This window comes from Rhineura floridana, chromosome 7, assembly GCF_030035675.1.
Source record: "Rhineura floridana isolate rRhiFlo1 chromosome 7, rRhiFlo1.hap2, whole genome shotgun sequence".
Lineage (NCBI taxonomy): Eukaryota > Metazoa > Chordata > Lepidosauria > Squamata > Rhineuridae > Rhineura > Rhineura floridana.
In genome coordinates, this window is record NC_084486.1 from 108,216,509 (window position 1) to 108,288,597 (window position 72,089).

Consider the following 72,089-nt stretch of genomic DNA (forward strand, 5'->3'; position numbering starts at 1 on the left):
ACCTCCAGTAATCACATTTTAAGTTACCTGCATACATAAGACAATCTGGAACATTTCAGAATATTGACTGAACAAAGGTCATTCTTTGCTGGAGCTGTTTAGCACATATGTGTAAGTGCAGTAAAATTCCATAAGAGAATTCAAACTTGTGTTACCTTCTACTTGGCAGCTGACTTTTACATTCATCTCGTTGGAGAATCACTAATCATCACTGCCAACATCATTTTGATACTACACTGCTTTCAACTGTTCATAATGCTTTTATTTTTTTTCTTTGTACAAAAAAATATAAAATTTAAATCCATACAAAGTGTATACTAGCAATGACAAGTTTACATTACACCAATGCAAAGGCGTTAACTGGGACATTAGTTGTTTAAGTTTGAGCAATACATGCACAATATAAAATAAATGCTAAAGCTTTAAATTTCTAGTGGCAATGCTTCATCAAAGCACTCAATGGACAACAGTAGTAGAAGGGCATGTATGTACAAACCAAACCAAACAAAAATTGAAGTTGTCCCTTTAGTACCAACTCTGGTTAAAAGACTTCAAATCACAATACAAAATACTTAGACCAAAAAAAATTCAAAAGTTATTAGCACAAGTAACTAATCAGTAGTTTTAAAAATATTTAAATTGTTTTGAAAAGGCATTCTATTTTTCCACAACACTCCCCAGCTACTTAAGACTCCTTTTCAAAACCTAGTTGACCAACCACACTCAAAAGCTTGTTCATAGCCAATGAATAGTGTACAAAAATATTTAACAGAAGAATGGCATCAGTTTTTAAATTTGCTTCAGAAGGAAGATCTCCCACATTCAAGGTTTGTTGACTTGTCCCATAAACAAAACTGCACCTGTAGAACGAGAAAATGTGATGGCAGATATTGTTTAATTCATAAATGCCATGTTTTGTCACAAAACAAAACAAAAGCCTCCAGTTGGTTCAACAGAAACAGAATGTTTAACAGAATCTAGGCAATAGTATTTTCAGTTAGGCAGCAAGCTTTAAATTAATCAATGACTACTAGGTGGAAGCAAATTTTAGTCTGTGATCCTCAAAGATAAACGTTTACATTTGAGGCCATTTTTATTCTGGTGCATTGCTGTAATAGGAAATATCATATAGCTTCCTTCTAATAGGAAATGGTACTGTGATTCTCACAAGTCTATGAATTCAACATCTCAGAGACCTGACTTGATAATATGAACAATTCAATCAATTGGTTAAAAGTCAGATAATTATGTGAGAATTCTTTAAAATCAGTAGATATCCATATATCTGATTAGTTTTGAAAGAGACAAAGTCATGTTTTAAGAGCCAAACTATCCTAGTAGAAACCAGTACTGCTTTCATTAAGTAAAGACATCTGACAATTCTAAAACCTGACAAGAGCTCTGTGGTGTCTCTATAGTTTGATAACTGTAAATATGGTAAGTGCAGGTTTATTAAGCGATATATGGTAAGTGACTGAGTGAGAGGGGGGAGTACATGGGCTAGAATGCTGGAGAATGTTGGATGATGATTGGCTGAGTGTTTGAATGGCTGAAGGTACAAATGAGAGGATGACAGTTGAGTAAGGGGGAGTTGTTGGAGAGAGGGAGGAGCTGAGTTCTGGGGAGAGGAGAGTTGTTGGGAGGAGTGATTGGCAGAGTTCTGAGGGAGGTTTGAATTATATTTGGCTGGTATTTAGACAGAATATATATGACTGGAAACATAAAAAGTGACACTAAATGAAACCATACGCTAGTTAAACATTCCTAAAGTAATCTTGTTATTTCCTGGTGTTTTCAAATAAATACTTTTATTGGTTTACCAAAAGCCTGATCCTTGGCTGGGGATACACAGACCAGAAGGGAGGGCAGGGTAATTACCAAGGCTGGAGGGAAACAGTATCAAATAAATGGTGGCAGCAGTGAAGGGAGATATTGTAACATTGTCAAGTATCCAGAGCAACCCAGGATTGTATGCTTTATAGACAAAGATACAAAGGGGTTGTGGATAGCAAGCACACCCAGACACAAAGTAACAATAAGCCACAGGGAGACTAAGGCAAAGTCTCTAGCAGTATTGTTTACAGGGAGTGGCTGGTGGTGCTGCCTAGCAGTGGGATCTTGTGAGATCTGTACTAGAGCATGTGAGAGAACAAATAAAAACAGAGATCCTGACAGGTAGTGGCCCTGGTGGGAGTATCTCAGGTAGAGCCAGCTGTGGGATCGTCACAAGCTCCTTTTCCATTTAATAATTTCACATAAAGAGCAGTATCCAGTAAGAAGTGAAGCACTTTTGAATCCCATTCATTTCAGTCAAAAACATTTGTAAGTATATATTTACCTGCTCCACTGAAAATCAAAGGGACTTAAATACTCAACATTTGGAGTACAATGCAGTTTAACTGCACCAATTAGGGTTACTTTCCAGAACCCTTGCCCCCCCCAAGTTTATAACTGAACAGCACACAGAGTCAGTGATCCCCAAGAATAAAAAGGAAGAGAGCAAGGCACACACTTTGGACCCAAGCTCCAACTAGCCAGTTCACAAAAGTGACTTTATCTACTGGTATATGTGTGTATCAGAGGGTGGCTCTGTTCATCAGCTTGCATCTGCTGCCAGGGAAAAAACAAAACCTCAAATACACAGAGATCCTTCTTGTTTGAATTCATGCACTGTACTCCCTTCTTACCCCCACCCACACCTGCAAGCCATGCAGACCATAAGTACGTATGCAAAGTAGGTATCAGCAAGGTAGGGTCCATATCAGCAGCAATGACCAGTGGAAACCAGTTGGGTCCTCTGTGAGATTGCTACCTTTTTGTTCTAGAAGGGATGCAACAATCTAATAGGCATAATTCTACCCATCAGAGAGATGTAGCAATGGGAAAAGCAATACCTATTGCTTCCCGGTCATGCAGCTCTCTCAGGCACAGGAAACTGGGCAACCCCTAGTTCTATGTGATGCTTTCAGATGAATATTTGTTCTCCTTATGATTTTTAGAGAGAATCACCATCTTCCACTTCTTATTCACCTCAGGTATCTTAATGATGTAGACTAGTATGACGAACCCAACTTTCTTGATGAGTTCAGCTCTGAATATTGACAGAAGTTGCCGTTTTTCTATTTGTTAACTCAAACTTCAGCCACTGAAGAGGACACTAGTCGAAACATGTATGGCAGTTACAGTCATAACTGTTATTTGAAACCTCTTTAACAGAGATCAATAATAATTTAGTGAACTAATTTAAAAATATATTGTAAAGTGGTTGTTAATAAGTTGAATCCCATCTTTCTGCATTTTGGGTGGACCACGTTTCTGCTATTTTGCGATGAAAGACATGTCACTACACAAGTTAATCTTTTGATTTAATCTGAATGTAATAAGACACTCTGGGAGCCTTTTCAGCTAAAGGGCCAGATAGAAACACTTTAAATAAATAAATGTTGCACTTTGAACGTAGTGATATATATTATCTATACTAAGGACCAAAAGCAGTATTAACAAGCAAATAGTTGTATTTAGCTGTTCAAAACAATCGGAGAATGCATGGTGGGGGGAACTGTGGTGACAAGTATGTTAGTCCTGCCATCCCTATTCCCTTCTGCATGTTGAAGGATAACGTTCATTCTCAAGTCATCACTTAAAAAACTTATTAGGAAGTTATATATCAAGAACTCTTCCTGAATTAAAATTTGAATTTTCTTTTGCTATTGCCATGAATATCATATATACACCCTGTGTGTGAGAATCTGGATGTATGGAGTGTGCTGGTTTTAGTTTGATTTGTTATTTAAAAGATGTAGCTCACCAGGCACAGCTTTAGTAAAGTATGTATCTGAGGCTGCTACCCTATGCATCACTTCCTAGAAAGTTCGACGGAAGTCAAACTACCTCTTCTGTAGGACACATTTAAAATATTCAGTCCCTGCCAGCAGATTTCGTTCTTAGCCTGTTTTTGATGCTGGAGAGTGGCGGTGGAGAAAATGTGATGACTGAATCACTTCATACAGATATTGTTAAGATGTGCCAGTCCCTCCATCCCTTCTTCTGGGGGTGGGGGTGTTTTTTCTAAGAAGCTAGCTTATGCTGAGCCTAGAATATCAATTAGAAGAAAAACAGAGCAAAGAGAGGAGATGTGTGCTTTGACAACTGGCCAGTGCTCCTCTTCAGAATCAAATAAATGTGCCTTTGATGTCCTAAGCTGCCCGCGTCTGGGAGCTAATGCCAGAAGTATTCTCCTCCACAATGCTGGCACTTTTACCCCCAGCATGTACCATATATTTAGATGAGCTAATAAATATGCCTGTGGAATAGAGGGGCCCGTTAGTTCCTAGCAACAGTCCCTCAAGTGTTGAAATCCTGCACAGCTGCAGACTGCTGTATTGCCTCCAAGAGAAGAAATCTCTTATGCACCATATAAGAAGGGAGGAGCTTCAGAACTAAATTCTGTAATACAAGGAAGCAGATAAGAGACTGTTTTCAGCTTCAGTCATCTGTTTGCGTTTAAGCCCATGTGAAAATAAGGAAGTGAACACAAAATTAAGCAGCCCAGAACTACTTACCTGTAGGATTGTGTCGTATGAAGAACAGAAATGGCCTGTCTACTACAAACCAAGGTGGTGATGACCTGGCTATTAAAATTGCAGCTTGGACAAACAAAAACAGAATGGTTAGTCATTCTAAACCTATTTCTCCATTTTATTTATTTAACAGGCTTCATATACTGCTTAAACAAAAACCCTGCAAGTTCACAATCCAATTCGTCAGAGACAGAAATGGAGCTGGTGGAAGGGGCCGCTACATCCAACCTCCGTTCAGGAGCAACTGGGAGGGGAGGATGCTGGCTGTGCCAGCAGAGCTCGGGGGAAGGAAATGAAATGCACATTTCCTTCCAGTACCACTTTTCCCAGCACATCAGCTGCCAGGATTGAGGGCTGCAAATGGGCTCAGAATATGGTGCAAGTCCTCCTCGCCTTGGTTCCACCCCCAACACACCTCCAGAACACCCCATTTTCAGGCCCTTCACCAGCTCCACTTGCGCTGCTCTCAGCTGAGCCAGCTAGGCCCTGGCTGTGCCTGGGTGGTGGCTGAGTTCCACAGCTGTGCCTGGGTCAGTCTTCTGCTGGCGGAGCCTGGCAGCACCAACACCCTCCCTTCTCCATTGCAGCTATGCTGCATCCTGAAGCCCCGCAGCCCAGCATAACTACCAGAAGATTGCACTCTAAGTATTTTACATCACCATAATAATATTCATTAAAAATTAAACATTAAAAATAAGTTGACACAAAATGTTTATCAAAACCAGCAGTTCCAAAACAAATGTACTTATTCAAATTACATGTTAAAATTAGATGCTTGGGTAGGTTTACCTAAACAAAAAAGGTTTTAGCAGGTGCCAAAAGCAATACATTATTGCCTAATGAAATGATGTATTTTACTGACGTATTTTAAATATTTTTATAAGTCACTTTGTATTTTATATATATTTTTAAACTCAGACTTTTTTGGTAAAAAATTGACAAATTTAGTAAATAATAATTATAACAATAATTAGTGCTTCCTGAATGAAGAGTTTCGTATATTTACCTTTTAAGTAGTCGGGGCATGTGGTGAGAGTGTGCAAGCAGCAGCTCACAGAATCCATTATTAGCAAGACAGGCAGAGCAATCCTACATTGGGGAAGCTAGTGTAACTTAAGCTGGCTAAAATTATGCCAGCTTAAAGTACGCCAGATCTTAACTGCATTCAGGAGCCCTTGGGAGGGGAGAATGCTGGCTCAGCTGGCAGAGCCCAGTGGAAGGAAAAGAAACAGCAAAAAACAGAGGTATTGTGTGTGTTTTACTTAGGCCACCCTTTTTCCAAGCTTAACTTACGCCAGGGCTGGAGGTCACATGACCAAGCAAAACAGACGCAGGATACAGCATGTCTCCCTCCCCCTCAGTCCTGCTGCCGCCACACTCTTGGACCACCCTTTTGGGGAGACTTACACCAGTAAAATTTACAACAGTTTCAGCTGAGCCCCAGCTGAGCCAGAAGGGATGGGTTTCCCGGTTAAGCCAGGATGTGGCATTTACATCATCCAGCTCAGCCATATCTTAACTCCCCTCAGCCCAGCATAAATACCTATAGGATTGCACCCTAAACACCTTAAACTATATTTTGGTTTGGGCAAAAGACTCTACAGTTAGGAAATACTGAAGTGTCATCTTTCTTTGGCAAGTGTATGAATGGCACTGCTTTAGACTTATCTATTAAAAAAATTCTAAACTGCTTGCTCAAAAAAAAAATCAAAACATTCTCTAAGCAGAGAATTTTGTCCCACAAAGTGCTTCTATTAGGCTTTGACAAAATGCAGTACTTTCTTGATGTGTTTTAAATGATTCTAGCTTGGCAGTGCCATTTCATCTGTGCCTTAAAATTAATGAATTTTTTTTTTAAACTAAAATTTCTAAATGCATCACTGGTTGTTTAGTTGAAACAGTCAAATCCTTACTTGTTGCTGCAGATGCTTTGGTACCATCTTCACTCACTTCAATTTTTGCTTTTTGTAAGATCTGAGATACATGAATGTTTCCTGTTCCTGTTAAGAGTCAAACATAAGACACGTGTAAATGTATGTATATACATGCTCATGGAGAAGCAAACTCATTTTAATAGTACAAAGACAAAAGTAGAAGTTGATGCAAAATTTAATTCTATATGTTCCTATTATGATCTCAATTTTTCCCATATGCTAAAGATATTGAACATTTTAAATATGTGTGTGTTGAATCATATGCCAACAATACATATTAAAAAAATAAAAAAGACAAAAGCAGAATCACGATAAGCAAAAGCAGCAATATCTTAAACCAGATACAAACAAGAGGGAATAAAATTATATCTAGAAGGCCTTGAAAAACTAGAAGACTGTTGGTCAAAAGGACCAGAGAAAGTATTCCATAGCTAGGGAGTTACCACTGAGAAGACTCTCTTCCTAGTAGCTACCAGTCTTACTTCAGACAGCAAGGGCACCTGCAGAATGTTCTCCGCTAAAAATATGGAGACAGGCAGTCCTGATGTCAAGCAGCAAAGGGCTTCAAATGTCGTAAGTGGGAAACATTTTTTCTCAGGAATTTGGAGATTCATGGCTAATACATCTTGATAGACCTGTACTTCATAAACTTTATCTAATCCCATTTTAAAGAGATCTAAGCCAGTGGCCATTAGCACAGCTTGTGGCTGTGAATTCTATATATTAATTATGTATTGTACGAAGCAGAAATTTGGTTGGTCCTGGATATACTGTTTCATTCAGTGACCCTGAATTCTTTTATTTGAGATAGTAGAAAAATCTATGCAGTGTGTGGAGAGAGATATAAGTCTTATAGTATCTGTCACTGTGATCACCCATTAATTCCCCACCCTCAATGCCCTGTTCTTTAACCAGTTATTGTTCTATAAGTCCTTTTTTCCCTATAGCTGCTCAGTTTATCCAAGAGCCTTTGGTGAGAGACTCTGGAAACCAAAGTATATAAAAAGTTTCATTTCTTAACTTTCAAGGAATTCAAAAATGGTTGATTAGACTGCAGTTCCTCCGCAAAAACCACCTCATTCTTCCTCTACAAACATATTCTGTTCTACCCTTAAGAATTGCCTGATCTCTTATGCTCCAACTTGATCAGTGAGAGCCTTCGATGGGACACTTCTGATGGTTTCACATGCCCCCGAGGTTTGGTTGGCCTTCACTTGGGACCAAGCCTCTAATGTGGCAGACCCTGCCCTGTGAAACTCCCTGCCAGCAGAGGTTTGGCAGGAACCATCCCTGCCTTCTTTTATATGTCTTCTGAAAACTATTGTTTAGACATAATAATATGTATTTTTCTTTTTATCCAGCCAGCATTTACTGATGTTTTAATGGATGCTTTTAATGATTGTATTATGATTTTATATATTGTAAACCACCTTGATAAACTTTTATGAAAGTACAGATTATAAACACTTCAATAAATAAATAAATGACATTTTAACAATTTGGAGTTTAATGCTTCACACCAGGGCATACATTAGGCCAGGAGTAACCAATGTGGTACCCACCAAATGTTGATGTACTACAACTCCCATTATGCCTGACCATTTGCCATGCTGGTTGGGGTTAAAGCGAGTTGCACATCATTGGGAGGCCACCACATTGGCTACCCCTGTGTCAGGCTAACATCAGTATAATTTCCTAGTTCCCCTCAAATCCCTTTTTAAGACTGGTACAAAGCTGGCGATCTTCCACCCTTTTGATACTTGAGTAACATAAAGCTTTTGCATAACTGCCCTTTCTAAAAAATAATGAAAAATTATAAAAAATAGTGAAAAATTATAAAGGCACAACATTAGTTACTTGTGTTGCTTATTCCTTACAAGTTATCATAGTGGCAACAACACTGCTTTCAATACAGAAAACAAAAAGTTGTCAATCGTCTTATTTTTTAAGAGCTGTAGAACCAATGCCACATACTGTCAGCTATCACTACAATAGACTAAGCACTCTGAATGGATATTTCGGATCACTGATATGACATATCTTTTCCCACTGTTTTATAGGGGAAAGTGGACCTTTGAAACTTAAGTGCACTGTTTGAAACCAATTCTATACACAACCTGAAGGATTTTCAATTTAGATTTAAAGTTGCAATGTTGCTAGTTTAAGTGTTTCTCACTTGCTAAAGTTAGATTTCACAGGAAACAGTTTGACTGTGTGCATTAAGTGGCTGCCAGATAGTCTAGCTGCAAGTGTTTTTAAAAATTGCTTTCCCTTCCCCCCAATGCCAAAGAAAGATAGCTTATGGGTAACTGTCCTTAAGTGCTTGCCCTAATTATATTTTATGGTAATATAGCGACTACCTGTGTTTAACATCATCTACACATGCAGAATAAAAGAGATCTTTGCCTCTCTCTATAACAGAAACCAGTCAGAAGCTGTTCTGACGTTGACTGCTTTAAACCATTCTAATACCTCCAACCAACATCAGTGAATGCTCAAATCAAATTAAATTTTATTATGCGGTCACAGACCCAATATACAAATTGATTAGACAAACACTCTAAAAGACATCTAGGCTATGCAATAAAATATAAATAACAGCATGGCTTTAAAATAAAGCATTAATATTTAAAAGGAGGACCTTCTTACGTATACTTTGGATTGAATTAAGAAACTTGGCTACTATCTCTGTGATTGACTTATCTGTATCGGCCAGCAGGTATTTCAAATACCAATCCACAGACCTACCAAGGAAGCTTGCCATGATAGGGTGTAAAAATCTGGATTGTTCGACATTGTAAAAGTTACAGACAAAGAAAACATGGACCAGTGATTCAACATCAGCATTCCTACAGGGACATAAACGATTTTCGTAGGGAACATTTTGGTAGCAACCTTCTAGTATTGCGAAGGAAAGGCAATTTAATCTAGCTCTGGGAAAAGCGTGGCGATATTTTGGAATGGTCAAGTTCTCCAGATATGCAGCATGGTCAGGAAATGCAAATCTCAGGTCTAAGTGCATGGGTGAACAAGATTTACATGCATTTGACATGGAATATTGAAGGTTGATATCTTTGATCCGTTTCCCAATAATCTGTTTTGCTGTCTCGGACTCTAGTGTGGAGAGAAAACCCAATGAAAAACCTAGCACATTAAGTTTATCGAGAAAAGTTTTTGACCATGAACTAGTAAAAGCATCTTTCCAGAGAAGATTTAAATATCCTAGGGAGGGGCCCGCATAAGCCACTTTAATCCAGTATCTAAAGGCTAGGTGAATACTAAAGTCAGCCTAGTTAAACGTCTAGTGGTTAACATCGTGATTATCACACTTTTCACCAACGCACAGTCTCAATAGTGCGACACCTAGGAAAAACACTGACTTGAAACAAACACTTGGTATGGGAACTTTTACACCAACACAGATCACTAAGTCATGTTCTATTTTGCTAATTTAGTAAATTGGAGACTGAGCTTCAGTGACACGTGGCATAAAGTCAAAGTAACCTATTTCTTTCCATAGCTCCCCACTCCTAGAACCCACAGAGAAGAGAATCAGAGGGCAACTCACTTGTTATTTTTGCAAAGTTTGCCTTTGAGTGCTCAAACATATCTCGAATGCCAAGCTCTCGTAGAGGTTCCTTTAAATCTGTTTCTGATTCTGCTGTAAACCTGTTGGGAGCAATAGAAAAGCATCAGTCTGAGATTAAAATTAGTCTTTAACTGCTGAAGATTTTTCAACAGGGGTTTTCTCATGTAAGATAAAGAAAATGGTACATACTTGGGTAAAATAACCTGGACTCTCTTCTGCACCATAGTTGTCATCCAGCTCTGTATAGTTTTTGTGCTAATGTGAGGAATAATAGCAGACAAAGGAGTTGTGCTTTCCGTGGGCAGAGCAATCAACATACTGACACTTTCACCATGGTATGGCAACTCAATAATATTATACCACAAGTCATTAGGAGTACTTGTTGTGCCTAAAAGAAAAGAAAAAAGGGAAGAAATGGGGTAAAAACAAACACACACCTTCAATTTGTATTGCACGACTGCAATAATGTCTCAGTAATAAGTAGCTGTTGGATCAAATTTGATCAGGGTGGAGGGAAAGAGTTTCAAAGCATTTCTGCTGCCCAGCCTTCCAGTTCACATTATTAAATTTATATCCCATCTTTCCTCCCAGAAGGAGCCCAGGCAGCTTGTCCTCTCCTTGTCCCCTCCAGCAGCAGAAGGCGAGAATTAGTGATCTACAAGGAAGCTGCAGGCACACAGGAAGAGGGGGGAAATGCCCTTTTTTTGCCCTCCCCCCTTGTGGATCACTTGCCCCTTTCATTTCATATGTAGCTGTTGCCCTGCAGGTCACCTCTCCCTAATCACCATGCAGGTGAAGATACCATGGGGAAGCCAGCACAACCACGAACATTTCAGGTTGAAAGGCGAGCCTCACTTCTTGTTCCCTCTCCTCTTTGGCCCCAAGCCCATCAGAAAGTCTTTGCTGGGCTCAAGAGATGAACACAAAGTCCTGAACAAAAATAACTTATCAAGAAATTTTATTCTAATTCACAATGGGGATAATACCAATTACTTATTTCGAGTCAGATCCATTTCACCATCTCCATACAATTTTGCCTACTTGGAAGCTGAATGAGTCCAACCAATTCTCTTTCATGCTACCAGCAGGAAGAAACCAATCCGGGGAGCCATTAGACCTAGTCTGTCCCTGGTGAAGTTCGCATAATTAAGAGATACAAGTGCTGGCCTGCTTTATATACAGTAGGGTCCCGCTTCCCGGTGCTTCGCTTCCTGGCATTCCGCTAATGCGACAGCTTTCATTCCCCATTTTAAAGCAGATTTTGTGGCATTTTGGCGCAACGCGCCCCATTATACTCAATGGGGTTCCGCTTTACGGCGGGGGTCCGGAACGGAACCTGCCATATAAGCTAGGCCCTCCTGTACGTGCTCACACACAGAGGTGTGCCTGGAAACTTCATTGTACAGCTTTCATCATATGTTGAAGACACCTCTCACCCTGGCTTTTGACACTTGAGAGTTTTACTTTTAGGACCCTATCTAGTTGTGATTGTAATTTGTTTTTAGTAAGGTAATTTATATTGTTGTGATTCACCCTGGAACCTATTGGTGAAAGGTGAGTAATAAATTCAACAACAATCTGATGATGGTCTCAGTCACTTGATAGGAAGGTAGTAATGAAGCCTTCAGCCATCACTGGGCCATAAGCCATGACGTCCACTGTAAGGACTTTGTTTAAAAATTTTTATAACCCACCCTTCATCACTGCAGATACCAGGGTGGTATGAAGAACATAACTGCATATGAAGGCATGCTACTGATAGCAACTGTCTCTCAACACCTATTGCAAAAGATTAGAGCTGAAAGGAAGAAGACACACAGAAAAACAGAGCGGCTTTCCCTGTTTTCTCAAGCTATGTTTGAAACTGGAGAAACAGATGTTCCCAAACCTGTCAAGTGTCACACCAACTGTCTGTAACTTCTGAATACCAGTGGAACAAACTGTTGCTATGTAGTGGATATTATGAGGACATCAAGAAAACTATTAGGAAATATAGCACAACACAAAGGCGGCCACAAAAACTTTACCAAAAATCCCAGAAGGGATGAGCAAGAGTGCATAATACACTTGAAGGGATAAAATCCACCTCTTCTCTGCCCACAAAGCTCAGCATTCTGTGGTCACCGAGTACATGCAGTCTTAAATTACTGCAAGTTATGACTGTGTACAAAATGCTTTCCAAGTAGTGGGTTGTGTCCAACGTAGTGCTAAGCAAGCATCCCATCAGTGCAAAGATTTCCACTTGCACGACAGGATTTCTCCTCTCTCCTACATGTGCACTGGCCAAATCTTGTCTGGAGGATGAGGAAACCCCTAGAACAGATTTAGGGAAACATGGGGGGTGGAGAGGAGGGAAAGTCCCTTTACACAAGCAGAAATCCTTAGGCTGATGGGACATTTACTCAGTACTACGCTGGATAAAACCCAGTATTAGAGTTTCAGTAAAGGCTTCTACTCTCAAATGCATAACATCCTTAAACACTAACTGGGGTGTGTGTGGAAGGACTCTGTGTTTGGAAGGACTCTGTGTGCTGCTGCAGCTGTGGCCACTTACTCTACAACTCTGTCATCCTGTTTTTTCTCTGCTCCAGGTATATGGAGGGGAGGGGCCGCCTGAGGAAGCACCTCGGCGGCACGCAAACTACAATACTTAGAGTCGTCTTGGGGTTGCCTTGGAGAAGACCATGGAAGATTCTTTGTTCTTACTGCTTTGTTTTGTTTTTGTTTTCTGATAACTGTTATGATATGATGTGGGAATTACCTTATTTTATATCTAGTTAATGTATTGTATACATTGTACAATTTCTGATAGTTGTTGTTGCTTTTTTTATGATGTTACTTGATTCTGAATTGTATTGCTTATACTGATGTACTTGTAAGCTGCCTTGAGGGCCTTCTGGCCAAAAGGCGAGGTACAAATAAAACTATAATAATGATAATGATAATAATTATAATAATAATAATATCTAGACTACAGAAAAAAGCAGTAATTTAGAGACCAGTTTTCTATAATAGCTGGGGCCCAATAAACAAAGAATCTTGGGCTATTCAAGGACCAGAAAATGAAAGTTATAGTGCAGCACAGGCAGTAGGAATAAAAAATCAAGCTCTCATACACATTACAAAACCAGGGAAATTCAAGTAGTTGACTGGAAATTTGAGTTTATGCTAGCAAGAGCCCTACTGAAGCATTTTAATGGTCAGTAGAACTAGTGCATCAAAGATGAAATGTCTATCTATACTGTCTGGGAAAGAAGTGAGTTAAGTTTCCAAGGCTAGTTATTATTATTATTTATTTATTACATTTGTATACCGCCCCATAGTCGAAGCTCTCTGGGTGGTTTACAACAATTAGTTTGTCTCTATATAAGCATACACTAAGGAGAAGAAGTACTTTCTACAGAATTAGGAAAAGGTTTTTAGTGGTTAAGGATTCCTGTTCTTGTCTTGTACTTACATTTAACATTTAAATAAGCTGGCCGCTTCTAACTGGTACACAACATAATCATTGATGTTGTGTAAAATTTGCACAAATGCTTATGCTATGTGAAATATTTTACATGGCCACGCTAGTAATAAAGCAAAATTCAACAACCAACTTCAGAAGATTACACTACTGGTTTAATTAGCAATAAGCTTGCTCTTTCATGGATCCTGAAATATTAAACAATTATTTGTAGATTTTACTGTTGTGTAATACAGATATCTTATAAGCTAGCATTTTTATTAGGTCTGTAAAGTTTAACTGATCACTCTGAACAAACTAATTAAGACTTTCCAAAGTGGGTTAGGTTACAATTCTAATCCATTTAGTAAAGAATAACCCCACTAAACCCAGTCAGAGTTGCTTCCAAGCAAACTTGCACAATATGGCACTATAAATGTTTGCCCCCAATTAACTGGGTGCCATTTTAAAAAGCAACATTTTCCTTTGCTGTCCCCCCCACTTGTATATTCCATTATCTCTCCCCTCTCATTTTTCTTCAGAACCACCTGTTCATGCAACTGTCAAGGTATGAAAATGCAACCTATTAATAAACTAGAATTCCTAATAATTAGCTTGGGATTCTTTAACAGGATGATAGTCCTAGTTTTGATTAGGGAGACCATATACTAACTACACAAAATGTTTAGAATTGCATGAAGCTCAAAGTTGGCAGAGATCCAACACTGACAAGAATGAAAGGCACATACCCACTTGATGTTTAGAGCAGTACTCGCTGGAAGAGGTAATTCTGAAAGTGATAAACCAGCACATGGATGGGGAACCTGTGGCCCTTCAGATGTTGACTATCAACTCCCATCATCCCAGACTATTGGTGCCATGCTAGCTGGAGCTAGTGGGCGTTGAGAGTCCAACATCATCTGGAGGACTACTGTTCCCCATCCTTGAAAAATATTTTGTTTTCCTTCAGACAGCATGTTAGAAAGCAACTTAGCTTGGAAAAGTTACAAGATTTAACATGCTAGTGCTGAGTCATTTCTTTCTCAGCAAACAGAGACTTCTATTAACTTCCTCCTTCAAGGCAACTGAAGAAGATCTTGAAATATTTTTCACAAAAGAATCAGCCAGACTCTGAGCTGATCAAAGCGTTATTGGCAAAGAAAGGGTGACCAGATAGCCAAGCTTATTGTCGTATTAAAAAGGTAGCCTCAGGCAACATCAATTGTAGTGGTTGGCACATGCCAACGAAATAATTTCCATACATACTCCAATTTCCATCAACCCAAGCAAGGATTACCAATGGCCAGGGATTATTAGGATTGTAGTTCAACAACATCTGGAAGGCCACAGGTTCCTTATCTGTGGTCTAGAACACTGTTCTTCAGCCTTGGGTCCCCAGATGTTGTCAGACTACAACTCCCATCAACCCCAGCCAGTTTAGTCAATGGCCAAGCATGATCATAATCAAGTCAGTACTTAGGAACTATAGAACAGTGGCACAGCACATGCTTTGCATATGGAAGACCCCAGATTCAGTCCTTGGTATCTGTAGTTTAAAAGACCAGATAGCCTGTGATGGGAAAGACTACTCCCCAGAGACTTCAGAGAGCTACTGCCAGTCAGGATATATAATATTGTGCTAGATAGCTATGTATTCTGATCTGGTAGCAGGCAGCTTCCTAATGACAGGAATATTTACATTTTTCAATGTGAACAAGATCTCAATCTATCAAGGAATACCATTTTGTAAACATTTAAGGGCATGAAACTAGACACTACCCCAACACTAATTTTTGAATGTGAGATGCCCATATTACTTAATGCCTCAGTCCTAAATCTAGCTGCTTAGATAGAAGGCTATTTCCAACCCCCCCCACAAAAAAACTTCAAATAAACTAGCTATTAAATGTAATTTCCATTTGTAAATAACCACATGTTTATGGTGTTCCTCCGAAAGGAGCCCAGGCAGCATACAGCTCAGTAAAAATACCATCATTTACCATAGTTAGAACATCTAAGAACTACAAAACTAAAATAAATATAGCAACACAATACTAGCATTGCTAAATTCAGATGAGATCTCTCTCAAACATCCAGGCAAACAAATATGTTTTCAGCTGATGTCACTAGAAGTTGGTTTTGCCACAAGAACTATTTGCAATTAACATCTGAGCTTGAGTTTTGCAGAGAATTCAGAGTGGGGTTGCATGGACATTTAAAAATTAAAGAGTTTTCTTGAACATACCACATCGGAACACCGACAACTGAGCCAGCATAGGTACTTGATAACTCTTTCCATCAGCTCCATTAAATGTTCGCTTTTTTGTATTTTCTGGCTGAAAACGTGATTTCCATAGTCCCTTAAAGTATACTGCATTTACCAGCACCAATCTGGTGAGCTCACTATCAAGAGCATCTGGAGATAAGACATTATCGATCATACCTGAAACAAGCAAAAGAAAAATCTATACATTATCAGCAGGAAAAATAACTTATTAAAAAGAGGTGGGAAGAAGAGCAAAATAAAATATATTAATACCAAGTTGCATTAAATAAAAGCTGCAACAAAATTCAAAGCAATAGGCTACACAGAGGAACCATGCTGGAGTTCAACAGTGATTTAATAAACACAAGAAACATTTATAAAGGGGCTAGAGCTCCCAACCCCTGGAACTAGCCTCTAAATTTCTTGGGGCAAATTACTCCATGGACCTTTTCAATTAATGTTTTGGGTTTTTTTAAAAAAGCAATATATAACAGTACACAATTAACCAAATATAGTGCACTTGCAAACAAGAAATAAACAGACTTCAATTATGTGTCACTCTCTCCCCAGCTCACATACTACCCAACTTAAGGGCAATTGGTACTTTTGCTTTAAGATCTATCATAAAACAAAGAACAATGAAAGGAGAGAACATAAAGACAAATACAAGGATATGAACTTTATGTCAATACAGGTGACAGAATGAAATTGTTGAGGATATGGTGTGCTTGACAAAATATCCTGATAAGGGAGTACCAAGGAAATGACAACTACCTGTGGGCTCACACATAAGATAATGTAATCAAAAGGATGCACCTAGCTTAGTGAATGAGATTTGACATTGATCTCAATTTTATAGCTTTATTTGTTTAAAAGAAGAGCACGTACTCACAGGTAGTGTGTACAAAAATCAATTAAAGTGTTTCTCATCTTTAAAGTTCAGATTTTCAAAGAATTTGGAAAGAAACAGAAGGTTGAAGGGGGTCAATTGCAGCATGGGGGCCAGGGACTAGAGTCTTTAGAAAGAGGCCATGAACACAATAGCCGCCTACAGCAAAGCATTTCCATTAACCATACCTGGAGGGGTAACGGGTTGATTAGCCAGTCAGTTGCAAAATCTCTTTGAAGCTGAATTTTTAAAAATGCACTCAAGCTGATCCCACCAGATTTTACAGTATAAATGGGCAGGGTTTGACTAGCACTGTGTGCCCCCATTTTCAGAAGAGAGGGGTGGAGATGTGTAAGAACCGACAGAACAGTGAGTGTTCTGTTCAAAACAGACCAGTCCCGTTTTCAAGCAGTTTATAGACTAGGGCTGGGACCACACTAGGGACAAAAACATACTCACTGTTCTGCCAGTTCTAGTGCATCTCCATCTCTCTTCAAACCCTGCCCCAGCCAAACCACACCCCTTTTTACTGTAAAACCTGGCAGAAGCCGCTTTTGTTTTAAATTCAGTTTCAAAGAGATTTCGCAGATAATCAGTAGATCAACCTGTTGCCCTTCCAGGTGTGGCTAAGGGAAACTGCTTTGCTGTAGGCGGCTAGTATGTTCACAGCCTACAGCAAAGCATTTTCACTGGCCACACCTGGAGGGGCAATGGGTTATCTGCTTATCAGTTGTGAAATCTGTTTGAAGCTGAATTTTAAAAGCACAGATTTTATAGTAAAAAGGGTGGGGTTGGACTAGCGTCATATGCCCTCGTTTTCAGAAAAGAGAGGTGGACACACACTGAAACTGGCAGAGCTGTAACTGTGCCTCTACCCTAAACGTAAGCTGTAATGGGAAAGAGTGGAAGAGAAATAAGCCTAACATCGAGAGATTGAACAAGACAGACAGGGGTATCAAGGGAAAAACGTAAATTAGCTGCTTGGTATCACATACCCTTAGTTTCATTTTTGACCCACTGGTTGACAGTATTAGTGGCAGTGTTCTGATCCTCGAAGTCTACACTCTTAACGCTGCACTGAAAGACCTCATTGTTTCTTGAAACAAAAGGCACTTCCAGTTTCAAACCAGATTTTGCAAAGACTGCATTTGCAATTGTCACAACATCTTTATTCTTCTTGGAGACTATAGCTTTGTTTATCTTTTTCAGTACTTTACCAACTCCTGAATGAAGAACAAGCAAGAATCTTCAGTTAAAAAAAAGAGAGCTTAAAATCACCTCTATAAAATAAGCAGTGGTAAGCATGCAAAGACTGACTGAGGCAGAAAAGCCAACTAAAACTGATCTGAAGCATGTTTACTCAGAAGCAAGTTCCAGTTATCCTAGCAGAACCTACTTCCAAATATGTTTGTTTAGGAGATTCGAGAACCAAGCAAAGATTTGGCATTCTGGGACATGCCTGCCATAAACCTAACACACAAGTCTTTTTACTACTGGAAGAACGTCAGCTGCAGTCTCCCAGCATTACAGCTTTTTTCCCCAAGGTTCAAGTAATGTACCAAAACAACATATCAACTAAATGCAATTGACAGATGAGAAACTGCAACACAGAGAAAATTACCAATGGTTGGTGGACTTGAAGACAGGTTTCTTAGATCTACACTTTGAATATGATATTGCACAGCTTTATCAATTCCTCTTAGCAGCACACCCCCTCAGAACAAACATATGGGGGCCTGTAGTTATCTAAGCAGTTCAATGAGGACAAATGACAGAACTATGCCAAGCCATGTTGCTAGCTCTCCTGCTTGCTAAACTGCATTAGGAGACAACTAGAGGGACATTCTAGGCCCTATATTTCCCAGGAGAGGAACTGCTATGTCCCCCATGGAAGTGTTATGGAATCCAGAGGTCCAACACAAAGTACCTGAACAAGCCAGTTATTTTGATCTAGTCTAGTGCATATTAAATAGGTGGTCGTGAAGCAATATCTCTAATACCCAAAGGCATCTTTGGCCACAGTGTTAAGCATTGATGCTAAACACAGTAAGTTTAACAGGGGCTGTCTTCATGGTTCCAAAGCAAACAGGATTGAGTATCATTGCCAGGGCTATTAAAATGCCCCTCTGTGTGAGCCTGACAGCTTTTTGTGCCAGCCTTCAGATGTTATTCACTAAAATATCCCTGTATTTGCTGACAAACCCACAGCCTACTTGTTCAGCTGTTTGTCACTTTGAATCTTTCAGTACTGTTGCAGTATCAAAATGTGTAGTCTTTCCAAAATTCTCCTTTTCTGCTCAGGATCTTGGTTTTGTCAGGCTGCATTCCTGACATGGGAAGGCATCAGTGTCAGAAACCCTTCCTTGACAGGAGCTCAGTTGACCATATTGCCTTACATAGCATTCTGACTGCGTTTAGCATCAATGCTTAATACTGTGGCCAAGGATGCCTTCGGGTACTAGAGATAGTGCTTCACTGCCACCTATTTACTATGCACTAGACTAAGATAACTGGCTAGTGTTCTGAAACATAGTAACTAATATTCATGCTATCAGGCCCACTTTGTATCTGTGCCTAAGATAAATCTCACCTATGCTGCAATTTTCCATAAGCTCATAAAGAACCCAAGCCCACAACAACAGATCAGAAAAACTGACCATTTACGCTGTATCTCATCACTGTTGTCAGCTGCTTCTTTGTCTTGCCATCAGCACCTAGTTGAAGCATTCCAAGTACTGATGCAATTCCATGTGGAGAAACCACAACATTATCCTTAGACCTGCTTTTGACCAGCTGATTGAAAACTTGGATTCCAATGTCTGAGCCCAGTTCCTCAAGAGACAGACGACTTGGTGGGAAGCACAGGCATGTCGTAGTCAAGGCAGCAAAGAGGAGTAGGAAATGCCAGCTCATGATTCCTAACCTAAAACAATCTAAACGGGGGAGAAAAAGACAAATTTAAAGACTAGCCAGAGGCATATCAGTTCTCCAATGCACTTATCTGTAGTTACTGTCCACTGATTGGAATTCATAAATAGTATTATGATTTTATGCATCTCCACAAATTCAGATCTTAAATCCAGCACCCTTATGGTTAGTCTTTCTCAGGAGGAAAAGCTGATTATTGTTATATGGGCAAGAGGCCAGAAGAAATTAATAAAACAGGATTCCAGAGATGCTTAATCAGTTGAGGATCTGAAGCCAGAAAAAGTATTTAGGGCCCCACAATACCATACCCTATGTTGTCATTTAGCAGGTTAAGCCACTGTGATATCCTCCAGGTGTTGGACTACAACTCCCAGCATCCCTGATCATTGGTCATGCTAGTTGGGGCTACCCAAGTTGAATACCCCTGTCTTACAGGTTGTATGTGCACAGGAAAGACTCAATTCTATAGTGATTGAAATCATAATCATGTTGTTAACCTAGGCCTGTGTATTGAATAAAAATCTAACCATGGTTTATAAAATTGCTGTACCTTGGCCAAAATTCCAGAATGAACAAAAGTATTTTTTATTCTTGAGATATATGGCTCTATAAAGTTAATTAGCTGTTGTATACCTTACACTCTGGTGGCTTGAGAGCATTAGAATCTTAAGTATTTTTCTTACTAAAATTTTTTTTTCCTTTCACATACTGGGCTTATGGCAGACCCTTCTGCATTCTTGAATCCTCAATGCTGCTCTCTTTCGACACCGCTTACTTAGGATTTTGGCCCTCTAAGAAAGAGATTGAGATGTATCCATAAAGGCTCATTTATGTTTTGTTCCTGCCACTACTAGAAGATATTGAAGGTGTCCTTTCTCTCCTTAATCGCTTCTTAATCTTGCCCTCCTTCCATCTCAAAACCCTGGAAAATCTTTGAAGTGAGTTTCATTGAGTGAAATACAGATTACAGGTACAGTGTCTGCCGACAGGCTAATCCCTCTGATATCACTTCTAATTGCCTTGATTCAAGAGAAAATGCCTCCATGATCAGAGCAATCTATGTAGCCCAACTGCTCCCTCTCCTTTCTCCTCAACACCACAGCATTCACCCTATGTGGACATGCCCCATTAGAATACAACAGAGTAAGGAGGTGGAGGAAAAGTAAGGAATTTAAGACAGAAAAAAGTTTCCAACAGTGAGGATTTCCTTTTGCCCCAGACTTCTGTAGAGCAGCCACACTATGCAACCAGTAGGACCAGCAACAGATCACCTCTGAGACCTCCACCTGCTGGAGATGTGCAAATACAGTAACATCCTGAGCTCTCAGAGGGAGCAGCTCTAAATACTAAATTAAGTCACAGTCTTTCAAATCTAAGAAGCAAAAGGCAGCCTGTAAATTAGAGGCCCAGTAACACTGATAAACAGTACTGTTTTTTTTTTCTTACCGGACTGGAGGGGGGAGACATTGTTTGTACAAAAAAGGAAGCTTGCTCTGCTGTTTATTAATAGGGGGATCCCCTCATTCACAGAGGATAAACTGACAGCTGGACTGATGAACTGAACTAACTGGTCAGTTAACATGTTCCCAATTTTTGCAGCATGACACAACTGGGAAGGAAGCCTCACAATGCAAGCCTTGTAATTTTTGCTCAGCCCTTATATTTCAGGGAGCAGTGGTTTGCCATCTCATACAAAGATCCAGTAGAAACCTGTTCCACTTTCTATAAGGTACACATGAACACCCTTCCTATTTACTACAATCAAGCTTCACACATTTCAAGTCAAGGAACTGACTTGTCACATTTGCCCGATATAAAAACTCACTCTATACCACCATAAAACCCCTTTCTGTCTTCTTCACTGAATATAACAGTGTATCCTAATCAAGAGTTGGTGAGCTCTTCTAGGGTAACATGGAGCAACAGAAGAAAATAAAAGAAAAAATGGATGGTGGGCTGGGATGAAGGGGAAAAAATATTTTTTTGCATATGTAATTGGTAACTGATTTAACACTGCTCAGGTTTTCCTGAAGTGGTGGCTGAACTTGTGGCTTCACTGACATGGCATCATCAAAACAGACTTGTTTGCTGACAAGCTAGCAAGTCCCAGGTGTCCTTAGCCCCCAGCCGCAGTTGTGTGGGAGCTGCTTTTCTGTAATGCAATATCATGCTGTGCACTGACTACATGGGAGATACCACTCACTCTGTCCCTGCCACATGGTTGCGGCATTCACACACAGCCCTCGGCTATTTGAGATCACATCATAGAAAAGCTAGTGTGCATGTACATACTTTAAGAGGGCACCCCAACCAGTTGCAAATGGTTCTGCACTCTTGAAGTTGCTGCTGCTACATGTAACAAATCATGCTGGGGATCTAATTATACAGCCACGAGAGTGGATGTATACTATAGCCAGCATAGATTTTTTGCATTCTGCAATGTTAAATTAAAAATACGCCCCATGCCATTCTGATGCTTTCCATAAGCTCATTTCAAAACAAAATCTTACAAAACCTATAGCCCTGAACTCAGAAACACTTGCTAACAACCCTCTAAAGTTTCATGGCGATACACAAAACTGTCAGAGAGAATTGAGAGTTCAAAGTGTAAAAAGAAAGAGAAAACCAGACCCCTTTTGGACTTTTTTCTGAGTTCTCATAATCTGTTGAAATTCATTAAAAATCACCCATGTTCACAGAGTACCTGTAATCCTATTACTGACCTTGCCCCATACTCTGACCTTCATCTTCTACAGTTTAAAAGTTTAAAAAATGCCTGGCTGAGTTTTAATTAATTTAAGAAATTGTGACTTGAACTCAATGATAATGCCGGGAATGTTCAGTAAGAACCAACTGTCAGAGTTCTAAAGCCAATCTCACAGCTGCTTGGCTTGCCTAATCAGGGGGCCACACCCACAACAGACTTTGATTTTACATGAGAGAGTCATGGCTTCACTCAGAGAATCCTGGGAAGTGTAGTTTGTGAAGGGTGCTGAGAGGAGACTCCTATTCCCCTGATAGAGCTTCAATGGCCAGAGTGGTTTAACAGTCTTTCGCTCTGATTGAGGCTCTGTGAGGGGAACAGGGCGTTTTCTAGCAACTCTCATCACCCTTCCCTAACTACACTTCCCGGGATTCTTTGAGAGAAGCCATGACTGTCTAAATTGAAATAAAGGATTGGTGTGGATGTGGCCAGGGACAGCTTTGGTTTAAATCTGGGTGGGAGGCTACATGTGCCTGCTGTAGAATAAAAAGGTGGGGGAAACCCCGAAAAAGAAAGATACCATTCATGTTTTCCTTTTGGAAAGGAAAGGGGCTTCCCCTCTGCCCAGCACCCACTCACCCAATCTCCTCCCCTATCCCTCTCCTCCCTGCCCTTCTCTTCCCCCCTGCCCCTTCCCCAGGTCAGTTTCACCTATCCTAATCATGACTGCACAGGAGTAAATCCCACTGAACTCAAAAAGCATGCAAATGATCAAACCTGTCCTCCCCTCCCTCCTATCCACTCCCTCTTGCCCCTTCCCTCTCCCTTCACCCCTCCCTTCCCCTCACCATCCCCTTCCAATCCCCTCCTTCTGCCGCCGCCTCCTCCCCTCTGTCCTCCTCCTCCCCCCCATGGTCAGTTTTACCTATCCTAGGACCTAGAAGACTAGGATTCAAATCCTCACACAGCCATGAAGCTCACTGGGTGACCCTAGGCCAGTCACTGCCTCTCAGCCTCCAAGAAAGGCAATGGTAAACCACCACTGAATACCGCTTACCATAAAAACTCTATACATAGTGTCACCATAAATCAGGATCAACTTGAGAGCAGTCCATTTCATTTTCAAGCATGATTGCACAGGAGTAAATCCCACAGAACTCAATGGGCAAATGATCAAACCTGCCCTCCCCTCCTCCTCCCTCCCATCCCCTCGCTTTTGCCCCTTCTAATCCCCTCCTTCCCCCTCCCACTCCTGCTGCTCCCCTCTCCCCCTTTTTCCTTCCCTCTATTCACCCCTCCCCCTCCTCCTCCCCATGGTCAGTTTTACCTATCCTAGCCATGATTGCACAGGAGTAAATCCCATTGAACTCAATAAGCATGCAAATGATCAGACCTGCCTTTCCCCTGCTTCCCCTCTTCTCTCCCTTTCTCCTCCCTTCTTCCTCTCCTCCCCTCTTCTTTCTTCCTCCTCCTCTGCCCACTCCAGGCTTCCCTCCCCATGGTCAGTTTTAACTATCCTAAGCATGATTGCATGGGAGTAAATCCCAATGAACTCAAACATGTAAGTGATCAAAACTCCCCTTCTCCTCCCCCTCCTGCCTGCTCCCCTCCCCCTCCTCTCATCCCCTGTGGTCAGTTTCACCTATCCTAAGCACCTATCCTTTGCAGGTGAGTAATAATAATAATAATAAATTTTATTTGTTGGTCGCCTATCTGTCCAGGTTAGTGGACACTCTAGGCGACTTACAATAATAGAGAGCAGTACATAATACAAAATAAAATACAAGCAAACACAATCATAATCAATTTAAAACCAATTTCTATTTAAAACCTTATAAAATTAATCCTCCCCAATCCCATAGGCCCTCCTGAATAGCCAGGTTTTTAAGGCTTGGCGAAAACCCATCAGGGAGGGAGCATGTCGGAGATCAAAAGGAAGGGAATTCCAGAGGGTGGGGGCCACAATCGAAAATGCCCTCTCTCTGGTCCGCACCAGCCTAGCTGTTTTAACTGGTGGGACCGAGAGAAGGTCTTGTGAGGCTGATCTTGTCAGGCGGCATAATTGGTGATTCTTTAGGTGCTCCTTCAGATAGACTGGGCCGAAACCGTATAGGGTTTTAAAGGTCAGCACCAACACCTTGAATTGGGCCCGGTAAACAACTGGTAACCAGTGAAGATCTATTAACACTGGCGTGATATGGTCATGGCGACGGCTGTGCTTAAACAAGCGTGCTGCCGCATTCTGTACCAGCTGTAACTTCCGGACCGTGTTCAAGGGTAACCCCACGTAGAGCGCATTACAGTAGTCTAAGCGAGAGGAGACCAGGGCATGTATCACCCATGGGAGCAGATGAACAGGAAGGTAGGGTCGCAGCCTCCGTATCAGATGTAACTGATACCAAGCTGCCCGACTCACCGCCGAGACCTGAGCCTCCATGGACAGCCTGGAGTCAAGAATGACCCCGAGGCTGCGGACCTCGTCCTTCAGGGGTAATCTCACCCCATTAAGCATCAGGTCCGTAATACCCAGCCTTCCTCTGTCTCCCACAAGCAACACCTCGGAATTGTCGGGATTCAGCTTTAGCCTGTTCTCTCCCATCCATCCACTTACGGATTCCAGGCACTTGGACATGGTATCCACAGCCAACTCTGGTGAGGACTTAAATGAGAGATAGAGCTGAGTGTCATCCGCATATTGGTGACACTGCAGCCCAAAACTCCTGATGATGGCCCCAGCGGTTTCACATAGATGTTAAACAGCATGGGAGAGAGGATAGAGCCCTGTGGCACCCCACAATTAAGAGGCCAAGGGTCTGATACCTCATCTCCCAAAGCTACCCGTTGGTGCCTATCTGAGAGATAGGAATGGAACCACTGTAAAACAGTGCCCCCTATTCCTAATCCCCCTAGGCGATCCAACTGAAAATCCCACTGAACTCAATAAGCATGCAAATGATCAATCCATTCTCAGCAAACTTGCATAGGATCCCATTTCTTACCTGCCGGACTAAAAAGCAGAGAAATTCACTAATAGGCAAAAGACCTTTCAGTTTAGGAACGTACCTATAGCCAAAAGATATTTCTATCGAACTTTAAAAAGCAGGGAAATTGGGCAGCTATAGTGAATGCACCAGAGGAGTAGGACACCTGACCTCCTCTGAGATATTGTACTGCCCTACACATTTGTCAAAATGCAAACACAATTTGGGTTGGTCTTTCACAGTACAATTCACTTTCAGTGTAGCTTGGAAGAATTTGATAATGTGTGCCTCTAAGCATATGGTGAGTGGTGGCAACCAGGGCCGGCTCCAGGAATGCCAGGGCCCTTGGGCATGAGCCCACAGATTGCAGAAGGGGAGCGGAGGGGTGCTGAGGGACCCCCTGTAGCTCCAGGGGCCGTCGGGCCAGTGCCCCACCTGGCCGCCCTTTAGAACCGGCCCTGGTGGCAACACCTGCAGTCAGCACAACTAACAGAAACAAGTCATGTACTGTGCTGACCTTATTTTAGCAGAGAGGAAGCAACATTATTAAGACAGTTGATATAGTTCAGCTTGTCACTTTAAATATGTTTGATTTACTTTGCAATTTTAGTGAAGTTTGCAGTAGTAAATCATTCTCTTTTGCTTCTGTTTCTGTGAATATGTGAACTACAACAACACTTTGCAACACTATAAAAAAGCTCCAAAACCAATTGTGGAATAATGGCACTGACTGTTCTGCAGAATAGTTTCCAATGGACATGAGGAGTGTCTCAGTTTGCACAAGATAAAACCGTGGGAGGTGAAATATATTCTAGCAAAATTCTAGGTGTGCTCTATGTTTTTAATTGACCATGCCCACCTTTCTTTAAGTGGAGTACTTTAAGCATAGCTGGCTGGACACATGCATCTTGGGCAGGCCAAGTTATTTTTTCCAACAATTAGTGTCATTGCTGAAGTAGCAACATATTGTAATCCAACTGATTTTACATCAAACTGCAGTTTCAGATTCAACTGTTAATGCACCCAAAATAGAAATAGAACATAAGCTCCAGTTTGAAACAAAAAAGGCTATCTTCACCATCACATGACATAGGCCAATAAAAAGGCTTTGAAATTAATAAAAATAAATTTGACACAGATTTCTATAATGAGAGAAATATAATTGTCTAGGTTAGATTCTCTGTAGAAACAGTAGCAACACAGGAAAGAAGCAAAGTAAGAAGAACACCAACAAACATACAAAAATGTAATTCTTCATCTTTGGAGATGGCAGGTGTTGCCACCACTCCCCATTTGCTCAGAGACACATGTTACCAAATTCTTCCAAGCTACACAGGAAGTGGATTGTACTGTGAAATACCAACCCAAATTGTGTTTGCAGTTTTACGAATTTGTAGGGTAGTATAGTATCTCAGAGAGGAGGTCAGGTCTCCTGCCTCCCTGGTGCATTCACTATAGCTGTCCAATTTCCCAGTCTTTTAAAGTTTGATAAAAATATCTGTTAGCTAAAGGTACGTTCTTAAACCACATGGTTTTTTGCCTATTAGTGAATTCCTCTTTCATGTTTAAAAGTTAGGCATCTTTCAGTCTTCTACAACAGGCATGGGATACCTGTTGCTCTCCAGGAGTTGTTGGTCTAAGTCCTGTCAGTCCCTGCCAGCATGGGCAATAAGGGAAGATGGGAGTTGGAATTGAATAGCATCTGGAATGCCATAGGTCCGCCACCCCTGTACTACAACTTTAATATTTCAAAATTTTGTTTTTTTAGAAAGTCCGTTTTCTAAAACTTTCACTGCAACCTTATAATTGCACGGATAGCTTCTATGAACTTCAGGACCACACTCTAACTTTGGTGGTCCACAGGCATACCTCCCACTCCAAAACCCATGCTGTTTTAGTCTGTTCTGAATTCAGTTGAAACATGTTAAAGGTATGGTACAAACAGGGTTCCCCACACTTCTGAGTTTGCTGAGCCCTTAATGTGCTTATAAAGTTGTTATCAATCCCAATCCAAAGTCTTAGAAAGGTATATAAAATGAAGTCAGGAAATATCAAAATGTAATCAACAGTTATTAACAAATCAACCACCATTACTAGGAATCATAAAGAATAAAAATAAATAAAATAATTGAAAATAATGATACCACACCACTCTGTACATGCCCACACCCTTTGTGTCTGAGGCTCTGAACAGTTCCTAATTAATTTTTTCACACTATACCTTGCAAACCTCTTTTCCACCCTATGTCTTTTTTGACCCCTAGGTCTTTATACAACCCCTGCATAGTCCCACTGATCCCAATATCAACCATTTTGGGAAACCCTGCAAAAGACCCTCTGTTAGAATGTCTATCTTCCTATTCGACCAATAAATAAGTCATGGCGTATTCAACAGCATATCAAACATACACAGTTTGGCTCTGCAATATGCAACGTGTTATACTATTTATTTATTTATTTATTTCCCCCTTATTGCCAAAATGCCCTCAAGGTGGCTTACAAAAAACACGAACATAACAATACATCAATAGAACATAATACATCAATAAAATAATGCAATTCTCATACCAGTACTTGGTAGCAAGGTTTGTTTTTCACATAGTCAAAGATCGGGGCGGGGGGGGCAAGGGAAAGCCTTGCCTTTAGTTAACAAATATTTACTGCTGTCTACAGGATGCAAATCCAGTAAGGAACAGTGAAATGGGTCAACATGTGATGAAGCTGTCACATACACTCTGTCCGGCTAGATTAGAATAATGCCTCAATTAACTGCAAATCTACTGTTTACTGCACTGGGAAAACTTCCAGCTTCCTAATAGTTGATGAGTTTAACTTTTATGAGTACCCCTGTTCACCTTTTAAATGTTCTAAGACTAGATTTGAAACTGCCATCCACTTGGAAACTCCATAAGAAAAGGTGCAGCAGGCGCTATGTGCCTTCAGACCATAGCCTGGGACCAACTACACGTCTAAACAGCAGCAGAAGAAAAAGGATCCCAAAAGCAAAGAAGCTTCAAGCACATTCAATCCCATTTTTGAAGTGCTGACATATGACCACAATGTGCTCATCATAAAAAAAGCTAGTCTTATCTTTGTCTTCCTGAAGAAAACTATTGGTTAGATTAATGTAAAATAATTGAGGGCATATATTTCCAGGAATAAAGAGAGGGAAGCTAAGCCGTCAATACAGGTCTCAGGTAAGAGAGGGAAATTCTCCACTTTTAGCTACTATATTGGTTATAGTTTCCCCTAGAGATGTGAAGGCCCAGGAAAAAATTGGAAAGTTAGGGACTAAACTTTTTTCCTGATTTTTTCCCAATTTTTCAGGAAAACAAACAAAAAACCTTCAGAGAAAAACAGGAGAAAACAGTTTTCCCCCATTCTTCCTTCTTTTTTCCCCTGGGCCTTCACTTCTCTAGTTCCATTAATGGAAGGATGCAAACAAGGCTGTGGAGTCCGTATGCCAAACCTTCGACTCTGACCCCTCTATTTTTCTACTGTCCGACTCCACAACGCCGACTCCACAGCCCTGGAAAGCGCTGTAAATGTCTTTTTAAATTGGAATCTCTCGTAGGAGCATTTTTATCGCTGCCTGAATATGCACTGATCTTGGCATCACAGCATTTGTCTTTATCTGGGTCCTGTGTCATACACTGACACACAAAATGTTTTCCATCCTGAGTTATGGTGAAATGCTCAAATACAGCTGACTTCATGAGAAGCTTCTTTGAAATTGTGAATTTATATTTTAAAAAATCTGTCAATCAAAATTTATTTTGAAGCTGGAGTCGGAGTCTGTACATTTCTACCAACTCCGACTCCACCCCAAATTGCTTCAAACTCCGACTCCACGACTCCGACTCCACAGCACTCGATGCAAACCATCATCTTTACCAAGAAAAGAGTTCCACTTGCCTCAACACTCTTCCAGTATTTCAGGCTTCCTGCCAGCACATCTTACCTCCTTTCTTGAGCACTCACTCCTCTACCAGTATTCTATCTGCTTGGTACACCCACACAGTAGCATGAGGCAAATCAGGCAGCTCTTCTGACAAAGTTGCTGGAGATACAGCTGAGGACATCTTGGCTGGGGTTGTGTACACTCCACATTAAAAAACAACACAAAACAGAATTCTTCATTCAGGCAGTCCATATTCTGCCCCCTGCATTAAGTTATACAAACTGAGCAAATTTCCTCTCCTTTCTAGTCATCGGTACAGGCAACAGAATATGCAGGTGCCAGAGTGCTAGCTCTCCACCACTGTAAATCTTATTTGGCCATCCTCTAACTTCATATAAGCAGGCATTGCCCACACACTTTTAGCTGTACCTCCACAGCCAAAAGGGCTATACTGTATTAGAAGCAGCCTCATTTTAAAATTAAAGCAGAAATTGAGGAAGCTGTATTTTGCACACAGTACCAACTTCTGCTGTCCTGCAGATTCACTAGCTTCGTTGGCTACAGCTCTTACTAGGTACTCCCCCACCCCAATTACAACTAACAAAACAGAATAAATCCCTTCAGTGTTGAAGAACTACTTTTTCAGCTAAATTAAAACCAGCCAGGCAACCAGCAAATCCTCCTGCTGCAGGGACAGAATCCTCTGTAAAGTTGCCACAGCAGTACCCTGCTTAAAAACCAAACAGGTTGCCTCACTGGGCCAGGCCCAGATTATCTACTCAATTATTCCATTACCACCCACCAAAGGCTAGCCATATACGTTCACACCCCATGGGAGGATTTCCAAAGCTAAGGACCATGTCCTATTTATGCCCTTCTTCCAATACCCAAAGGTACACTGCCTTTGTAGATACACATTCCATTTAACTATCAAGGCTTGTATGCACCAACATACCTATTCTCACTGAATCTGTGCAATTCTATCTTAAAGCAACCACATCTGTGCAGTACTGAATTCCATAATTGAGTTCCGTGATGTAGTACCTCCTTTTATCTGCCCTGAACTGCCAGCTTCGTTGGATGACCTCAAATTGCAATTATGAGGGCTGTGTAACCTGAATCACATTTTGTTGTGACCATTTTGTGGGTTTAAATCTGTCTCTCTTACATCTGAGATTTTTTTCATTAGAACAACTTCACCATACAGTTAGTAACTTTATAAATCTCTACCATGTTGCTGGTTGGTATTAGCCATCTTTGTGTAAACTAGCCTCACCCCACCCCAAAAAACTTCCCATGTAGGGGAGATACTCTTGCCTTTTGATTGGTATAGGAAAGGGCAGCTAAAACACTCTCCAATTCTAAAATGTCCTTTTTGAAGTATGCAGAAGATTAGTACATAGTATCTGTACATAGTATCCTAAATATGGCCACAACATAGATAATGTCTTTAAACAGCAAGCATTATCTTCTCCTCCCTTCCTAGGTATTCCCAAAACTGGAAAAACTGCCTTTTTCAAGTTAACCTATTCAGTGAGCTTTTCACCACTATAAGATGTCTTTCTATATAATCACAGCCATTTTACATACTTATAGTCTGAAATAGATTTTTTGTCACAATATGCTTAATTTTTCAGATACATTGAATTCTTATATGTCTGTCACCCATTTTTCCTGTTTAGAGAGATCCTTTGAGTTTTTCACAGTTTGACATCTGATATGAAAATATAAAGTTGCCTTATACACAGTCAGACACTGGCACTCTAGTTAGCCCAGTATTATCTACTCCTGGGGTTCTTAACCTGTGGTCCATGGATCCCTGGACCCCATGGACTTCGGGGTGCCATGAACGAGGCACAAACAAAATCCATTTCTAATGCAAAAAAATTCACTGTATTTATTTATGGGGCTCCATAGCTTTCATACACCCTTATTGTAGACAACTGGCCATGCTGGCTGGGACTGATGAGAGTTGTAGTCAAACACAGCTGAAGAAAGCCACAATGGATATACCTGCTCTAGACAGCTGCTGCCATTCAGAGGCCTTTCACGATGTGTTTTATCACTTAACTGTTGCTTGTCCACTGAAATAATTTGGTGTCATCTGCAAGTCTGATTATCCCACTGATCCAGAGTCAGGATAGCAAACAAGTTAAATAGCACCAGTCTCAATACAGACTATTTTAGGGAACTCCTCTACTTACCTTCTTTCTTACTAAAGAGTTAAAACCAACTGTTTACCCCCAGGGTTTCCTTCAAACCATTGCGGATTAATTAGAGGAAATGTGGCCCATCCTCTAACCCCCATGAAACAGGGCTAGCACTATGGTAGCTCTATCCCTCCTACTGACACCAGCAGATAGGAGACTGTGATAATTCCAGGGGCAAGGGAGGGGATGTGTAATTGAAGCAATATACCTGAGTAAGGGAGAGGACAAGCCACAGGTGGTTAACCACTCAATATTTGCAAGCCTAAAGAATGAGAGTGACCCTTTGTTAAGACTTGAAATAATACATGTAAAATTTCAGTCTTTACCACAGAGAGTAAACCATGAATATGAGTATTACATGAATATATTGGCACCGTTAAACCATTTTGCAGCAAGAAATAATTCAGCTGGGTTTCACTGCCTACAAAAATCAGAAGCATTTCAAATACAATCTTCTTGTTGCAAGATAGCAGTTCCATATTTAAGCAACAGGCTTCCTAAGCACAATTTGTGGAATGCCACAAGGGGTACTTAAACTGCAGGCCTAGAACCAACGAGATAACCCAAGTGAGAAATCTAGGAAGCTGTTGGAAATCTCAAAGTTGCAGAAGATTTTCAAAAGGGGGCTTCAATGACATGCTCAACTGAATGGGTAAAGGGGCTGCTCAGTTCAAATACGGTTCAACCAGCTGTAAGTCAAAGAAGAAAAAAATGTTTTTAAACCCAGAGGACTTCAACTGGAGAGACACCATAAAATAGGGGGAGGTGCTTGTCCCAGAGAAGCCAGACCTGTCCCTTTCAACAAGGAACATGAACACACACACAAATGCTCCTAGCTGCTACAGGAGAAAGCAGAGTAGTCCACTTCCCTCTGTACTGTTCAGTATGGGGCTGTGTATGCAGTTTCTCTGCCTCAGTCTACAGTGCTACATGATTTACATCTGGGGCTGGCAATATAAATAAGGAAGAGAACCAGCACTTCCCTGCCTCCAATGATTAGTGTAAGGGAGATTAAAGACTTCAAAACAGTTGTATTATCAACAGAATGCTGAACTGGCCAATAGTTAAACCAAATGCAACAATGCCTCAGGTTTGCTCAGCCAATGGTGTGCCTTTTGTTCCTCCAAAGTCTCCCCAGTTCAGCAATGCCCACACATAATAAGTTCACCTATCTTTTCACTGTCTGATCAAAACTTCAGTGGTCTTCCTTGCAGCATATTGCAATTCTTGTATATCAGAAGACTGCTTACTCTAGGGGTAGCCAATGTGGTACCCTCCACACGTTGTGGACTCAAATTCCCATCAGCTGCAGTCAGCATGGCCATTAAATATTAAACAAATTAATATTGAAACAAAGCATCTTTAAAATCCTATTTTTAAAAAAATGCTTGAAAAACATCTTAAAAAGCAATTCTAAGACTTTATCACAGACTGGGATAAGATCTCTACTTAAAAGGCTTGTTGAAAGAGGAAGGTCTTCAGTAGATGCCAAAAAGATAACAGAGATGGTGCCTGTCTTACTCAGAGGGGTGGAATTCCAAAGGGTAGGTGCCACTACACTAAAGGTCCGCCTCCTATGTTGTGGGCAACAGACCTCCTGTTAAGATGGTATCTGCAGGAGGCCCTCACTTGCAGAGTGTAGTGGTCGACTGGGTATATAAGGTGTAAGACTATCTTTCAGATATTCTAGTCCCAAGCTGTAGAGGGCTTTGTACACAAAACCCAGAACCTAGTCTGGTAGCAAATGGACAGCCTGTGCAATTCTTTCAGCAGCAGGGTGACACAGTGGCAATATCCTGCTCCAGTAAGGAGTTGTGCCGCCACGTTTTGACCTGCTGCAACTTCCAAATCTATCTCAAGAGCAGCCCCAAGCAGAGCACACTACAGTAATCCAATCTGGACAACAGTGATCAGGCTAACCCGGTCCAGAAACAGCCACAGTCAAAGCTCGTGAAAGCCACTCCTAGCCACTGAGGTCACCTGGGCCTCTAGCAACAAAGGTGGAACCAGAACACCCCCAGACTGCTCTTTCAGAGGGCATAAAACCCCATCCGAAGCAGGCAACTGACCAATTATCCAAACTGAGGAACCACCAACTCACAGCACCTCCATCTTGCTAGGATCCAGACTCATTTTGCTGGCCATCATCCAGACCACCACCAAGGCCAAGCACTGGTCCAGGGCTTGCACAGCTTCTCCCAATTTAGATGTTACAGAGAAGGAGAGCGGGGTATCATCAGCGTAATGCTGACACCTTGCTCAAATCTCATGCTGACCACTCCCAAGGGCTTCATATAGATGTTAAACAGCACTGGAGACAAGATGGTACCCTGCGGCACCCCACAGCAAAATTGCTGGGGGATGAAAGACAACCACCCAATGCTATTTCCTGAAAACAGCCCTGGAGATGGGATTAGAACCACTGTAAAACAGTGCCTCCCATACCCATCTCACTAAGTTGGCTCAGAAGGATACCATGGCCAATAGTATCAAAAGCAGCCAAGAGATCAAGCAAGAGTAACAGGGTCATACTCCCTCTGCCCTTCTTCCAATAAAGGTTATCCATCAGGGCGACCAAGGCCAATTCAGTCCCATAACCAGGCCTGAACCCAGACTGGAATGGGCCAAGATAATCTGTTTCATCCAAGAGTACTTGCAATTGCTGCGCCACAACCCTCTCAATCACCTTCCCTAAAAAGGGGGCATTTGCAACTGGGCAGTAGTTGTCACAAATCAATGGGTCCAGGGTGGGCTTTGTTGGGAGTAGTTGGATCACTGTCTTTTTCAGGGCAACTGGAACCATGCCCTCATGCAGCAAAGTGTTGACCACACCCTGGATCCACTCGGTCAGACCCTCTTGGCAAGCTTTACTAAGTCAAGAAGGGCAAGGGTCGAGAAGACACGTTGCTGGCCACATCATCACAAGCACCTTCTCCACATCATCAGACCACATCAACTGAAACCATTCCCCAGAAGTTGCAGCAGACATTGCACTGGACACCTCACTGGGGACTACAGTAGATGTGGATGGGGCATCAAGATTGCTATGGAGGCAAGCGACTTTACCCTCAAAATGCCTTGCAAACAATTCACAGTGGGCCTCCAAAGGGTCTAAAACACCATTTCCTGGAATTGATATCAATAGATCCCTGACAATATGAAATAGCTCCACTGCACAACGACTTGAGCATGTGATGGTGGCAGAGAAGTGGGCCTTCTTTGCCACCTTCACTGTCACACAGTTATGATGTTTTACTTGTGCCTGATCAGCCTCACAGCACATCTTTCACCACTTGTGTGCTAGCCGTTGTCCAGCCTGTTTCTTTGCCCTTAGTTCATTGATGTACCAAGGTGCAAACCAGGCTCCACAAGAAGAGAAGGTGCTCGGGGGCAACCATGTAAAGAGCCCAATGCACCTCGCTGTTTCACAGTGTGACAAGGGCTTCAACAGGGTCACCTGCTCTGTCTACTGGGAATCCCCCAGAACACTAAGGAATCCAGTAGATTCCATTAGTCTCAGGGGGAGACCATCTTAATCTGTCCCCTACCCCTGCAGGGGAGGATTGTAGCCCTAAGTCTAAACTTCACCAGAAAGAGGTCTGACTATGACAATGGGGTGACATCCACATCCCCCATCTCTAGACCACTCCTTCCTCCATCTGGAGCAAAAACCAATTTGAGATGTGCCCTGCCCTATGCATCAGGCTGGTGCTAACTTGAGACAGTCCCATGGTTGTCATGGAGGCCATCAAGTCCTGAGCCAGAACACTAGAGGCATCCTCAGCATGGACACTGAAATCACCCAGGACTATCATTCTGTGCTTCTCCAATACCACAGCCAAGATGGCCTCTGCCAGCTTGGTCAGAGAAGCTACTGGGCAAAAGGGTGGATGGTACATCATCAGCAACCTCAGTATACTGTCTCCTTGGTCTGACACCAGGTGCAGGCCCTCACGGCCAACTCCAAGACAGAGTGGCTTCCTGGTGACTGAGACAGAAGTTCTGTAGACCGCAGCAACCCCTTCCACCCCGGTCCCTGCAGCCTGTGCTGGTGTTGCACTGAGTATCCAGGTGGGCAAAGCTGCTTCAGATCAACTCCTCCCAGCTCACCCACCCAGGTCTCGGTAATGCACCCCAAATTGGCACCCTTATCCATGATGAAATCATGGATATGTGGTCTTATTGTGTGTTGATCTAGCATCAAACAACAGCACACACAGGCCAGTGGGCACAGCAGATGAGCAATGAGGAACCCATACATGGGAGGAATGGGAACAGGGAACAAGACGCAGATAGCCTTGCCCTCATATTCTATGGTAGCTCACCATGGTTATACCTCCCTCTACCCATGATCACTGAATTGGGGTACAATCACCCATGTCCCCCTTTCTAAGACTCCTCCTAAACACCTGATATGGACGCAACAAGAGCACACTGATGTTCCTGCTTATAGTGTAAATATGGTAAGTGCTGTTTATATAGAAGACATATGGTAAGTGGAGTTAAAGAGGAGGGGGGAGTACATGAGCAGTAGAATGCTGGATGATTGGCTGAGCACTTGGATGGCTGGGAGTATAAATGGAAGAATGACAGTTGAATCTGGGTGGATGTTGGGAGTGTGGAGAAAGAGGTGTTTGAGGGTGGAGGTCAGGAGTGTGGAGAAAGAGGGAGTTGGAGTTCTGATTAATAATAAGTCAAGTACAAAACAGGAATAGATGAAACCATACGCTTGTGAAACATTCTAAAACTAATCTTGTTATTTCTGATATTTAATAAATACTTATTTGGTTTACCAAAGGCCTGATCCTTGGCTGGGGGATATACATACCAGAAGGGAGGGCAAGGTAATTACCAAGGCTGAACAGAAACAGTATCTAATGGTGGCAGCGGTGAAGGGAGGAATAATAACAATTCAAGTATCCAGAGCAACCCAGAGTTGTATGCGTTATCTATAAAGATACAAGGGGGTTGGGAACAGCATAAGCACGCAGTCACAAAAGTAACCAGCTAGAGAGAGACTCAGGCAAAGTCTCTGGGAGTATTGGTTATAGGACATGACTGGTGGTGCTGCCTAGCAGGGGGATCTAGTGAGATCTGTGCTAGAGCGGAGTGAGAAACCATATAAAGGACGGTCCGGACTGGTGGTGACCCTGGTGGTATCTAGTGAAAGGCAGTAGCCACAAGCAGGTGGGAACCTGACAGGGAGAGCCAGGGAAGGACGTCACACACACCAACAAAACCTACTATATAAAATGTATATAAACTACATTTAGCATCTGCAACAAACCAAAATCTTTCTGCGAGCAGTGTTGCAATTTCTTGACGCAAAATATTTTACGGCATAGGTGAATCTCCTCTGACACAATGAGAAGTGAAGATGGACAGCTTACAGAGCCTATTCCCAAACAAACTCTGGAATAAAAGCTGTCATAGCAGCCACATAGTGGCAGGCATAATTGTGGCTGTGCAGATCTAGCACTAGCACTGAAAACTGCTGTGCTGATGGATACAGCTCTACACAATAAACATAGGTAATTTAATTTTAGATATATACACTGAGCTTGACTAGAGATGCAAATCTAAAGCTACAATCAGATGACTAGTTACTGAAAGTTTCACAATGAAAGAGGCACTTCCACACCACATTTTGTTATCTGTCACACTGTTCGATACTTTTTGCTTTTTTAACTGAAAAAGGTTCCACTAGAAATATATCTCTTCTCTCATGGTTTATGAACTGGCCGTTTTCCTTGCTACTAACCCAAAACTTTCAGATATTGGAGCCTTTTTAGTTTTATATGCCAATTTTTCACCACAGAACCTATTCAATATATTATGATTTCTTCTAGAAATCCATCTGATAAATCTATTTCTTGGTATTTTAATTGTTCAGAAAACATATATTTTATTTGTTTTAATTATTCATGTATTGAATATTTATTGTTTTTATGGTTTATATAATCCACTCTGACGGTTATAAATGAAGCTACTTAAATTTCAAATGTGTTTTAATTCATTTTAATATTGTATTTTACATTCTTAACCCACCCTGGGACCTATTGGTGAAGGGCAGGCAATAAATAACAACAACAACAACAACAACAACAGGTAGTCTAGATCCCCCTTTTTCACATTGTTTATTATTTATTTATTTATTATGCGATTTGTTAGTCGCCCATCTGGCTGGTAGACCAGCCACTCTGGGCGACGTACACATTAAAACAGTATATAAAACAGTTAAAAACTTAAAGCAACAGTAAAACTAGCCCGTTCCAAAAGCCTGCCTAAAAAACCAGGTCTTCAGGGTCCGGCGGAAGCTCATTATAGACAGGGCATGGCGTAGATCAGTTGGGAGAGAATTCCACAGGGTGGGGGCCACAATTGAGAAGGCCCTCTCTCGAGTCCTCACCAGTCTAGCTGTTTTGACCGGTGGGATCCAGAGAAGGTCTTCTGAGGCTGATCTTGTTGAGCGGCATCCCTGTCAATGCTGGAGGCGCTCCTTCAGGTAAGCTGGGCCACAACTGTATAGGGTTTTAAAGGTTAAAACCAACACCTTGAATTGGGCTCGGTACACAACCGGTAACCAATGCAACTCCTTCAACACAGGAGTGATGTGATCTCTGTGGCGGCCGCCTGTAATCAGACACGCCGCTGCATTTTGTACCAGCTGTAACTTCCGGACCGTTTTCAAGGGTAACCCCACATAGAGCGCATTACAGTAGTCTAGGCGAGGGGTGATCAGGGCATGCACCACCGGTGGTAGTAGATGATTGGGAAGGTAGGGGCGTAGCCTCCGTATCAGATGGAGTTGATACAGAGCTGCCCGGCTCACAGCCGAAACTTGAGCCTCCATGGACAGCTGGGAGTCAAGAACGACCCCCAGGCTACGAACCTGGTCTTTCAGGGGCAGTCGTACCCCGTTGAGCACCAGGTCTATATCTCCCAGCCTTCCCTTGTCTCCCACAAACAGCACCTCGGTTTTGTCAGGATTCAGCTTCAGTTTATTCCTTCCCATCCAGCCACTCACCGACTCCAGACATCTGGACAGGGTTTCCACAGCCAACCTTGGTGAAGATTTAAATGAGAGATGGAGCTGCATGTCATCCACATACTGATGACACTGCAGCCCAAATCTCCTGATGATTGCTCCCAGCGGCTTTATATAGATGTTAAAAAGCACTGGAGAAAGGATAGATCCCTGTGGTACCCCATTATTATATTATATACAATATAAATTGTATATTTATTTATTTATTTATTCAACTTATTAGTCGCTTATCTGGCTGAATTGTCAGCCACTCTAAGCGACGTACAAAGCAGAACATGTAAACATCAAAACATTAAGAGACTAACAATAAAAACTAACAATAACGTAAAAGCAACAAATTCCAATAATAATAGGGCTTCTCTCCTGTATAGTCCAGAGGTGTAACTACCGATGGATGTTCCTGGTGTAAGCATAGAACCAGTGTGGCAATAGTTCATTTGCAAGATGTAAAGCAACATCCTCCCCCGATCTTAACATCCAGCAACTCCAAGAAAGAGAGGGGCGGGACAACAGGCCCCTTGAAATCAACAGGGCAGTTCTCAAGGAAGCCAAGGCAGAGGAGCCAGGGCGTAAACGCGTATAAAAGTTACTGGATGCATGAATACAGAATTGTTTTAGAAAAACTTGGAAGATCTCAAGCCTGCAAAACTCTAGGAGGAAATTCTTCTGTACAGTCAGAAAAGGAGGAGTGAGACTCACACCATTTACACTTAAGTTTGTTGGGAATGGTAGTCTGCATTCTAATAATTTAGACCCTGGACAAAAAAAATAGTGCACAGAGTGCATTTCAAGAGCTTTCATTCTACTGTGATTTTTCTTTTCTTATCTGCCATAATAGGGCAAGTGATAGAAATATATTGACGTTGTTATGTGCCTTCAAGTCAATTATGACTTATTGGTGACCCTATGAATCAGCCATCTCCAACAGCATCTGTTATAAACCACCCTGTTCAGATCTTGTAAGTTCAGGTCTGTGGCTTCCTTTATGGAATCAAGCCATCTGTTGTTTGGTCTTCCTCTTTTTCTACTCCCTTGTGTTTTTCCCAGCATTATTGTCTTTTCTAGTGAATCATGTCTTCTCATTATGTGTCCAAAGTATGATAACCTCAGTTGCATCATTTTAGCTTCTAGTGATAGTTCTGGTTTAATTTGTTCTAACACCCAATTATTTGTCTTTTTTGCAGTCCATGGTATGCGATAATGACATTAAGAAATTAATAAAAAGTCATATGAAGAGGTCATTAACAAATTATGCACCAGGAAATAGTTATTTATACCTTGGAACATTACCACTGACAGTTTGATAGACAGCAATGTTCAAAACAGAGAATGAAGTAGATAGATTCATCCCTTTATTTAGTTTACAGACAGCAGAGGGTGCACTTACATCCAATTGAATTCACTAAACATTCAGAACATAAATCTTTCTAAAGACTAAACGTATATTTTGTTCTTGTTGACTTCTACATGAAGACACAAAATAAGTAATATTGTCTGACTAAAATGAGTTTATTCACTGTACACCTGGAGTATTCATTTACTCATTAAAGCTGTCAAGACTGATAGTTCTACTGTCAACTTAGAGATACAAGGTTGGGAAACACTTAAGATCATGTTAAAATGAAAGTGGTTTTTATCTCTTCTGACAGTGTATGCAAACCTTGACAGTGAGAAGGTGTAATTATTCAGTAAAGAACATTAGCAGTCATCAGAAGAAAGCTAAGAAACTTGTATTGGACAGGCTCACCATGTTGACAACTACAGAAAATAAGTTTTGGAGAAACATTTGCCACTAAAGCTATATTCTTGCTGCCTTTATAGAACATTCCATTATTCCACCAATCCAATAACATAAAAACTTGATTTACTGTTGCTTGCATTAATGGGAGCCTTACCTATTATTTATAAATAAAAATGTAACTACAATTAATAAAATGTTCCGTGATTCTTGATCTCTGAAGGAAGGTACACAACATGACTAGATCACATGTGAAAGCTTCTCTAATTATCTCTCCAAAAAAGGTCAACAGTATTCTGGCAATCTTCTCCAACTTGGTGCTCTCCAGAGGTTTTGGAAGCAACTCCCATCAGCCCCAGCCAGCATGGCCATCAGTTGAGGAAGGCTGATGTATAAGGAGACATTCTATCCTAGCTTATGTCCAAAATGTTGGTTCCCAATTGAAACACCAACATTCCATTGGTACAAAGAAAGTTATTTGAAAACACCAATTTAGAGTCCTTAATAAGAAGGTAACACGGTACCCATTGTTTCCTGTAGCACATCCTTTTGATACACTGATAATCAAAAGCACAGTACCTATAAAATGTATGCACTGAGAGTTAAAACCTTTCAGTTGTGTTCTTGATAAGCATGCAATTAGTGGACCAGATTTTGATACACAAATATTTTATTTATTTATATCCCACCCTTCCTCCCAGCAGCAGCCCAGGGCAGCAAACAAAAGCACTAAAACACTTTAAAGCATAAAAACAGACTTTAAAATACATTAAAACAAAACATATTTAAAAGCTTTTTTAAAAAAACAAAGCTTTCAAGACATCTTTAAACAAAAAAGATTAAAAACGTATTGTTTTAAAAAAGGGTTAAAAACATATTAAAAAGGAGTTCCAGCAAAGATGCAGACTGGGATAAGGTCTCAACTTAAAAGGCTTTTTGAAAGAAGAAGGTTTTCAATAGGCACCGAAAAGATAACTGCAATGGCGCCTATCTAATATTTAAGGGTAGGGAATTCCACAGGGTAGGTGCCACCACACTAAAGGTCTGTTTCCTATGTTGTGTGGAACGGACCTCTTGATAAGATGGTATCTGCAGGAGGCCCTCACCTGCAGAGCGCAGTGATCGACCGGGTATATAAGGGATAAGACGGTCTTTCAGGTATCCTGGTCCCAAGCTGTATAGGGCTTTGTACACCAAGACTAGAACCTTGAACTTGGCCCGGTAGCAAATGGGTAGCCAGTACAATTCTTTCAGCAGCAGGGTGACATGTTGGCAACACCCTGCCCCAGTGAGCAGTCTCGCCGCTGCATTTTGCACCAGCTGCAACTTCCGGACCAACCTCAACGGCAGCCCCACACAGAGTGCATTACAGTAATCCAGCCTGGAGGTTACCAGTGCATGGACAATAGTGATCAGGCTATCCCAGTCCAGAAACAGCCGCAACTGTCTTATCAGCTAAAGCTGGTAAAAGGCACTCCTAGGCACTGAGGTCACCTGGGCCTCCAGAAACAAAGATGAATCCAGGAGCACCCCCAGACTATGGACCTGCTCTTTCAGAGACAGTACAACCCCATCCAAAGCAGGCAACTGACCAATTATCTGAACTTGGGAATCACCAACCCACAGCACCCCCATCTTGCTAGGATTCAGACTCAGTTTATTGGTCCTCATCCAGACCACCACCGAGTCCAGGCAGCGGTCCAAGGCTTGTACAGCCTCTCCCAATTCAGATGTTACGGAGAAATAGAGCTGGGTATCATCAGCATAGAGTGCTGACACCTCACCCCAAATCTCCAGATGACCACTCCCAAGGGCTGCATATAGATGTTAAACAGCATAGGGAACATGCACGCCACAGCACAACTACCGGGGGCCGAAAGACAATCACCCAATGCTATTCTCTGAAAATGACCTTGGAGATGGGATCAGAACCATTGCAAAACAGTGTCCCCAATACCCATATCACCAAGTCGGCCCAAAAGGATACCATGGTCAATGGATTCAAAAGCCTCTGAGAGATTAAGAGTAACAGGGTTGCACTCCCCCTGTCCTTCTCCAGATAAAGGTCATCCATCTGGGTGACCAAGGCCCATTCAGTCCCATAACCAGGCCTGAACTCAGACTGGGATGGGCCAAGATAATCTGTTTCATCCAAGAGTACCTGCAATTGCTGCGCCACAACCCTCTCAATCACCTTCCCTAAGAAGGTGGTATTTGCGACCGCTAGGTAATTGTCGCAGACCAATGGGTCCAGGGTGGGCTTTTTCAGGAGCAGTAGGATCATCGCCTCTTTCAGAGCAGCTGGAACCACTCCCTTCCGCAATGATGTGTTGACCACACCCTGGATCCACTCAGTCAACCTTCCTCAGAAAGCTTTAATAAGCCAAGAAGGGCAAGGGTCGAATAAGTTTGTGTTTAGCAGCTCCTACTGGGAAGAACGGTGGGCTATAAATCTAATACATAATAATAAATAAATAAATAATATTAGCTGCCACTAGGTCAAAAATAACACTCACTCAACCTTTAATTTCTTCAGCTGTGTTCCTTCATCTTCATGCTTTGTGTTTGTGCTTTAAATTGTGGAATATAGTGTTTTACATGGCAGCAATGTGTTAAAAGCATTGACAATGCAGAATTAACTGTTCCTAAAACAACCATATTAATTTAAGCAATACTATATTGTTTACGTGCTCACTACCTATGAATGTTATCAGCAATGCAATGAACATACAATTCTCTGTTTAGAAAAAACAAAGCAGCAAACTACTAAAAGTATGCTAAAACGAAAAGCTGAAGTATTTGCACACAACTGCTTATGACGGTATAGTGTATTCAAATAAATTGCTATGTGAATAAAGAGTTAATACACCCCTGATCTTCAAAAAAGATACAGTAAGTTTACTCATTTTCAGTCAGGTACATTTTTAGTCTTGAAAATACACCATGTTCCCATTTGCCCAAGCCTCATCACAAATTATTTAAGTTTCCAAAATGTTCACACACAGTCTCATGAGGGTAACAAGCTAAATGCAAGACAAACTGTCAGCTATAGCTATATTGGCCACAATATTGAAGAACCGTGTCAAAAGAGCTTCTACTTTAATTCAACAAACAAGGATGCTCAAATATCTCTCTCAGGGCCAAAATATACACATCCCCAAACACCTGGAAGATCTACAATACTATTGTTTATTTTGTGCCTATTTACTTGTTCCACTGAAGCTCTCAGATTCTTTCTTAATAGTTCAGGTGGACTCTAAAAACAGTTCTGGGCACAGAAATGTTGCCTTTCTAGAGCATACACTTTATGGCTACTAATTATTCACTCCCAACAGTTACTCAAAGGATATTGCAAGCAATTGCTCATCAGAAAACCAAATGCTTTGCCAAGCTTTAACTAGGAAAGGCATTCCAGTTCCATGACTGAGAGAACAAAAGGTTCATCCCATTTCCAACAGAAAAGTCACTCCATTCAGTTCAGGTAGACTGGCTCAAGAAACTGATATGAAAAATATAATTCCATCCATTAAGCAAGAATGTTGCACTCAAGCCACAATATGGTGTTGTGCTCACAAGAAGTCGTTTTTGACCAAGCATTACATTTTAAGTGAGCTACAGTTCTTGGCTGCAGTAGTGAAGAAATACTCAGACATTATACACCTCTCTCATGATCTACTCTTTGACTAACATAACAGTAGATTTCCCTGTCAAGCTTGTTAGAAACTGAAAGCCAACAGACTAAACTGTATTTCAGACTTCGGTAGAACAGCAATGTCCTCTGCTCATCTAAGGGTGAGCACAACCCATAAGCAAGTCAGCAAGACACACTTGCATAATGGTTTGTGTTATCAAATTGGTGGTCATACATTAGATTCATCATAAAATTATTTGCAAAAAAGCAGTCCTGAACAGCTTAGTCTTACACAGAAACTACCAATTTTCATTAACATGTCTTCCTAACTAATAGTGTTTTTTTCCTCTTTTTGAAGTGTACACAGAACCTTAACTGGGCAGGTTTGAGCAACTGTACACACTGAAGAGTTAAAAATAAGGCCTTTGAAATTTAAGATCACTTTTCAATTCTGTGGTGACATTCAACACTAAATGAAACATTTTATACAAATAAATATTCTTAGGCTTCAGCTCAAGATTCTACTTCCAAAAATAAAAATTATAATAAAAATATATAAGTATATGAAAGCATCAAAAGCAGGCTGTCTACTACATTAATAGTAGGTAAACCATTTACATTTTGCTTTCAGACAAGGGTACTACAGAGATTTAGGCAAATCAATGATACACACATGCGTGCACATACATACATACACACACCACGCTTTTATAGACTGTATTTTGAACTGGGCTCCTACCAACTAAGGCCATGATGTGGAGTCTACTATCTCATTTTAAACAAATTCTATTTCACAGTTATCTTACAAGTGTCCAGAACATCTCAGTCCAAGAAAAATGGCTCTCCCTCCCCACATACACACACTCACACTCATTGTGGGAAAAATGCTTCAGCCTGATATCACAGGATCACTAAGCGTTACATATTCGCAAGGAAATTATCTGTCAGCTTCAGTCTGCACATCTTTTTATCGTTCTCATTTTCCAGTTCCATATGGGGATATATCCTGCACTAAGTATGCCTTAAATATGCCATATACTAGGCTAGCATAACTTCACTAAACTCAGTTGTGCTGTTAACATTTTTACAACCATCCACACAAAAAAATGTTAGAGGTTCTTTAACAGCCTTCCTGTGATCACCATCACTTTATGGAGACACTCAGATGAGAACACTTGTCTGTGTAGCAGATTGTACCCTATGAACAACATCTTCACCACATACACTTTTTATAACAGTCACCTGTTCCCTATGACACACCCGTGACACACACAGAGAACACTAGCGTCCTAGTCCTTGTTTGCAAATTACCACTCACTCATAGCAAGTAAAAATTGCCTCTGGATGATAAGAATTAGTTCTTTTCAATAGCCTAGAAACAAAACTAAAGCTGAAATCCAATACATGCCTACGCAGAAGCAAGCTCCATTGCGTTCAATGGGGCATACTCTCAAGTAAGTATGCATTGGATTGCAACCTAAAGGTATTTGTGGACATGCGGACTAATTAAGTTTTTGTAGGGATTAGTAACTTGACTGGACTTATTTTTAGGGCTGCCTCAACCCGTAGGATGGAGGAGACTACACACAAATATGGGGTAAAGTGTTGGGAAGCAAACCACAAAAGGGACTCTCTAATGCGCTATAACTCCAACATTAATTCCGTCTGGGCACCGAAATCGAACGACATTGAGACGCTCTTCTCCCAAAAGCTGAAAAGCGCAGAGTTGCGGGTTCTAGGATCTTCTGCAGCGTCATGTACTACGGACTGACCGAACTGGAGGAAGGCGAGGAGCATTACTACAAGCCCTTGTGAATTCAACTCCAAGAGTCAGACACTGAACATAAACCTTTTGTAAACTCTACAGTTACTTCTCCCTCTCCCCGTCCCACAAACGCAACCTCTCTCCTCCTACACCCCCCACACCTATTACAATTCAACCTGGAAAAAAAGCTGAAAGAGGAATAACCTTAAAGCGGAAAATACCATCTCCCTAAACGACGACAAAGAAATGGAAAGTAAACAAGCCAGGGAGAGGATAATTATAAGGTCGCCCAATTACTCACATATGGAAGCTGGGGGTGGTGAAGGTAGAAGAAGGTAATCCCATTAAAAAATGTAAAGAGGAAGGACGGGGGGAACTCCTATTACAGGGGAAGCCCTACCCCCGCGAAATGACCCCTGAAAAACCAAGCAGCCAAAGTATTCTCACCTCACGCTCACTTGGAGACGCGCCTCCTCCAAGAAACAAGAACAGCAACTGTAGCAACTGAGCCACCGCCTCCCGCTCAGCTCAGCGACTAAACGCAGCGGCCGCCCAGAATCCAGCATTTATCCCGCCCGCCGGTGAGAGAGCGCAGAAGCGGCCGGACGGCGCCCACTATATTTTTCCCCTCCCCCTGGCTTTTCCTTCTCCGCCTCCTCCTCTATCCTACGTCCCGCACACTCCGCCCTTTCTCAAAGGACCACGCCGTGAGAGGGCCTCGCCTTCCGCCCTGAGACGCCACCCTCGCTCAAGTTCAGCAGCATCTCCTCGTCCCTCTGAGGAATGTCCAGGGCTCTCAAAAAAGGGAGCAGTGAGAAGAACAACGTAGTTGATGTGCTAACATGGCCTTTCTTCCTAATTTCGTTTCAGTCAGTCACAACCTAGGCCTTACCAGAACCTGTTACCTGGTTAAGGCTAGGGCATTTTATTTTGTACATGGCATTTTTTTTTTGCATCACTGGTCTCTTCATGAGAGTTGTATTATACAGCTATGAGAATGGGTGTATACTATAGCCAGCGTGGATTTTTCACGTCCCGCCATGTTAAATTGAAAATACCCCATGCCATTCTGATGCTTCCCATAAGCTCATTTCAAAACAAAACCTTACAAAACTTATAGTCCTGGACTCAGAAACACTTGCTTAACAACCCTGTATATTTTCATGGTGATAAACAAAACAGTCAGAAAGAATAGAGAGTTCAAAGTCTAAAGAGAGAGGGGTGGGGGAACCCAGAGCACTTTTGGACTACCTGTAATCCTGTTACTGACCTTGCCCCATATGCTGACCTTCATCTTCTGCAGTTTAAAAGTTAAAAAAAATGCCTGGCTGAGTTTTAATTAATTTAATAAATATTGGCTTGAACTCAATGATAAAGTCGGGCATGCTCAGTAAGAACCAACAGTCAGCGTTCTAAAAGCCAGACTCCCAGCTGCTGGGCTTGGCTAATCAGCAGACCACACCCACACCAGACTTTGATTTCAAGTGAGACAGTCATGGCTTCCCTCAGAGAATCCTGGGAAGTGTAGTTTGTGAAGGGTGCTGAGAAGAGACTCCTATTCCCTGACAGAGCTCCAGTGGCCAGACTGGTTTAACAGTTAGCTGCTCTGACTGAAGGTCTGTGAGGGGAACAGGGTGTCTCCTAGCAACTCTCAGCACCCTTCACTAACTACACTTCCCAGGATTCTTTGAGAGAAGCCATGACTCTCCAAAGTGAAATAACAGTCTGGTGTGGATGTGGCCAGGGACAGCTTTGGTTTAAATTTGGGTGGGAGGCTACATGTACGTGTTGTGCCTGGGGGAAGCCCGCAAGCAGGACCCAAGTGCAAGAACACTCTCCCCTCCTGAGGCTTCCGGCAAATGGTTTTCAGAAGCATGCTACCTCTGACTAGGGTGGCACAGCACAGCCATCATGGCTAGTAGCCGTTGATAGCCCTGTCCTCCATGAATTTGTCTAATCTTCTTTTAAAGCCATCCAGGCTGGTGGCCATTACTGCATCTTGTGGGAGCAAATTCCATAGTTTAACTATGCGCTGAGTAAAGAAGTACTTCCTTTTGTCTGTCCTGAATCTTCCAACATTCAGCTTCTTTGAATGTCCACGAGTTCTAGTATTATGAGAGAGGAAGAACTTTTCTCTATCCACTTTCTCAATGCCATGCATAATTTTATACACTTCTATCATGTCTCCTCTGACCCACCTTTTCTCTAAACTAAAAAGCCCCAAATGCTGCAACCTTTCCTCGTACGGGAGTCGCTCCATCCCCTTGATCATTCTGGTTGTCCTCTTCTGAACCTTTTCCAACTCTATAATATCCTTTTTGAGATGAGGCAACCAGAACTGTACACAGTATTCCAAATGCGGCCGCACCATAGATTTATACAACGGCATTATGATATCGGCTGTTTTATTTTCAATACCTTTCCTAATTATCCTTAGCATGGAATTTGCCTTTTTCACAGCTGCCGCACACTGGGTCGACATTTTCATCGTGCTGTCCACTACAACCCCAAGGTCTCCCTCCCTCCTGGTCAGTCACCGCCAGTTCAGACCCCGTAAGCGTATATGTGAAATTAAGATTTTTTGCTCTAATATGCATAATTTTACACTGTTTTCTGGTTTTGCTGCTACAGACTAGTTTTTTTTGCAATTGTTTAAGCTGAACATTCAAACATTTTTTATGCTGTTAAAGTTTCCTTTAGGAAAGCATAAAGCAAATACCATTAATGAAGTAAATCTCATGTGAGTTCAGTGCAGCTTACTCAGGAGCCTTAGTGGGATAAGTAGAATAGTTTGGCCAATAAGTGGTTAAAAGTTATTATTTCAAAGTGGATCAAAGAAAACAGTGGGATTTCCTCAAGATCTAGATCTATTTTGTGATTGATACTAGTTAGTCAGTACTAAATAATCAGGTAGCCAAAGGTTAGATTGGGCTGTAGAGCTAGTGGGTGTGTCTGTTACATTGCCTAGTTTTTGTCAGCTTTGTATATTGCCTTCTGGAAATATTTTCTCCTGTTATTACCACATGCATCCTTGGCAACACAAACAACTTTCTGGTAACAGCAACTCTTTGCAACTCAAATGACCTTAAAGTGACAAACAACACTTTGCAGAAATATTTGTGATTTTTCATTTTCTTGTTTAAGTGTCAGCTCTAGGCTTTCTGTAGCGAAAGGTCAAGAGCAGTATTTTTGCCTTTAACTTTTTTTTTTAAATCACTGAAGTTACTCTTAATGCCTGAGATTCTGCTATACACAAAGGATGAAATAGTAATTAACAAGCTCGGAATAGAGTACAGTAACCAGAAGTGGCCTTAATTGCCAGGGCCAGCCTTACCATTAGGGGGCTTTCCTCAGACCACTTAAGGGCTTGTTTACATGGGACCCCAGATCCACATTAAAAATGCTGCTTTTTCCATCGTGATTGATTTTGACAGTTCACATACTTCCGCCTTTGCTACAAATAAATTGGCTGTTTTTCTTTGTAGCATTCATATGCATGTGCGTTTATTGCTATCCGCGTTTCCTTGTTGCCGCGCCCACACATTAACATGTTAACTGCGGAGGCGGGGAAGGGGTGGTGTTTCCCTAAACGAAGGAATAGGCACTTGAAAGAAAGGGAATCGCTCCCACCCGTGGCTGTTAGGCTGTCCCTGCGCGAGATTGGTGTGCCTTTGGCACCCCGGGACAAGCCTCAGCATGCGTTCTGGGAAACATTAAAAAAAAAAAACAATTATCTTTAGAGAGACATTAAAAGCAGCTACTAAAGGAAGCATTGACCATTTAATATTATCGCTCTCCGTGAGTGGAGCAGATGCTGGGATGAGACGCCAAGGCAGCTCCCCTTTCCCCTTTTGGGTGCTTATAAATTGCCCCAGCGGCGCCTTCACCAGCCTCCTCTTGCCATGGCTGTGAAAAGGGCACATGCATCAGCCCAAGGGGGGGGAAAGATCCAGATGGGGGGAGGGAGCGGAAGGATGCTACAAGGCAGAAGAGGTCCTCCACACACACACTTTCTCACACACACTCTCTCTCGCACACACACACGCTAGACGTAAACAACAGTGCCAAAACCACATCTCTGAGGAAGGAATTTTATGAGCTCCAGCCCTGCTCCCTCAGGGAGTTGTTGGTGAGCCCTGCTACCCTGGAGGAGTTGTTCGTGTCGCTGCAGAAGAGAGAGAATGAAGGGGTGGGGAATGTGATTTTGTTTAAAGGGGCGGGGGAGGAAATGTATTGGGGGGGAAGCGGGATAAAGTAGGAGAAAGGAAGGCGAGAGCAACCAGAAGTTGCTTCGTCAAGGGCAGGAAACAAAATGACGCCCAGAGACAGTTAAAGGGGCAGAGAAAAGGGAGGATCTAATGGTGAAGAAACTGCGCAGCCAAAATAAAGCACTTAAAAGGTAATACACAGCAGAAGCAGGTGCGGATTTTAAAAGCAATTTCGGGTTTTTGTCACATCCATTTAATCCAGAGTTAAAGGCAAAAGCAGTAGCCAAAGTTTAGTGTTGGCAAAAACATCAAGTAAATGGTCCAAATTAAAAGGATCTGCAAAAAGCACCAGATGCAGATTTTTCTGGCATGTAAACAGGCCCTTAATTTGGAAGTTATTAAATGGTAGCAAGTTGTGAATTATCTAATTTATTGTTTGATTTTTACTGTCAGGGAGAGGGTGGGGCACCTGTAGGATTTTCTTTCTTGGATGTCAAAATAACTTGGTTGCTGGTCTTAGGTATTGTACACCTTCACTTGAAGGCAGCAAATGTCTTGCCTTTGTTAAACTATCAGCTATGCCCATTACATGAAGGTAGGAAACTGCGTAGTTGAATTTCATAGATCAGCTATTCTAAAATATCTGCATTAGCTGCTAGTTCTTTTCCATGCTCAATTCAAAGTTCTGTTTTTGACCTTTTAAGATCCTAAATGGCCTGAGTCCTGATTATTGCAAGGAATGTTTCTTCCTGAGTGAGCTCTTCTGACATTTAAAATCTGCTCTGAATTCTGTCTTATGGGGCCAGATTGGCTTTCACAAGAAGCAGGGCCTTTTTCATCCCCTTGGTCCCTCCAATGTGGGGTATCACAGGAGTCAATTTTATCCCCCATGCTATTTAACATCTACATGAAACGGGGGGGGGGGGAATTGGGAATTTAGAGGGAGTTGTCAACATGCTGCTGAGACACAGCTCTGTTTCTCCTTTACTTTTGCAAGTGTGGCAGTGGATGTGCTAGATTGGTGCCTAGCTTTGGTAATTGAATGGATGAAAGCCAATATACCGAAGCTCAATCCAGATAAGATTGAGGCACTGTTAGTGGATGGTTCCCTAGATCAGATAGGTGGGATTCAACCTGTTACGCTTCTTCTAAAGGCATGCAGTTTGGGGGTACTTTTTGATCCACTACTGTCACTGGAGGCCCATGTGGCCTCACTGGTATGGAGTCCCTTCTATTGGCTTCAGTTGATGGCTCAGCTGTGACTTCATCTGACAAAGAGAGCCTAGCTTCTGTTGCCTATGCTCTGGTAACATCTGGGCTAGATTCCTCCAACATGTTATAGGTGGGGCTTTCTTTGAAGATAGTTCAACAGCCAGATTGTTGAGTGGACCCAAGAGACGTAAACAAATAACACCGATTCTGGCCTGACTGTATTGTCTGCTGATTAGTTTCTGGGCTCAATTCAAATGCTGGTTTGTTTTTTTAATTTAATTTTTTACCTGCCCTTCACCCTGAGATCCCTGGACAGGTTACAACAATTGAAAATATATCCTTAAAAATATAAAACTGAAAATTTCCATTTGATTCACAAAGCTTTTTTGCAGCACAGGACTCCGATACTTTAGGGACCACCACTCATGTAAATGTACCTGGATCCTGCATTTGTCATCTGAGGTCCTTCTACATGTGCCCCCTTCAAAGGTGGGGTGGAGAGTAGAAACATGTGAATGGGAATTTTCAGTAGTGGCTCCCCAACTGTGGAATGCTCTCCCAAGGGAGGTACACCTAGCGCCATAATTGTCAACTTTTAGAAATTCCTGTTTACCCAGGGATTTGTTTCTTAATTGGGATGATATGATGACTGCCTGCTTTGGTGTTTATCTTTGGGGGGATAGGATTTGTCCTTTCTATATCATTATTATTTTTACACTGCAGAATGAGCACTTTTGTAAATAATGCTGTTTTGTTTCTTTTTATGTTTTAAATTTGTTTTTGTTTTTTAGTCATTTTGAGGCATTTTATGTTATAAGCAACTAATAAACTATTATTATTATTTAAAATATAATTTGTTGAGGATAAATCAGTTTTCATTCAAACTGGCATTTTAAAAATTAAACTTTGAACAGGGCACCTCATTTCTCAGCTTAATAAAGCGGTGGAGCCTATTGGAATCAGATTGCCTGTTGCCATGTAATCTAACCACTGCAATTTCACATAGCAAGAAGAAGCTTTTATAAACCTGTGAAGCAGTCGCTATTTCCCAGATGAATTAATGGTTTAACATGATTGTACAAACATCCATTATACGTTAATGATTACAAATTAAAGGAAAATAGATTGGATCACTGCTATTATTCATCGTGTTGACCGAGTAAAACAATTTCAGGAGAGTTTTGCCTGTGTAAAGGTGACAGCTTATAGACCGGGATTCTAAGTGCAAAGGCGAGCAGTGTGGGGTCCAGTGTGGAGGCTGGAGTTCCCCATCTACCATAAGACAGTACCCAAATAAGACCGATTCTCTTCACTTCAATTTTTTTCTCTTCATATTGTATTGAGAGTAATGAGCCTCACTTATGTATGGTAATATTTTAATAAATGTGATTGAATTATAGTTTTAGATACAGATAAAATATTGCAAGACAAGGTGAACAAGCACAGGTCCCTGCCATCCAGCATTGGACAGAAACTCTGAAACAAAGCACTTATTTACACAAATAATTAATATTTAAAGTAGAAAGTTAGATGTGTATAATTAATTTACTTTATGACATATACACAAGATCAAAACTTTATCCTTGGTTAATTTGGAATAATCTGGTGCTTAGTTCCATGTTCGTTATTTTTAATGCAGACTAGCATTGATATTTTTTCCATAAACGTGGACCTAAAGGGTGGGAAAAGTTATAATATTTCTAATTCAACCAGGAGGCTTACATAGTGTGGTTAGGTAAACTAACCCACATTAAGTAATCTTGAATATGTCCCTCTCAATGGCCTAGTTCAGATATAATGAGGAATCATGATTTCCTGCTCCTCTTTCCTCTTTCATATGTCAGAACATAAGAACATGTTTAAAATTGGAAATGAAAGTATCCAATCTCTTCTGTCATGCAAAAGGGAGAAGGGGGAGGGGGAGCACACAACCATGAGATTCACCACAACTCATTCACACAGCGGGAATTGTGGTTTCCTATTATATGTGAACCAGGCAAATGTAAGAGATGGCAGACCTGATGCGCGCAAGACTAATCTGAGTACCTTTCCCTCCTTTTGCTCACTGCTTTGGAAGCAATCCAAATTATTTTGACTGGATTTGAGTTCAACAGCAGTTAATTCAGCTGTATGAGATCAGTTTACCAGTTTGGTATAGAGTCTCCAAGAATGAGAAGGGAAATTTATACTGGATAAAATGTCTGTTGATGAAGGAGAATGCATGCTTTCAAAGCCTGCATTTCCAGTCACCATCAGAAGAATTTTAGTAGACATTTTCAAGAGATAATTCAATACCCAGCAAGTTGTAAATAACTTCCTGCATTAAACTGCATTTTACTGAGTAGAATATGGATTGGATGGTAATTTACTGTGACGTACCAGAGAATTGTAGAGCTGATTCTTTTGTACTGGAAGCAGAGTCAATCAAACCCAATTGTTCAGGGACAACTGAAATGAAAAACCATGGAGAGATTTGTCCTGATGTGGGAGTAAGGAATTCTAAGTTGGGAACATGTTGAAAGAGTCATTTCAGAATGTTTAGTTACCTGCTGACAGACATTTACTAATTAGCTGTGTGAAGCTCTGGTGATTTGTGTTCTTTTGAGATGACATATTATTTATCAACTTACTTTGTTGCAACATTTAAGCTAGTAAATGTTTTGTATGTTCTTCTTAATGTGTATTCACCTTTAAATATTAGGAATATATGAAGTTGCCTTATGCAGACTCAGATCATTGACCCATCCAGCTCAGCATTCTTTACACTGACTGGCAGCAGCTGCCCAACATTTCAGGTAGCAGTATGTCCCAGTCCTGCCTGAAGATGTCAGCTATTGAGCCTTGGGCCTCTTGCATGCAAAATGTGTTTTACCACTTAGGTGTCAGGGCCCAATTCAGGTTGGCATGGTCAGGTAATCATGAATGCATTGCCCTATCAGGGGTTCCACTTCCAAGCCTCTGGTCTTGAACCTCTTCCTCTTCATGCTGTTGCTGGCTGTTTGGTCACCTACCCTCTGTGCTAGGTGGGATGAGCAAATGAATGGCAACAGAACCAAGGAAGAGACCCAACTGTTATCACCTACTCTACTCGCCCATCCACCTGCTCTCTCCCTGGTAAATTGGGGCACATGGAAGGTGCCTAAGAGCCTCCCAAAATCAAGAGGCACCAGTATGCCTCTCATACAGATCTTTCCTCATCCTTTCTGTTCTTTTTATGTTCCAGACATCCCTACTTAATAAGGACTGTCTTGATTTTCTTATGCCAGTATTTTGTCTTTCATGGAGATTTTGTATGTTTCTATTAAACACATTGTTAATATGAATTGCTGATATTAAGATTTCAGCCTTCCCTTCCCTAGTATCTAGAAATTATATTTCTGGCTGGATATGGTCGACAGATCTCATCTCTAATGCACGTGAATATAAATGTGTGGATAAACACAAAGGTATTCTGCTGCTTCATTTGCTGCTGCTGCTGCTGTTTCTTTTTGAACTATCAGTAGGAGACAATGTGGTCAGGAGGTGACATTCACCTGACCTCCCATCAGCTGAGTTGATGCTGCTGCTTACTGGGAATGAGACAGTGAGGGGCAAGGCAGCAGGGAGATTGATGTGGTGCAGACACAGCAGCAGGAGCACTGGATCAGCTCTGCCGGTGCATTTGTACCACACCAAACTCTCCAGCGACTCCTCATCTCCATCACAGTAAGCAACTGCGACTCAGTTGCTGGGAGGTCAGGTGAGTGCTGTCACCCCAGCCCCACCACCCACTACTATGAACTTTTTATAACGTACCAGATTGTATCCACCTTTTAGATGCCTGCCCACTTAACCATCCTGTATGTTGATAGCATGATCAAAACTAGCTGAAGGCAGGTGCAGTGAGAACTAGATGTGATGTGGAACATCCCTTAATAAATTCTCCCATATTCTTGTTTTTAAATGTTAATACCAGCTGCTTTTAATAATTAATATCAGCCCCTCATTCCAACCAGATAAATTTTGGTGTGAGGGATTTAACCATTTTCCCTTGTAAAATTTTCCCAATTAAACTCTCACACACATATACATACAGAGCTGCTCTGTACAGTCTGTGGCAAAACATATAGGTATCATACTGGGCCCCTACTGGGAGAAAGGGCAGGATATAAATCTAATAATAATAATAATAATAATAATAATAATAATAATAATAATTAATGAGCATCTATATGATTTGCCCTCCAAGAGAAATAGCCTAAAACATGGGGGTATATTCAACTAAGTTCTAATCAGAGTAGACTCAATGAAATTAATGAACCTATGTTAGCCATGTCCATCAACTTCAATGGGTGTACCTTTGAGTAGGACTAGCATTGACTACCACCCAACTCGCTGTATCATACCAGCAACCCATCTAGTGCAGCATTCTGTTCTCACGGAGGCTGATCAGATGCCCATGGGAAGCCTATAAGCAGGACATGAGTGCAAGAGCACTCTCTTCCTCATCATCTCCAGCAATGCATACTGCAGGAAGCATAACCTGCATCATGACTAGTAGCCACTGATAGCTTTGTCCTTCATGAATTTGTCTAATCCCCCTTTAAAGCCACCCAAGTTGGTGGCCATCATTACATCTTGTGGTAGAGAATTCCATTGTTTAACTATGTGCTTTGTGAAGAAGTACTTCCTATCCTGAATCTTCCAACATTCAGCTTTATTGAATGGCCCTGGGTTCTAATACTTTGGGGGGGGGAGAAAACTTTCTCTATATCCACTTTCGAACTTTGTGTGGAGAAGGGGGGGGAGATCATCAGGAAAAAAAGTATGTGGGGAAGTAAAGAGTTAAACCCCCTCCTATAGCAGCTACAGATCCCACCCTCATGGCTGCTAATAAACACTTTAAAAAAAAAGGAGATGGGTCTCATTTGGCCCTCAATTTAACCTGCATCAGTCAATCTTGGGAACAGGCCCAGAGCCACAAATGGATAAAATAGTTTGCCCAGATAAATTATAAGGCTAAAGAAGAACAAGGTACCAAATCTATATCTCACAATTTCTACTGTAGAGCCTGGAACAATGAACCATTCTTCTCAAAATAGAAATACAAAAGTAAGAGAAAAGACAACAAAGGAAGCAAAAGAAAAGAAAACAGCAAAGGTTTGGTAGCGCATAACTTAAATTAACGGTAGCCTTGGAAAGCAATAAGAAAACAACTGTGTTTTTATTCTTTTCAGTAAGAATTGCAAATATGTAACATCTTTTTCTTTCGTTTTTTCTTCAAAAATATTTTCTTAAATATTGAGCCAGCAAGCATTAGAATGATTCACTGCCCTAAAGAAAAACAAGATAAAGGATCAGTGTTACTAAATGTTGGACGCTGAGCTGCACAAAGAGAAACAATACTATCCTGTGAACTGACGCTGTCCCTGATCTTTTTACAGTGATGTATAGAAACTCGGAAGTTATACATGCAGAGCAAAAAGCAATGAGATTTTTATCTGAGTTGGGTCAGAATTTGATAGTTTAAGGACTTTCAATCTGGACCAAACAGTAAATTAAAAATAAAATAACAGTGAAATATTTACATACTCTTTCTTTCTGCAACTTTTGGTGAACCTTGGAGATAACCAGGCCTTGAAAAAAAATGTGATTTGGACATTCAGAATACAATAATTAACAAAATAAATAATTGCCAAAAATGATAATATTTGGGACATCATATCTTGGCTTAATTAGCTGAGTTTCATCTGAACTGAGAAACTGTGATTAAAAGCTCAAGTAGGATACCTATGGTTAACAAGCTAGGATTTTAAACAATTATTTGAAGTTGGCTTAGTATCCTGGCTTGTTCTGAAGCTAACTATGGTTTCCCTGTTCAGAGGAAACTTACTGTTTCCTGATCTGGGACCATGGGGGAATCTCATAAATATTCATAATAAATAAAACATATAATTAATGGAAAACTTCCTGGTTTGTTAACCGCAGGGGTGAGGAACCTCTGGCCTGCAGGCCAATCATGCCCACCCCCCAGGATCCGCTTTGGCCCATGAGACTATTTCCTGCAAATCATGTCAACCCGCCCATCTGACGCCACTAGCGAGGGTGGGCGTTTGAAAGTACGGTCCCATCTGCCCATCAACTGATGGGCCAATCAGAGCGGACTTCAATCCCCTCCACACTTCTCCTTCAGGCCACAGAGGTCTGGTGGAGAAGCACGGGAAGGGGCTTTTGAAGGTGCACTCCCATCTGCCCACCAGTTGATAGGCAGATTGGAGTGTGCCTTCAACCTCCTGCATGTTTGAAAGCCCTGCATTTCGCTTTGAAGTCTCAAAAATCAGGGCTTTAAAGGGAAGCATCAACTGACGTCATTATGATGTCCGGCGATTACAGGTGGGCATCCCCATCCACCTGCCAACTTTAGTCCGCTAGAGGTGGGGAAGATGAAAAACTGGCCAGAAAAGGTTTCTCACCCCTGATTCACTGGCTCATGCAAATGGCAGAACAAAGGGGCTTTGTGTGCTGGCAAAAGACTTGTTCATATTTTGGCATATTAAGCTGCGATGTGACCAACTAAAAATAAAGCAAGCACACAGAAAGGTTGGGAATGGAGGAGTGAGGCTGGTTTATGCAAGGATGTTGAGGGCAGGGCTAGTGCAAACACCCCCAGCTTCCTACACTGAAGAGGGCTTATTTTAGGCCTCCATAGCAGGCACCTGGCATAGCTGGGTCATAGCAGAACCTGTATGTACTAGGATATAACAATCAGCCTGTTTTCCAAATAAGATATTTAATGAAGACTACATATTCTTTACTGTTCACAGTAAAAGCCTAACATGTAAACCACTTAGTTAGTTTAGGTCAGCTCAGATATTCCATTTATCCTGTTCTGTAGACTGCATCCAACTTTTAAATTGCATTGGCTTTCCATCTTTGTACTTATTTAAAGGTCTTTTGCGCCCCCCCCCCCCAGTTTTGTGTTATTGTATCCTTTCCATCCCTAGCAAGCTTTCTCGGTTAACTCAGAACAGTTACACCATGCCATTAAGTGACTTTTCTAACCTCCTGTTTCTTAATGAGTCTTTTAAATTTAGTTATTTATGTTGTGGATGACATCAATAGTAGTCTGGCCTTGTATCTCCTGAGAACTATGAGGGTACAAAAAGCTGCGAGAAAAGACTGACCAGCATGAGGAGGAGGGGGCCATGAGTGGAGACTGAAAAGACAGTATGCAAAAACTCTGAAGAGAACTTTTGCAGACAGTGAAATCTGTTTTCCCCCATTACCTGCTCAAATACTAAAACATACTTCTTTTAAATGAAAGTAACTTTCACATTCTCCTCCTTCCTCTCTCCTTTATAAAATCAAGGCCTGAGACAGTCAGTGCTTACTTTAGAGAAATGAAGTGGTATAAAAGAAAGAAATAATTGCCCATAGTTAGGGATGAATAGATCAGTCTCTTTCTAGTTCATGTCAGTTTTGTATGTGATCATTCATAAGTCTGCTCCAGTTCTGCATTATGCCATTTTTTAAAATGTATTTAAATACTATTGCATATTTTACCATAAAATATACATTTAAATATGTATTTTATCTCAATATACATTTCTAAACTTATTTATATTAGATCTGGCTCTGAAGCCAAACAAGCACAGTTTAGAGTGCATAATTGCCCCTACCATGTGGCAATAAAGGCAGCAAAGAAGTTCTACTTCACTGCCTCTGTTGTGTTCTCAAGTCATCATTCAGCAGAACTTTTTGGGAGTCATCCAGAACCTGGTGTCAATGGAGGCTTTCTGGTCCATTATTTTGAAGACAGAATCACTTAACGTGGTGAGTTAGATGCTACTATTCCTGTTACAGTTCCAGCTGAGGTGTCCAATGTTGCATCTTACCTGATTTTGTGGGCTCAGTTTCAGTTTATGTGGACATGTGCAGGGTGCTTGCAGGGATGCATCCAGCCATAAGCTTTCTTCTTATCATGCTGGTAAAATCTCACCAGGAGGGCCAGTGACTGAGTTGGTCCGGAGAGTGGGAACACTTAATTGCATGATGGAGTGGTGCCCACTACCTTAAAGGTAGTGCAGCCACTCCTGAAAAAGCTGGCCCCAGAACTGATTGCAAATATCCTCTTTGGGGCAAGGTGATTGAAAGGGTTGTGAGAGAACAACTGCAGACATTCCTGGATGAGATTCAATATCTGGATCCATTTCAGGCTGGGGTTAGCAGCCAAATCAGCTGTGGTCACCCCGATGGATGACCTTTATCGAGAAAAGGTTGGGGGAATCCAACCCTGCTCTTTCTCCTTGCTCTCCCAATTGCTTTTCAAACTATTGACCATGGTATCCTTCTGGATCAATTCTGCAGCATGGATATCATTGGCAATGTGTTGTGGTGGTTCCATTCCTACCTGTAAGGTTGTGTTCAGAGAACAGCATTGGGAGAGTGCTCTTCAGCCCTCTGACATATATCCTACAGAGTGCCGCAGAGTACTATTTTGTCCCCAGTGCTATTCAACATCTATATGAAGCTGTGGGAGTGGTCATTAGGAGTTTTGGAGTGTCATAAGTACACTGAAGATATCTAGCTCTGCTTTTCCATTATGTCTGGGTCAGGAAAAGCTGTGCAAGCCCTGGTGCTTGGACACACTGGTGAACTGAATGAGGGTCAATAAACTGAGGGTGGAATTCCAGTCTCTCATTTTGTCAGCACAAGGATTTTTCCTTGCACAACAGAATATTCTCCCCCTTCCTTCCCCCCACTCCCAAAATCTGTTCTAGAGGTTCCCCTAACCCTTTGGAATAGATTTGGGGAGAGCGCAGAGAATGCCTGTGGAGGGGGGAATTCCCATTCTGCAAACAAAAATACTTGAGCTGAAGGGACCTTCTTGAGCTTGAATCCTGGAAAGTTGGAAACTCTGGGGTGGGTGGTTCCCATGCCTGGAGATTGGTCAATTGCTTGTTCTGGACAAGGTTGCACTCTCTCTGAAGAAGCAAGCCTGTGGTTTTGGGATATTCCTTGATCCATTGATTTGGAGATATTCCTTGCTCCCAAGTGACCTCTTTGGCTAGGAGTACCTTTTCCCAGCTTCTGCTGGCACACCAGCTATGACCATTCCTGGACAGGGATATCCTGATCACCGCAGTCCAAGCACTAGTAACTAGTAAAGATGTCTACTGTCATGCACTTCATGTGAAGCTGCCCTTGCATCTGGTCCAGAAACTGCAACTAGTGCAGAGTGCAGCAACCATACCACTCACAAAGCAGGTTACTGGCAACATGTTAGTCCTTTGCTGAGAGTGCTGCACTGGTTGTCAGTTTGCTACTGGGCCAGGCTCAAGGTTCTTGTGCTAATTCATAAAGCCCTAAACAACTTGGTCCCAAAGTGCTTTAAGGACCACCTGATTATTTATCCTCTTCTCAGTCACCGAGGCCTTCTGATGGAGTCCTTTTTGTGGTCTCCCATGACCCTGAGGTTCAGTCACCTTTTATTGGGACTGAGCCTTTAGTGTGGCAGGCCCTGTCCTGTGGAACTCCTTGCCAATAGAAGTCTGGCAGTAGTCATCCCTGCTTTATTTTAGATGACTTTTAAAGACTGTACTGTTCAGACAGGCCTTTGTAACATGAAATGTTTTACCAACCTGTTTTATTGATGTGCTCTTGATATTCTTCTTGATTTTATTATTGTATTATTATGTTTTCATGTTGTATATTGCCTTATTATATTTTCTATGAAAGTGTGGCTTATAAATATTTAAATGAATAATATTTTGTAAATGGCTAATTTTAGGGATTTTGCATTCTTTTGAGACAGTTTGACAATTACGATGAAGTTCCACACCAGCATTGACTAAAAGGGAGAACTTTTGGATATACTCTCTGGACACATTGGCACCGTATGGCCTGAACCTGGAGGACAGTACCACCACTACTTAGCTTCTGCAGATGAAGCCCCTCTGAGCATTCCATCCTCAAAGCTCTATAACTGCCACCTTGGTAACAGCATTTGTATGTTAGCAGCTGATGAAGGCGGAAGCTGAAATGTTTTGTTAATACAATAAAAGCCTCTGTTTTGTTAATCACAATTACATATGTATATGTATAAAATTTACACACACACACACACACACACATACGTACAAAAAATAATAATACATACATACATATAAGACAGTTTGAAAGCAACAAACAGAACTTCACTCAAGCTTGCTCTGGATCCCTATAAGGATTCTGTTAATCACCTAAAAATATATATGAACATAATTGTGATTAACCAAACAGAGGTTTTTATTATATTAACAAAACGTTTCAGCTTCTGCCTTCATCAGCTGCTAACATACATACCACAATACACACACACACACACTACAGGGATAAACTTTTCTAGAAGATCATGCAAAGCATGTAAATGGCATTCCAAACTGCAAAATCTGGAAGAAGCCAGGTATATTATTCATTCTGTAGGCAACTTAGTTCAAGCATCACAGAAGGGTGCTCAAAATGTTTGGCCAGTCTCCAAGTGACTGCAATTAACCCCCCATTTCTCCCCCCACCCTGTCCTGAGCATTGTTCTAATTATGCATTCTAAATGTCAAACTGCAGGTGATGTGTGAAGCAACCCAAATGACACATTGAGTCATTATATTTTATTATTACATAAGGAATACTGTCCTGGAGCATCAAGAGGATGCTGTTGTTGGCAATCTGCCTGTTATTGAGCAGCTGCAGAAATGCATCCTGAATGGCAATTAAGTCCCATGTAGCATCACTCTCTTTCTCGTGAGTTGCTCAGACAGCCAGAAGCAAAGTAAAAGCTCTTTGCATTTCTCAACGTCAGTATATGTCCACAGGATAAGATTATTAGTTTAAAAGTGAATTCAACCATGTTGCTAGAAATTCTAATATTCTGAGGTTAAATATTCTGCAAGGTATGCAGAAGGCAAGCTGGTGATGGGTCTGTAGCAGTTTTAAGTGGAAAATACAGAAATTTTCAACATTTGTCACTCAAATGTCAGCGCACCAACCACATTAGATTCCTGTTCTCTCGGGTTAATCAGTTTTGCAGTGTCTCTTTTGGGCAGCCCATTCATCAGTCACCCTTATTTAATCTATTATGAAGACAAAGCCCTCTTATTCTCTTCTAGTTGTTCCATAGTCACATGATTTCTTGGTGTGGAATGGCATCATTGAAATAGTTTTAAGGATGGTTCCAAACTTGCACTTAGTCTAATGTGTTTCAATGACACCTGCAGAAAATTTGTGCCAAATTGGTGCATGTAACGTAGGGGCAAGAATAAGCCATGGGAATCATAATGGTTTCATTGGTAGCTAAGGGACTTATACTTGGAGCCTGGAAGCATGCAGTAAATACCTACTGTCTGTTATGCAACGGAGTGAGGATCTTACTGCCCTGGCTACATTTGAATGTATTTCATATAGACATCAATTTTGAATGGATAACTTTGGACTTCTGGAGGGCTTATATTAACTTCATGCTGAATTCCAGATGCATGTACTGACAGTTATGGATTTGCAATGTAAACTGATGGTCATTTATTGTTGTTATGGTAATATTCATATATTATTTCTTTTTCTTTTTTATATCTTTAATATTTTTATTTATTTTATTTCACTGTTTTAACTTTGTTTTCTTTTTCTTTCCTTTTCTTTACATTTCCAAATAAAAATTAATTTAAAAAATCACAATGTTTTCATACGTTATCTGGAGTGGGGCTGAAAGCCGCAGTGTGGGAAGAAGCTATGTTGCCAATCCTAAAAGCAGTACAGGAGCAGTCTGGGGGCCTCCATGCCCCAGAGTTACCCATGCCACTAGTAGTGTGTAAACCTGCCCCGTGTTTGAAAAGTTCCCAAGACTTTCCCTGCAGTTCACACCTCTTGCGCTTGTATCTGACTACCGTAATATTACAAAGATACATTTGTATGGCCATTTTCTGGTGATTTTCTTGTACACAGTTTTTCAGAACACAAGTAAGAAAATGTGTGTTGGAATCAGATATGCAGAATGATGCACAATCATTTTTTCTCCCTCTGTGAAGCTATTTCAACATGGACCTGGGCTGTTTGAAGTTTTCTAAAGGTTTTCAACCTTCTGGCTGGCATGCATTGATCTAATCTGGTGTCTTAGCCTTGGAGGATAAAGCTGGGGAGGGCTGTGTATTGGAACATTCAAATGAGGCTTCTTCGGGCAGTCAAAAGGACACTTGGGGACTTAGAGGGGGAAGGGGGCATATATGAAAGCCTTACCACCAGCATCCCCATATCTGCCTGCTTTATTCCCAACCATTGTGCGTTCAGCACATAGGTCTGAAGGGGAATTCTAACTATTCTGTTGAATGTGGTTAGAAGCATCCCTGTGTTTGGAAACTCTTCACAAACAGGGTTTTTGATAGAAGAGAGGATTCTAACATGTGCCTCCACATCCCTTGCACCAGAGGTGGGGAACTTGTTCTGACTAGTGGGCCAGATCATTATCTCCCCATCCCTTGGCAGGCCAAGGTTGAGAGGTGGGTGGGGCTGCCACTTGTCAATCATCTGACATCATTGTGATGTCAGGTGATGCTGTATTCTGAAGCCCTGTTGAGACTTGAAAACACAGTGCTGGGCTGTTTGAAACCCTACACAGTTTGAAGCCTTGTGCATTATTTTGAATGCCTGAAGAGGGTAATTATCTAAATTCCATGTGGATTTCACTATATGGCTCTTGGAAAGGGGAGGGGGCGATGAGAGAAAAGGCTTACTGCAATTCCTTCACTCCCTTCACTTTCTCTATGCTTACTTAGAGCCTATGCATAGCAAGGTCATGTATGTTGAGTAGTCAAGATGTTGATCCAAGTGTCACTCAACGATGAACTGGCAGGCCAAAACTACACCAGCTGCTGGGAAATCAACAAGGCAGGTGGCTAAGACTGAAATAGGGAAAGGAGCATGGAACAAGTAGGGTCAGAGGATCAAAAGCTGGGTATATGACAGAAGATTTGGAAGAAGGTGATGTAGGCATGTGCAAAACAACCGAAGAAGAGACATAGCATATGATTTCTCACACTGAGGTAGGGTTGGGATCTACATTTTGCTTCCGGTTAGATTCTTGCTCCTTCAAACTGGCTGGCGGTCCAATCCATCACTGATTACTTTCAGCTACTTTTTATAGATATTGTTTCTCTTCCCCACCCTGAAAAAATATTGACACTTCTATTGATCTTTGCATTATATCTCTCTACCACCGGCTGGGCCAAGGAAGTGATAAATGCCTCCTTGAGTGAGGGAGTAGTCCCTAGTAGCCTCAAGGAGGCAGTAGTGAGACCTCTTTTGAAGAAACCTTCCTTAGACCCAGATAACTTGAACAATTATAGACCGGTGGCAAATATCCCCTTTTTGGGCAAGGTTCTGGAGCGGGTGGTTGCCAATCAGCTCCAGGTGCTCTTGGATGAGACCGATTATCTGGATCCGTTTCAATCCGGTTTTAGGCCTGGTTTTGGCACTGAAACAGCCTTGGTCGCCCTGTACGATGACCTCTGTTGGGAGAGGGACAGAGGGAGTGTGACTCTGTTGATTCTCCTTGATCTCTCAGTGGCGTTTGATACCATCGACCATGGTATCCTTCTGGGGAGACTCGTGGAGTTGGGAGTTGGAGGCACTGCTTGGCAGTGGTTCCGCTCCTACTTGGCGGATCGTCGCCAGAAGGTAGTACTTGGGGAACATTGCTCGACACCTTGGACTCTCCATTGTGGAGTCCCTCAGGGGTCGATTTTGTCCCCCATGCTTTTTAACATCTACATGCAGCCTCTGGGTGCCGTCATCAGGAGTTTTGGAGTGCGTTGCCACCAGTACGCTGATGACACGCAGCTCTATTTCTCCTTTTCATCTTCTACAGGTGAGTCTGTGGATGTGCTGAATCATTGCCTGACCACGATAATGGACTGGATGAGAGCTAATAAACTGAGACTCAATCCAGACAAGACTGAGACACTGTTGGTGAGTGCCTTCCCTGCCCACATGGTGGATGTTCACCCTGTTCTAGATGGGATTACACTCCCCTTGAAGGAACAGGTTCGTAGTCTGGGAGTTCTTTTCAATCCTTCCTTGTCTCTTGAGGCACAAGTGGCCTCGGTGGCAAGGAATGTGTTCTACCACCTTCGGTTGGTAGCCCAGCTACTGTTGGCGTGTGTGCGTTGTTGCGTGAAACAGCATACATTACGTTGGAGTTAAGTTGAGCAAGAAACTTCTTCAGAGCATTAGAGCATGTTAAGAGTCTTTATTAAGACATTAAGGCTTTTCAGCAGTTTCACCCCCCCCCCTCTAGCTCTACAGCACATTTCTCTCCGAAAGCAAAAGTAAAGACAGCCTCTCAGGTCAGAGGCATGATGCAGAAGGAACACAACTCACAGACTCTATTAGAACTTTCCCAGTCTATATCTTGATGGTTACCATAACAACGGCCTTCACTGTCGGTTCCCAGACAGGGCAAAGACATAACTCCTCTTAACTTTCAGACTTGATGGAAAACTACTAGGCCTCATGCCAACAAGCCCCCCTTTTTCTCATCATGTCTGTCAATTACAAAGAAATCTCAACAATACATTTCCACAATACATAGTCATACAGTAATACATTTCTACAATACCTCTTGCAATACATTTCAGTACATTGCATCATACATTTTCAGTTCAGTACAGTTCAAAATTACATCTCAGTACAGTTCAAAATTACATCTCAGTACATTACAGTATATTTCAGAACATCTCTGTACATTTAGCTTGAACTAAATCAATCAAATTTTGGCTCATTCCAAGCCTTGTCACCAGTTTGCCAAATTTCTCCTCACACAAAGGCTTGGTCATTATGTCAGCCACCATGTTTTGTTTCTTGCTGCTCCAGTCAATGCATGACCCGTGCCACATCACAACTATGCCAGAGGTTGACTTGCGACTGCTCAGCTCCCCTGCATGATCTGCATCCACAAAACATTCAAGACCTCCTGTCTTTGCTCCTGACAAAACCAGACTCTTTGTCTTCGTGCCTTTCAGATTTATGTCAAGATCTGGTTTAAGTTTCTGTGATTGTGTTCGTGTTTGTGTTTGTGTGTCATTTGTTCCTGTAAGAATGACTGTCTCCCTTTGATCCCAAGGCTTTTCTGAGACTTTAATGCTTCTGCTCAGAATTAACTGCTGTGTTTCTGGATACCAAACTCTGAAATATGCATTCTGAAATCCCAAAACAAAACCTTGCTGTGCTCTGGGCGCAAGCTTGCCCCTCCTTTTTCCCTGTGGAATGTGGATCCAGCACCTTGCCCCGAATTTTTGAATGTGTTGTATTTTAGGCTTTCTGCCAGTAAGTTTCTCATAAGGAGACATTCCAATAGCACTGTGTAACACCCTGTTGTGAATGTAATTCGCATAAAGAATTGCTTCTGCCCAGAAAGAATTCCCTAAACTGCAATCCATCAGCATGGCTCTCATTGCTTCCCCAAGCACCCTATTTTTTCTCTCTGCAGTTCCATTGGAAAACGGGCTGTATGGAGCAGTGAAATTCTGGTTTGTTCCCTTACTCTCCAGAAAGTCACTCAATGCCTTACTCGTGAATTCCCCACCTTGATCTGAACGTATGGCCCCCACCGTGACACCGTGTTGAGTTTCGATTCTCTTAATGAACAGTTTCAGCTTCTGCTCAGCTTCACTTTTATGCTTTAACAGAAAAACATGACAAAATCTTGAAAAATCATCTACCAGTACCATGAAGAATTTCGCACCTCCTCGTGAAGCATTTATTGGCCCTGCTAAATCAACATGAACTAGCTGGTAGGGAGCTGTTGTGGTTCTCTCAGCCTCCCGGTTTATTGGTGCAATAGTCATTTTAGCTTTATTACAAGAATCACAATCCATTATCTGTCCACAATCTCTTAAACGCATGTTTTCACTGTGCAAAGGGGTTTTCTTAATCGTGTCAAGGTTTGCATGCCCCAGCCTTTGATGCCATTCATGGACGCAGCCCTGATGTACCTGTGCCTCAGCATTTAACACAGCACACCCTGCTTGACTGCTCTTTATTACATACTGTGAATCATTCAGGCTTCCCTGCAAACACACTTGATCTCCCCTCATTACAAAACACTGATCTTTGTGAAACAGAATTGAATAATTACAACTCACCAGTTTGCTCACTGACAATATGTTATGAGCCAATTCCGGAACAAACAAACAATCTGACATTATCCCAAGTTTATCAAATCTCACCAGTCCACGGGCTTCAACGTTCTTATGCGATCCATCAGCAAGTAAAACAAAGTCTTTCACTTCTTCTGAAACGTAAAACAAACGTCTGTCATTGATTAATATATGGCTTGCTCCTCTGTCAAGCAACCAGTTCACAGGTCGTAAATCTTGAGAGTTCTGTTTACAAACAAAGTTCACACTGCCTTGCTTCAAGCCTCCGTCCCTGGAGTTTCACTTGACTGGACAATCTTTACGGAGATGCCCATGAGCCCCACAGGCAAAATAAGACTTCAGCCGCTGCTGCTCCCGCTTGTTTTCCTGTCTGCTTTCAACAGCCTGCTCCGGTTCGGCACTTTTCTCCTCCTTGCTTCTGACAGCCTCCATCAGCTCGGCTCTCTGCGCCTCCTGCCTCTGCTGCCATTCCTGGGACAAATCCTTCAACGCATCCCACATCTGTTTAGCCGACGGCTCATCTCTCACACACATCAGTTGAGAATCCGATAGAGCCAAAATTATAAACGCCTGCGCCCTCTGGTCTCGACGCTTCCAGGCCACGGTCAATACCGCCGGGGTTTTTTCTTTAATCACATCCCATAAATCCTCTATCAGCAAAGCCCGCATCCTCGGCTTCCAGCTGCCATAATTCTTTTCATTAAGCCGTTCCATCGGCAAGCCTCCCCCAGACAGGTTTACAGCCATGTTGCTCACCTCCGTCTGGTTCAATCAATCAAGCTGCCCTCTCTGGAACTCCGTCTGCCGTTCAGACCAGCAACTTACTCCCGTGTAATGCGCTGTGGATCTGGGCCCATGACCCCTGTTGGCGTGTGTGCGTTGTTGCGTGAAACAGCATACATTACGTTGGAGTTAAGTTGAGCAAGAAACTTCTTCAGAGCATTAGAGCATGTTAAGAGTCTTTATTAAGACATTAAGGCTTTTCAGCAGTTTCACCCCCCCCCCCTCTAGCTCTACAGCACATTTCTCTCCGAAAGCAAAAGTAAAGACAGCCTCTCAGGTCAGAGGCATGATGCAGAAGGAACACAACTCACAGACTCTATTAGAACTTTCCCAGTCTATATCTTGATGGTTACCATAACAACGGCCTTCACTGTCGGTTCCCAGACAGGGCAAAGACATAACTCCTCTTAACTTTCAGACTTGATGGAAAACTACTAGGCCTCATGCCAACAGCTACGCCCCTATCTGAACAGGGATGACCTCGCCTCAGTTGTTCATGCTTTGGTAACTTCTAGGCTGGATTACTGTAATGCGCTCTATGTAGGGCTGCCCTTGAAGACAGTTCGGAAGCTTCAGCTAGTGCAAAACGCAGCAGCCAGACTGCTGACGAGGACCAGCCGGTCAGCACATATAACACCTGTTCTGGCCCGTTTGCACTGGCTACCTATTTGTTTCCGAGCCAGATTCAAGGTGCTGGTTTTGACCTATAAAGCCTTACACGGCGTGGGACCGCAATATCTTGTGGAACGCCTCTCCCGCTATGAACCTACCCGGTCACTTCGCTCAGCATCTAAGGCCCTCCTCCGGGTACCAACCCATCGAGAAGCCCAGAGGACAGTTACTCGATCTAGGGCCTTTTCTGTAGTGGCCCCTGAACTGTGGAACAGCCTCCCCGAAGAAGTACGCCTGGCGCCTACGCTTCTATCTTTTCGGCGCCAGGTTAAGACCTGGCTATGCTCCCAGGCATTTTAAGCGTTTATGTTATAATTTTATATTTTTCTTTTTTCTTTTTTTCTTTTGTTGCTGCTTGTGTTTATTGTTTGTTGTCTGATTTTATTGTTGATATTTTGTATTTTAACTTTTTTGTACACCGCCCAGAGAGCCACTCGCTATGGGCGGTCTATAAATGAAACAAACAAATAAATAAATAAATACTAATGGTGTGTTTACATTTGTATTCACACATAGAAGAGGCACATAACAGCCCTTCAAGTATGTCTGTTGCCTGAGGCACGTTACCAAATTCTTCCAAGCTACACAGAAAGTGGATTGGACTGTGAAAGACCAACCCAAATTGTGTTCGCATTTTTACAAATTTGTAGGGCAGTCCAATATTTCAGAGAGGAGGTCAGGTCTCCTGCTCCCCTGGTGCATTTACTATAGCTGCCCAGTTTCCCTGCTTTTTCAAGTTTGATAGAAATATCTGTTGGCTATAGGTACATTCTTAAACTGCAAGGGCTTTTTGCCTATTAGTGAATAAATATTAACTTGAAAAAAAATGCCATGGTATGTGTAGTTTATGTCCATGGGTTTCTTGGTAGTGCTTGCAGTTATAGAAACTCTCTCCTTTTTATAGGAAGAGGGGGAAGCACCCTGTTCCCATGCCAGCCAGACAGTCAGCCACACAGGCCTGTTGTGTGTGCATCAATCAAAATAAAAAATGTCAAATATCAATTTTTATATCAGTATATTAATATCCTCTTGTCTTAAGAACACTTACAAATTGTTAACCATGTAGTACCATAACAGAAAGTTGTTATATTGTAGAAAGTTGTTATATAGTACAAAAATTTAAAGTGAAATGAAACAATAGTTTGTTTTTAGATATACACAATAATTAAGTTATAATTTCAGCAGGGCAACTTAAATCACCCCTGCCTGAGAAGCTGCCCTTGACAAAATTGTTAAAGTTCAGAAGCCCTGCCTTTTTTTACATATGGAGTTTACATTCATTTTCAAGTGCAAATGAGGCCATCAAGTCTCTCCTTGCCTCCTCCAACTTACTGTCTGTCCATGTGCAAAGACAGTCAACACCTCCCTTGCAATGAAATGAGGTGTGTGCAGTTGAAATTAGCTTTGTGATAATTTGAAAGTGGAACTGACTGAGAGTAAAAAATACACCACAGAACAATGTTAATCCGTTTCTAGCAGCAGGACTAGAAGGTCAAACAAGTCAAAAGCCAGGCAAAACATGAATATTTTGAGTTCTGGACTCTCTTACTCATTTAAGGTCACTACTAAAGTAAAGGGAGTGAACTGATTCCGTCTGGGACCTGAGACCATGTTTAAATATCCACTTGGCTATGAAACTAGATTTGCCTTTATCTCTAACTTAATCTCTGTCTCTCCCCAGCAACCCTATCACGCAGGGTTGTTGTGAGGATAAATAATTATTAAAATTAAATAATTGAAATTAAGATCTGTCATCACCAGCAAACTCCAGCAAACTAATAGACCTTGTGGGGTTCTTGTGAGGATAAGTTATGATTAAAATTGTTCTTACCATAGATGTGATGCCAGTACCAAATGAAAACAGGTGGTCTACTGCTCACAGTAATTGTAATAACGATATACCCAGTAGCCTCACAACAAGGTTCTGGTTTTGGTGTACAAAGCCCTATACAGCTCAGGACCAGGATACCTGAAAGATTGTCTTCCCCCTTATATACCCTGTCGATCACTGCACTTTGCAGGTGAGGGCCTCCTGCAGATACCATCTTATCTGGAGGTCTCTTCCACAGACCCATTCTTAGATAGCAGTTCCAATCTATTGATAGGCAGAAGGAAGCTCCTTGAGGGTGATGTCTTCTGCAGGGAAGAGCTTGCTGATTGTGGCACGGATGGCCAAATACTCAGTCCACTGTCTTCACACTGGTATCACATGAGATGGACTTTGAATGGCCATCCTTGTATTCTTTCCTCATTTTTGTCTTAAATTTTTTATCTTTTTTTAAATTAAATTCTTTTTAAAAAATTGTCTTAAATGCATCCCCATGTTCATTCTAAGAACTGCAGCATACATGCAAACAGGGCCGGCCCCAGGCATGCCGGGGCCCTTGGGCACAAGCCTGCCCCGGGTCCCCGGCACTCCCCTTCCACAATTTGGAGCCCCTGCCATTCCCTTGCTCAACCTACCTTTCTTGGCTGTGTTGTGCAGCTGCAGGAATGTGCACATGTAGCATGCATGCTTGCCATCAGCCAGGATGGCGGCAGAGGCCTCAGCCCCTTAGGGAAACCTTGGCTGCCATCTTGGTTAAGGGCAGTGCTGTGCACACTGCACGCACAGCTGCACAACACAGCCAAGAATGATAGGTTGAGCAAGGGAATGGTGGGGGCTCCAAAGCTCCCGCCCTGCAACATGGCAGCGATCCTCCCACAGTTCGCAAAAGGGGAGCAGAAGGGCCCCTCAGGGCCTCTCGGCCAGGGGCCTACCTGGCCACCCTTTGAAGCTGGCCCTACATGCAAATGTCATCCAACAGCAAGTGGCGGAAAGTTAGGGAGAAAAAGAAAACAGCATCTCGGTCCACGTTAAAGTTCTACTGACCACCCAGTGTTCAGCTGCCAGCAAGCATTTTCTGTGTTTGTGGACATAATAAAAGACTTGCTGGATCTCAGTGCTAGTAGTTTCATCTTGCTTGTCTTCTACTGGGCATATCCTTGAGAGTCTACAGGAGCCTTCTCCATCCTTGTGCCCTCCAGTGTTTGGGGTTTTTTGGGCTACAAATTCCCAGCAACCCTAATCAGCATGGGCAATGGTCAGGGATTGTGGGAAATGTAGTCTAAAACATCTGGAAGGTACCAGATGGGGAAGGCTGCCCTACACTGCTGGGAGACCTCTTTACAATCCACTTATTCCAATTATTGGCTTGCTCTACACAAAAATATATAGACCACAGGCTGCCACCTGCATGAGTATTTGTATACAGCTTATTTTATGGTAGTAACATCTTCACCTACACCTATATGTGTTTGATTATTTTATACAGTGCTCTTTTTTTGGTAAAAAAATGAGGTGCTGCTGCTCATACTTTGATAAAAGTGCTGTGAATGCCAGCTCTGTACCAGTGAGTTCCATGACAAAAAAGCATTGATTATATATTGAAAAGTGTGCCATAGT

General features: G+C 41.8%; 1 protein-coding gene across 1 annotated transcript; it reads right to left on the bottom strand.

Annotated features, from left to right (window-relative positions):
• Positions 1-240: 240 nt before the first annotated feature.
• On the bottom strand, positions 241-46,203 carry SERPINE2 (serpin family E member 2). The gene is made up of 9 exons (XM_061636801.1): positions 46,057-46,203; positions 19,361-19,636; positions 17,699-17,926; positions 15,794-15,991; positions 10,293-10,491; positions 10,083-10,183; positions 6,494-6,580; positions 4,563-4,646; positions 241-860 (listed from the first exon to the last, which is right to left on the bottom strand). Exons 2-9 carry the CDS (start codon positions 19,614-19,616, stop codon positions 823-825), a joined length of 1,191 nt encoding a protein of 396 aa, XP_061492785.1. The 5' UTR covers positions 19,617-19,636; positions 46,057-46,203; the 3' UTR covers positions 241-822.
• Between the last annotated feature and the right edge of the window lie 25,886 nt (positions 46,204-72,089).

Bases quoted from the DNA above. Each gene is read 5' to 3' on its own strand.
- SERPINE2 (XM_061636801.1), bottom strand. From the start codon at position 19,616: ATGAGCTGGCATTTCCTACTCCTCTTTGCTGCCTTGACTACGACATGC. The intron at 17,927-19,360 runs GTCAGTTTTTCT...TTCTTCATTCAG, and splicing joins GATGAGATACAGCGTAAATG to GAGTTGGTAAAGTACTGAAA. The intron at 6,581-10,082 runs GTGAGTTGCCCT...GACTCTTAACAG, and splicing joins AAACTTTGCAAAAATAACAA to GAACAGGAAACATTCATGTA.